This window comes from Nothoprocta perdicaria, unplaced genomic scaffold, assembly GCF_003342845.1.
Source record: "Nothoprocta perdicaria isolate Ctin4 unplaced genomic scaffold, notPer1 scaffold_125, whole genome shotgun sequence".
In the NCBI taxonomy this organism is placed as follows: domain Eukaryota; kingdom Metazoa; phylum Chordata; class Aves; order Tinamiformes; family Tinamidae; genus Nothoprocta; species Nothoprocta perdicaria.
This window is the reverse complement of record NW_020454372.1, coordinates 1,486,993-1,559,081: the sequence shown is the minus strand read 5'-3', so window position 1 is coordinate 1,559,081 and position 72,089 is coordinate 1,486,993. Positions and strand designations below refer to the sequence as shown.

Below are 72,089 nucleotides of genomic sequence, written 5' to 3'. Positions count from 1 at the left end.
CAGGACATGTAGAAAAAAAGAATCATGATTGGAGCAGACAGTGTTCAGCAGGATTCAAGCACTGACAGAGCAGGTTGAATAGTAACGCATGTTTCAAACATTATATTGTAAAATTGCTCTAACACATCTGGTCAGTGCTATTGCTAGAACTCATAGCCTGACTCCACTGGGCACACCGCTTTGCCTCAGTTCAGTTATTCAGATTTAAATACAGCCTAGGCAGAGTGGAAAGGCAATGAGATTTTGAATAATTTGCTGGAGGGCTTAAAATATCTTAGTAAAACAAGACTACCTAAAAAAAAAAAAAAAAAAGAGAGAAAAAAAATCTCCTGGGTGGCACATTCATGATTTCGTGACTAATTTGAGATGGCATAATTTTAGAGATACTAAGGAATCCTATGACGTGGAAAGGCAATGAGATTTTGAATAATTTGCTGGAGGGCTTAAAATATCTTAGTAAAACAAGACTACCTAAAAAAAAAAAAAAAAAGGAGAGAAAAAAAATCTCCTGGGTGGCACATTCATGATTTCGTGACTAATTTGAGATGGCATAATTTTAGAGATACTAAGGAATCCTATGACGAGGACAGAGCTACTGCATCTTAAGATTTCAACCTCCTGTCGTAATGTGAGGGTATGAGGACTCTAGAAAGAGCACAGTACTTGTCATTTAAATTAAAAGTGCCAGGATGGTTGTCCATGAGTTGGGTTAATGCAGCTTTGTTGAGTACCTGGAAAAGCAACATGTCTTGTTTTGTTTCAGATGTTCCGGAAACCCATACTTCCATTGACTCMTCACTGGAGCACCACAGAATCCTTATGGAGTTGAGCTTTAAATCAAGGAATGTTAGGAATGTGGGGTTTTTTTGTGTAAATTTCTTCATTTTTATATAATATAACATTAATTGAATTTCTTATAGCTGTTTTGAAGGAAGCATCTAAAAAATATTTTTTTCAAGTACAAAACAACAAAAGAGCAGATGTTTAAGCAGATGTTTAACATAGTAAAGTTGAATATGCTGAAGGAAGAGAATGTAATATGGCTGTACGTTATCTCCCCATTTCAGCGCACTTTCACAAGGCATGTATCCTGGATCATGTACAGTGGCATGGCTGTGTTGCTGTGATATCCCATCACAGCCTCACACACACCATCCACACACATCTCCTTGTGATCTGAACTGTGCCTGCATCTTGAATACATTTGTACTTTACTAGTTGCTAAATGAAATAAGCAAAAAATACATATATACACTTATAAATTATATGTAATGTGTGTGTATATATATATGTACATTTATTGAAAATATGAAGTATTACAGGTTCTAAATCATCTTGAGTGTGCCATACTAAACCAGTGGTCCTACACAGTATGTGTCAGAAATCTCGATATTGAGAATTTCCAAGATGGAGATATATTTCAATTGCCTGAAAATGAAGATTTAAAAATAACATTCAGCAGCATAAAATGTTATTTCTTTGGCAAATTCTAGGCTTCTTTTGGATTATTACTGTTGTTTTAGGGACCAAATCGGTTGAATATTTTCTATTACTGTCTTATCAACCACCAGAACACAGCAATGCCAAATGGCTGGCTTTTATAACCGGCACTTTACGTACATTAAAAAATATTTAATGACACTCTAATCACACTCAAGAATAGCCTGGATTTAGAAATAATGTTTCAGTCACCAATCACCTGCAAACACTGAATAACCCCTGAAAAAGTCTGCCAGAAAAAACAAGAGATTGTGTATACCTTCCTGGAATTATGAACAGATTTCTGACTTGATGGAAATTCRAGTAGTGTTGAAAGCTGAGGAGAGAAAAGGTGTAGAAGGGCCATATATATAATAATCCAGAAACACAGTTATATTATTAGGACAGAAATGTTTAAGCTTAGTATGACAAGAAGTGTGAAGAAACTGAGTTGAAGTGTAGCTAGATATGGAGATACTGTCTCCTTGAAATTTTTCACTTTGTGCCGGGAAAAGGTCTTTAGAAAGTTTAAATAAGAAAATGACACAAATATTATAGTACTTGAGTCAAATCAGTTTTTAAGATGACATTTTCATGTCTTTCAAAAGAATTAGAAATCTTGAAATTATAAAAACTGACTCCATAAAAATAAAGACAGTAGACTAAGATTAGTATGTGGGATGTAAGAAATTAGGCTAATTACTTTTTAAAAGAAAAAGAGCATGACTCACAGTTGTTCATGTACAGCCTGTTTACATTCTGATAGAGAGAGTTCATCAATCGTTAAAACTGTTTAACACTTCCCAAGATAAAATCCTGTTTTCATTACCTGTAATTTTGCCAAGCCTGAAACATCTGCTCTGAAATTTCCCATGCAGACTGARTTTTTGTAAAAAATCATCACCAATCGAAGTTTCTTCCAAGAATAAGATTAGAATGAAAAATATAATGACTTATCCAGGGCTACACTGGAAAACTGAAAGAGAGGAACCAAGCCTGGATCTTAGGAACTGGAGTATACTATCTCCATCAGAAGGTAACTCTTTTTTGCATATCAATGTATACTTTGTATTTCTCTGTGAAATATTAAAATGTTATTTCCCTGGAGAGAAGCACTTTCCAAAGGTATTGTTTTATATTAACCCTCCCCCTCCACTGCCCCAATTTTTAAAGATAAGATAGCTAGATAAAATTGCAGTGAAATGTCTAWAGGGTTCCTACAGTATCTCCTTGCTGTAGTAAGATGGTATTTGTCAAGACTCGATGAACAAGTCTTGACAACTCCTTCTTGAAGGTTCAACTTCGATGAAGGTTCTTGAAGGTCTTTTCTAACCATAATGATTCTATGGTCCTACGATTCTAAGACCTAATAATGTGCTGTCTGGAAAGAAAGCTATAAATTTAAAATTCTTTACTTTATGCATATTTCATTACTATTAATTACCATGCATAATAACAATGTATTTTCAGCTGTACAATTTGGAAAAGCAGAAACTGTCTCAGAACATAACAGAACTGCAGAATAGTTATTGAGGAACATTTTATTTTCCTCAAAAGAAAGTTAGTTATCCCAAGAGATTTCAGTTCAGTAGTCGAAGGAGCCATCCAGAGTTTATTGCTCATCTAATTGAAGAGGAGCCTCCAGTGAGAAACAGAATTTAGCCTCCTCTGCTAGGAGCWGACCTGGATCATGAGCCCAGCTTCACACTTTGGGCCCGTTTCCATAAAATTCAGAGAAGTTTAGTTCTATATACAGTGTTTAAGATGCATGTAATTCAAATGGCCTTCTGTAGAGAATCTTCAGTGCATTCATCCTTCCACAAAGAACTTTTCCATAAAAGCTGTTTCTTTCAAGCTTGAGAGTTCACGCACATGAATAACTTTCACCATAGGAACTCACTGAGGCAGCAAACTCTGAACTTGGTGTCTTTGCAGAAATAACAGGCTCTGGGAACAATATTCTCTTAGCTCCCTTCTGAAGCAATTAGCTGGTTGGAGTACACCTGGAGCTTATTAAGTCTGGGAGAGGCCTTAAAGCTACAGTTCACATTTCACTTCAGTCTGGTAAGAAATCAAATAAAAGAGTGATTTAAAATGTCAGGTAATGCTTATTCCATATTTCTGGCAAAGTAGTCTATAGAAGGTGCTTGCTTCCTTTGGCATGAGAAACCCTATTTCCAGTCTAGGAAGCTTCATATCATATGAATATTTCATTTCCCTTCACTACAACTTGAGAAAATGTACAGTAGGATATTTTAAAGGTTCTTCTCATTTTCAAACTGTCTGATCTATACAGCCAAATAAAGATCTATGGCATCTGTTAAAACTGCCTGGTTTCAGAAATGACATAGATGTAGCTATGGTCACTGGCTTGTCAGTAGTCTGAGATGGCTGATTACATAACCACAGTATAAAGCCATTAAGTGATAATGATGCTTGGTGATATACATTAATTAAAATCACTAAATAAATGATCCCTGTGTCTCTCTAAGTATTCGCTTTTTGACTTTGAGTCTATTTGCAGCCCAAGCATGATTTGGGGGAAAATCTAATAAAATTGTTAAGTAACTAACTTCTGTGTGGAAAGTTCATGTATATTCTGTGCCAATATTTGTATCACTAAAAAAATATTTTGTATCCTTCGGAATTATCTACATGTGATTTTTCTGTTCTCTAAGAAGGAGAAGTGTAAAAAAAAAAAAAAAAAAAAATCTAGGGCTCTGTCTTTCCTTTAAACCTAGAAAAAGTTTTGGGGTCATCTATAGTCCTTATGATCCAAGAGGACAAGAAATGGCAGGAGTGCGCACATCTGAATACCTCTCTTTAACAGAGAGATTTCATATGAAGTCCTTGTCCTTCTGCTTACACAGATGAAGTCCTTGTCATATTTGATCATCAAAATCACAAAGATGTGGATGAAATAAACTTGCATGGATCAGCTAGAATCATTCAAGTTGGGATCTATCAGAAGTGGAGTCCAGCTTTCTAATATGAAAGAGCCAAGACCTAAAGAGCTTTACTCAWAATGCATTTCTGGAAGAATGTGCCAAATCAATGTGGCTGGCTTCATTAGCTTATAATGGCTAGGAAAACAGATCATCCCCTTCCTGGAAGATAGAATAGAATTGTCCAGCATTTCTCTCTTGTTCCATAGCTTGTCTTGTAACTGGCAAGGAGAGGTTTTACTTTTTCAAAGTCTAGTGATTTTTTGTTGGTGGTCTAAAGGCTTTACCTAAAGTCCTGCTGATGATCTGGGAAATGGAAAATAATGCACAATCAAGTAGCCAGGGACATACAGATACATATGAAATTGGGGTAGGTAGCCTTCCATCTGGCATTCTCTAACATCTGAATCCTGTCCAAAGCATTGGCTATTCAACTTTAATGTTTTTGAACATATTTTAAATAGACGTAATATAAATGATATTCCCTTAGATTGGCACTTCTCCTGGGACTTGGATGCCTTAGAGCTTTTTTAATAACTTACAGCCATTATGTGAATGTAATGGAAAGCTGCCTATTGTTTTTCCACTGGCCAAAGAGGATTTACCTTAATAAGAGTACAGGCTGCTTTTTGGGGCTCTTTCTCTCCAAAAAGCTGCTCAGGTGGGCCTGAGAGTAGAGAAAAATATGAGAATATTTGAACAGCACTGTTTTAATCCTAAGTGATCCTGACTAGTCAGATTGGGCAAGCACAGTCAAAATGACAGCTCACAGACTACTGCACAGTAAATACTAGGCAATGTATAGTCTGTGTGAAAATACCACTCTGGCTTGAAGACTTCTGGTCCTAGTACAAGTAACTCTCCCGAGGTTGGAAAGGAATTGCTGTGTATGATTTCAGCATACTTGGAAGAAAATGCTGGGTCAGTTTAGGAGCATTGGAGAGAGTGAGGAAATGGGTCTCAAAGAAAGGAATGCTAACAGTGGGAGGTTATYGCCAGAGCCTGAGCTAATAGTTTGAAGAGTAGCATCAGGCTTGTTTATAAACATTTTCTGTCCTCARTGGTTTATTTGATGTTTTGATAAGGACATGAACATCTGCATATTACAGGAGAAAACTGTGAATACAAGAGGTCCCCAAAAAGGACCATAAAGGTCCACTGCTTTATGGAAAGTTTATAATTCTGCAGGATTCTGTATTTTGCAATTGACAAAAAAAAGTGAGAGCCTTCATATTTGACATTTAACTTTATCAAGTGTATATATTTGCATTTATGACTTTGAAGGGAACTTTTCCTTTTAGAAGTGTTCAATTGTTCAACCTTGTTTGTTCAACAGAACTTCAAGTTCAAATATACCAATAAATTAATATTGTCCATGTTTCTTTTTCATGTATTAGCTTTCCTGGAGATCCTTTCCCTCACTCTACCCGACTAGTTTATTCTCATTTTTAAAGAGACTTTAGCAGATGAGAGGAAAGCAGTTTAGACCCAATGTCTGTTAAAGCTGTTTCATTCAGTAAGGATGTGGTTTAGGCTTTGAAGATTGTTGTTTTAAATTTGCCTGCTTCATGCAGTTTTGTAGCCATCTTGAAGCATCATATAAATAATTGAATTATTTTAGCACTTACACTGGGTATTGGTTTTATATCTAGAGTGTCTAGCAGAACCAGCAGATTTTTCATCAGTCTTAAGCTTTGACACTTCCAGAAGATGCTCTTCAGGCAAGTCATTGCACTGTAGTTGGGTCTACTTGAGTGGAATCATGTGAAGGTCCATTCCCTTAAAAAAAACCCTTGTAGGGTGCCTAACATATTCAAGTCTTAAGTGTTTTCAGATCTCTCAGATCTTTAAAGCAACTTCTCAGCTCTTGTGGGTGTCTRTGATGCTACCTGCATCCCTTTCTTTGCCTCAACCATGGTCCTGGTGGTGCCAAACAGACAAACAGTTAAATACCTGTAGATTTCACAAATTAAATATTTGTCTTTTTACCTCTTGCATTTAGTCAAATATACTTGAAAGATGCTGACCATACAATTCCCTGAATGAAGACTCCTACAAATTGTCAGGTTTGGCTCCCAGTTCTTCCACTTGCCGCATGCCAGGAATTGCTTTCCAAAGAGAAAGACGAGAGACTGAAGAATCTAAATCCCCAAAGTGAAACTGGAGTGTGGGTCTCCTGCATCTTAGGGAAATGCTCCATCTGGGTCTACTGGGTGTAATACAATCCTGATCTACTTCGGGTATGCAGATACCTCTAGCTCTGGTTATGGTAATGAAGATTAACCTGTCTTGATGAGTTCACATCTGCAAATCTCCCTAAGAGCCAATGTCCAGCCAAGAGACGTGTGGCTGTATGCGTGGGTGTGCTGATAGGTGTCCTTCACGTTTCCTACCCTCTGTCAGTTCCCTGGCTCCAGTGGCTGCTTCTCTTAAAAGCTGAAGTCTCCTCCTTCAAGGGGAGACAGCAGGAGCCTGTCTGTTGCAGGGTTACAGATTCTGCTGAGCAGCAGGGTAATTAGATTCAACACTGCAACAATTTACTTTGAAGTCCATTACGTGGACATGGCCTTATTAGTTTATCTCTGAAAACTGCAGAATGGAATATAGGGATAATTATCAAGAATGGTAGAAACGACAACCCCAAGAAATAATGTCAGGAAAATTAGGAGGGCTCAAAATGAAGGAACCGACCTTGCAGTATATAAATAATGACAAACAGTGGGACAAAGGTTGGGCTTTTATTTCGAGCAATGAGACAAAGGATCTGACAATATTTACCGATAAATAGAAGCATAACATCCACAGCAACCTCAACTGTCAGAGGTCACGCTGGAGTCACATTTTACAAGCCACAAGCTTCAAGCCTTCTTTGGTAATATCTCAGCAAATAAAACAAAACTGAACTTCCAAGATTCCTCACTAACTGTAGCCGCTATTCATCATTCTAAATCTCTACCAGCATTTCTCAGAACTTTTCTGTCACAGCTCCTGGAATGGCAGGAAATTCCTATATGGAGCTTGTCTTTTCACCTAGCAGTTCCAATTACTTCAGTCTTTGACTGCTGCTTTGACAGCATCACTTCTGACTGATGCAGCACTGTGATCAAAATCAGGAAATAACACAAACAATGTATGATTTTTGAACTGGCTATTTCTTAAAAAAAAAAAAAAGAAAAAAAAAGAAAAGAAATGGAGTATATTCCAATTAATTACCATTGTCGGGGGTCATAAGCCTGAGTGTGTATCACCGTTTGTGTTTCTTTCATCTGTAGTCAAGTGTTTCTTCTCAGACACCTGCCACAATAACTGATGCAGCTTCACTGTGTCTTCATCGTGAGGCAGACTTGTTTTTTTTTTTTTTTTAACTATTGTTAGAAATATTCTGTATATATTATAAGTATAAATGAATTTTTAGAAATAAGTATGGGCAGAAATTCCTTGAGATTTAATAGACAATACTTCTGCATTTTAAACATGAGGAACTTCAGCAACATGCATAAAAGTATTTTTAATGTATTTAAAACTTGCAGTAGAAAAAAGTAACAATGATTTTTAATGAAAATTACATTTTTTCCCACCATTTCTTTCCTTAATTAATAATCTGTGTTTTGAGTACAGTCACAACCTTGCTATTTGACACAATTCTATGGGAAGTTTTTAAATTATTAAATTTTATTATCGTATTTATGTCCACTGGGCTTGTAAGACCAATTTCTAGGATAGTCTGAATAAAACAGTGACAGTGCTGCTGAAATCTATGAAGCCTTAAGACTGAATTTCCCTTTGTTAGAAATCAAAATGTGTCAGAAATCTACTGACTCAGAATAAAATTGCAGGTTACAGAATAAAATTTCACCCTTGGGCTTAATCAAACATGTGGTGTAATATCAAATTTATTGTGTACTTTTGCTTTGAGCTTTGCTGACATTTCAATGCCATCAGCTGTAGAAATGTCGAAAAATGTGATTGTCTTTTTCCGCATTTGGATATTGTGCCACGGTTCAACTTGGCTTCAGCAAGTTGCCCATTTTTGAAAGCTGATAGAGGCCATTTTAAAGATCATATTTGTGTATATAAAGAATCTCATATAACTAACAGATTATTATCATGAAGAACATACTACTTTTTAACATGCTAGGAAGGATATAGTTTATTTTAAAGTCCACATTTCTTGATTACCATATTTATGAATTCAAAGATAATTTAATGGAACATGATAAAGATATACATTTACTGCGTATATTTCTCTTTCATCCATTCATAATTATTTTAAATTACACCCAAAATATGTATTTTATATATATATAAAAATTTTAATTAAAAAAAATAGAGAAAATAATTAGAATGTATGCATTTAGTACCATATTGCAGATACAATATTTTTTCAGGCAGATAACCTTTCAAGTGTCTAGGACATATGATTAATGCATATGCATGCATATAATACCTTTTTTGTGCATATGTATATAAAACATAGAGTAGAGTATAGAGATGGTTTTTATTTCTACATTGGTCACGTGAAAAATAGTATTTATGCATATCTGGAATTAGTGCTTAATTTTCTGCTCTTCATGTTTTGTTTTATTCAGGCTTCTCAATAAAGTGAAGTTGTTTTTATAGCACTCAGAAGAATACCTTCTTTCTTGCATTTGATACAGAAATAAAGTACTCAACAATACCTTTCCTTCAAGGATCTCAAAGTACTTTATGTATACTGGAAATCAGTTTATGCATACAATGATGAAAAAGATATAATAARAATATATAATTACTGTACTTTGAAATTGAGAAAGGTGTGAGGAAGAAAGGCTAAGGGCTGGATCCACAGATTCRGATGACTAGCTTGGGCTCTAAGCAGATGAATTGAAAGCCCCCTCAGGTCACAGGCTCTCCATACGGAAGTCACTGCAATAACATTCCTCTGGTCCATGCAATGTGTTCCCAGTGCTTCTGCAACAGAAGAGAGAGGACTTGGAAATCCTTATCTGACTGTTGCCTCAACCCTTTGCTGTGAAATCGTACCCTTATCTCCCATCTAACTGTGGCATCTTTTTGAAAGAAGTTGCTATCAGCTGAGTTTCTTAGGTCCCTATATGACTGCTTTCACGTATGCCTAGAAGTGCTCAAGGCTGAGCTAGAGGAAACCCATCTTCTGCAATATCACAGGAGAGCAGATGTGTGATCAAGTGTAGTGTTAACAGAGAATTGATACAAGATTTGTGTAAATTTACTAGAAGTTTACGCCATTACTGAGAAAACACAATCTTCTGAAAGACAGCAATAGGAGTATAAAACTGTGTTTTCTTCATATTTGGTTACTGATGTCCTTTAAAAAAATCAAATTCTTTGTTTTTTGGTAATTATTAAGTCTATATGAATTGCTACTTATTCAAGGCTGTGTGATTACCTTTTAACATAAGTACAACTCAAAAGATTATTACACTCTGATTAGTGCTTGTTATTATTGTTTGTTTCTCTGCTCTTATTTTTTTTTGCAGACCATCATCTGCTGCCTACAGAGAATGCTGAGAAGCATATTCAACAAAGTGAGTTTTAAGTGACATTCACACTTCCTAATCTGAGCTACTTGAAATTATTTCATAATCTTACAAGAGAAGCATTAACATCTGATTGAGATTACAAATGCTGCAGTTAACAGCAACAATATTAAATCGAGAGTCTACTGCTGCAGATCTAGTTGGAATCCTTCAAATTGTAAGCCAAACATTAAACACACTCTAAATGATTGACTAAATTCTAACCTGCGCTTGGCAGTTCTCCTTAACATGAAGTGACTTTCTAGCAAAGAATTTTGAAAGCCATCACGTTATCCAAATGTTGTTCAAATTCTGCATTATCCATTAAGGGAATAGAAGATCTCCCTGTGTCAGTTACTGAGCCAACTGTGGTACTCTGTAACTGTGGCTTGTGGTACTTTTCCTTCACCATTCTGCATAAAAATCAGTCTCAATCTCACTGTCCCATGTGATGTTATTTTTTCAATTTCAAATTTTCTCTTTGTATTAAGTGTTATGGATCCGGTAGCATTATGGATCAAATCCATACTATTCTAAGTTGGAGATTCCTCTTGACAAGCAGACTGCAGCAGCAGTTTGGTTTTTCATCAGGTACTTATGGAGAGCCCAATGTAATTTATGCAGTCCTAACATGCCACTTTTAACTTCTTATTACTACCTGTCTTTCCTGCACTATGGATATCCCATCCCCTCAGCAAGTAGCTTTATGCAAGACCTCTGCCTGTCACTGCTGTTCAGAACCACAGTGATCTTTCTGGGTCATTATACTACAAGGTAATACTAATAGGAGGAAGTTTTGAAGAAGTGCAGCTCTGCGTAAGAAGAGAGGGGAATGTGTTGTCATGTGAGGCAATATTGTAGTGCAACCACAGAGTTTATCTAGGCCCAACATCTGAAAAGTGATGCTGACACTGGTTCTCAGCTCAACAGTACACAGAAATCGGTCTAGCTGCCTTCAGGCTGCAGCAGATGCTCAGGTCAGTGCATTGAGTCATGATTACTTTTGGCTTCTCTCGTTCCCAAGAGCTGGGATGATTGAGAAACATTTTAAATTCCAGGATGCTATCTTCATGGCCTTGACCCATTATCTACTACCATTTATTTAGAGGAAGAGTGTCTACTTCCAGGGACATCAAGTGTTCATTTCTTTTTTTCCTATATTAAAATAAAAGGTATTAATGTAAATCTTATTGCAAGCAGGGCTCTAGCAGGCTTTAGTTTTTTAATTTTGTTTTGCAATTCACACAGGAAGCTTAGAATGAGCAAGCAGCCATAATGGACCTAATTTGAAAGCTGATGCCAGAACAAAACAAACAATTCCATTAAATTTGAAAAAAAAAGAAAAAGGACAGTCAAAATGGAAAAATATGAATTTACTGAAAAAAAAGGCATAAAAGCATAAAAGTATTTTCAAATATATTAAAATCAAGAAAGTTTATGGAGACATTAGGTAATCAGGGTAGGCAAAAACAAAACCAAAAAACCTTAGGGAAGATAAAGATTTAGCTGAAACTGCAAACATTTTTTGTCTCACTSTTTGCTGTGAGGAAACTTTTGTCCCATGTCAGAGTCTCTTTTAAGGCGTTCTTACAGCAGAGTAATCTGTTTCACATTGAAAGTTGGACAAAAGAGTTAGTGGAAAGAAGATAGAAAATGAAGAGCAAAAAATCAATTGGCATGTATGGAATAATTTTAGAGCAATTTAAGTAGTATGATGTATCTAAGCAATTTATTATATGTAAGATTTGGCTTTAAATTGCTTTGGTATCTGAAGAATGGAAAGTATGAAACTGAGGCTGATCTTTCAAGAAACTATTCCAAGAGGCCAAGGAAATGACTTCTTCTTATTTGAATTGTGTAAATAAGAGAGTAGATTATAAGAACAGCATAGACACAAAAAATAATAAGATATAATGAGAAGAGAGAAGCTGTGTGGTTTTGGTTTTGTTTTTGGTTTTTTTTTTTTGTTTTTTTAGACAACTTACATCTTAGAAAGAGACTGTAGGTTGCTTGCGAAKTCATCAGGCACAAGGATAAGAGTAGTTAATCAGATAAAGTTTTCTGGAAATTCYCAATGGTTTTTTACAATGGTTCTTATTAAGGTCCTCAAAGACAGACTAAGCTGCCATTGAGTAACAGACAAAGTCTCTGAGTAGATGAATAATTGCTCAAAAATGCAGAGAAGAAATGATAAGAAATTTTCTAAAATGAGGGAGGCTGTAGTAGACTGAAGTCCACTTTGCCACTCCCTCCCCAAATCGAAAAAGATACAAAGAAGRCAACAAAGCATGGTCAAAATTATGAAATACTATCAATATAATCCTTGATTATGCACTGTWAGAGTTTTCAGCCTAGCAAAAGAGACAACTGAAGAGGAATTTTACAGTGGTTTCTAAACTTGTCAAAGCTATAGAAGAGTTAAATATGGAATGGCTGTGCACTCTCTTTTGTTGAGAGCAGTGACTATATTAAATTAAAATATGGCAAGTTCAAAACAGAAAAGTTTTACTTCCTTATGCGATCTATAAAAAAGTTTCTACAGGACATATGTGTATATGGGCTTGAAAAATAACTGGAAAAAAATCCATGAAACACTCAGAAAGGAATGAAATCCTATTGAATAGGAAGAATTATTTAGTTTGGGAAGTTCTTGAACTGCAAATCTCAGTGGCCTGGAAGAGGAGACCCAGGAAATATAATTGTTCTTCCGTAGGCATCTCGTGCTGGCTAATGTCAAAGTTAGGATAATGAGCTAATTGGAACATGGTCTTACCTGGTACAGAGGTGAGTGTTTTATTGTATTCTATACTTTTTTTTTTTTTAATATTCCATTAAGTAAGCATTCCTCTTTCTTTCCTTATTTATCCCTGGAAAGAGAATTAACAATTGCTTTATTCTATTTCATGTAGCATTAGCTGTATTTTTCATGGTCAACCAGTTTAATTTATTAAGATATTCAAAAATACCTCTATTTTCATACTGCTGATGGCGCACAGGACATTGTGACTGTAGCTGTGAAGAACKGCAGCATTTTATTTTTGAGGGGTGCATTGTAGAAGCATTATAGTGCTATTAATAATTAGCTTTTGTTATGCTAAGCTCTTGCTCAACCCGCTTGCATTTGTGGAGGCAGAGCATCTCTAAGCCTTGCTCCATGTTAAGGATTGCACTAGCCACACAGATTAGGATTTAATAATCAAGTGGTACGTGATACATAGGTTTAATCTATGTGGCCAAKTTGATCACTCTCTGCTTTGCTCCAGCCTGAACTGAAAGCTCTATTTCTTTTGGCAGAGAAGCCGAGGCATAAATTAGAGAAAAAATTATGCAAGGCTCAACACGCAGCTTCCAGTAAGGCCATGGAAGCTGGCTGCCCTGCTTTGGGCTGGAGACCGCGGGGCATTTTCCACTGTGGTTTCCAGAGAGGAGACAGTCCCTGAGAAGCTTGATTTTCTGTGCTGCTGTGTTCCCTAAGAAGCAACAGAACAAGGAGCTTAAAGTCAACAAATCACCATGCACTTCCTGCTGGACAGCTTCCTAACAGCACCTTAACCGCCCTTCGCGCTTCCAAGAATCAGATCTGCTTCCCAGCACATTTCATATTTCACATGGTACACAAATGAATTAATCTTCACAATGTTCCTATACAGAAGGTAAACACTGCCCTTAAATAAAAGATTCTAAGACAACAGAAGCCAGGCAGTGACAGGAAAGCATCTGAAATGATGTTGCGGCAAGGATTAGAATTGAGGAATTCTTTTCATTCTTGGTATTATGTTGAGGTCATCTGGCTCTCTGATCCAGTTTAGAAATGAAATGAACTATTAAAATCTGGATACGTTTCCCCATCATATTAAAAACACAAGACCAGATTTGTGCATAAAGCTTAGACAGCATCTCTCAAGTGATAAAAGTGATAACCAGGATTTGTTTTTATWACACTCTGGACTATGTAAGACCGACCTACTGTCTTGTGTTTGGCTTTCAGTTTACTTTATTACATAATTATTGTATCTACTTAAAGGTCAGCCAAAATAAAATTATATTTTGTTGGAGGTGAGATGTAAACCAATGTTTGTCCTTGCCCTGCCGTTTTTCTTAGATCTTCTGCAGAGCTGGGTTGCAATATGTCAGTATTCATAAAAGGAGATTATATTTTAGCATCTGCATTGTGTTATTCATAAACATGTCAAAGTACCTGGAAACCTGGATAACTCTCATGTCTCATGAAAGAACAGCTATGGTGAATTTTCTGAGTTATACACTTTATAACGATGTGTGTTTGCAACTGGACACGTGAATCTTTATTTACAGTGTTCACTTTCATCACTACTTCCTCATCTTTTACTTACTTCGAAAATAATCAACTAGTCTAAGAAAAGAGAGGAATTCTTAAATATGTTGTTGCATCCTACAACAGTTGTTAAAATCTAACCCTCAAATATAAATTACTGAATACCTTGAGCTTAGCTCACTGAGCAAACTGACTTTTTACTTTGAGCAGACAGTGTAGATACAAATGTAGTCTTTCTGCATTTACATCGGGTTGGTGTTATTAGGAATACCCACATGAGAAAAGGTTATAGAAATGTTCCTTGTAAGAAGGTGAACCAGATAACATATATTGTAAAATAGTGCACTTCATGCTGTAGCTCTCTGAAATATGTTTAGAGAAGCTGGTACTTTGATGAGAAGATCAACTGCACAATATTCTCCCCACATTCTCCTCAGGAGCCTCAGTTCAAACTAACRTTCACTAACATAAGGATGCAATGTATATGTCAAGAGAGATAAACACACATTAAACCAGAGATTCTTTTCCCTCAGCCTAAGCGCTGAAAGCATAGGCAACAGAAGTCCTAGGAAAAGGTAGGAGTGCCAACTTTATAGCAACAGTCACATTTCAGATAAAGAAATGCTTTTATCCACAGACCCTAGCATAAAATATTAATAGTTCCAGCTATATCACTTTATAGCTGAGAAAGAAATGTTGTTCATAAAAGAGTAAAAAAATTGATTTTTAAAAATGCACTATTAAACAAGCATATAGTCTTGCAGTGAAAAATGTTTATCTATTTAATGTTAACTAATAGGCAAGAAATTAGTGATATAGGGTTGATGATTTTTATTGAGGCATGTGATCAGAGATTAACATAGGAGAGTCTAATAGAAAATGTCATCAAAATTGTTGAGCTCATGCATTGGGTCAATAAGTGACCTTATTTTTAATAACTCCATTGACTTAAAATGGTCTTCCTGTTTTTCATGTGAGGAAAACTCCAGTTAAATATTGTGTTCATTTGTCCTATTTTCCTAAAATAGCCTGGGAGGAACTGAGCAGTATTGTACTTTCCCTCTGTGTATGTGGGAGGTCAGGCATTTTTGTCAGGCACGGGGCACCTCTGCTTTACATTCCCTGTCTCCGGCGCAGCGGCCAGAAGAGGCGGTAGGCTGCTTCTGACAACACGAGCCTCGCTGTTCGATATGAAAAGTGAGCTGGTTGTGGTCAAATCTGGGCAGCAAGCTGTCGTTTAGAAAATAGTTCCCAGCTAATGGACAAAGTATTTTTAAGCATGCTGGAATGGTTCCGCAGGCGAGCTGTTATAAATGAATAGGTCTTTTGTTGTGAGCCTTGATCTCTTCCCTCCTTCATCCCTTCTTCCCCCCCCTTCTTTTTGTCAGGATGAGTCAATATCTTTCTAATTGGGTGTCCTTTTTGGATTTTTTTTCCCCCAGATTTTAGGCATTAAGAAAGTTCAAATCCTTAAACACATAGCCTCGGTGCCCAGAAACCATTTTCACTTTAACAGGTTTATTGCTTCAAGGGGTATTCATTTCAGAAGGCTCAACAGTATTGTTATTTTTTTTTTCTGCACACGGAGAATGTAAAAGGAACTCAGTTGTACTTCAGTGAAATGGCATGACTGTCCCAAGAATGAACAAACTGATTTGTTATGTCCTTAACAAGAAGCCAGTCGACTTCTAAACAGTGGTGTGGGATTGTTCCGATAGTGTGGCCCAGTGTGCTGGCAGAGATAACTATCCTGCTRTCTCAGTGGTAGCTCTTATTTTGTCATCACATCCTTCCTGACTCTTTGAGGAAAGTGAAAGTGGGTAATGGGATCTCTGTCAATAATACCACAGGTTAGATAGGCCAAACTTTAACACTGAGAGTCAAACAAAACCAAAAATCTGGTAAAGGTGCCTCCTAATGGATCCTCCTGACATGATCCTGATGAAAGTGATTGACAGGTGCTTTTGCTGATTTCCCCAAATCTTGTCTTGGGTTTTTTAACCAATAATTATGGTTTGGAATTAACTAGTATCTTCCASTCAAGGATCCCAGGTAAGGGAGCATGGATATAGCCTGCCTCAGAAGCCAATACTGTCAATGTTATTTCTCTGATAAGAGAAAGAAAACATGCAAAGATTAAGTGCTCTGCTTGCAGATATGGTGAAAGTTTGTGGTAGATTTTAGAAGAGAACTGAGGTTTCCTGCAACTAGGGGAAAAAAAAAAAAAAAAAAAAAAAAAAAAAAAAAAAAAAGCAATGCAGAAAAAAAACTGTGATAAGAAGTGCTGCCAGGGCTCAGAGTTTGGATGCACTGAGACTATATTGAGTTTGAGGTTTCAGACCTTTTTAGAGATCCCTTGTCACATTAGCGATAGATTTAATCCATTGCTTTGTGAAGAACAGAAAGTCATGATTGAAACATATAGGCCATTAATGCATGTGGGCAGTCTCTGGAATGAACGAAGTCCAATGCCTGAGTTAAAGAAGCSGCTGTTCACTACAGAGCAGCATGAGTTCTCATTGTGTCTAGAATGGGGGGRTTCTTCCACACACTTATCACTGACATCTTGCACTTTTCCCTAAAATTCCTGGTGTTGTCCACCCTCTGTGACAGAGCCTGCCCTAGGACAGTCTCCAGAGTGATTCTGCATGGGTGTTCTTTGGCTCTAACTTCTCACCACATAGGAATTACAGAGCAATATATAAGCAAACTTWAGTGAAAATCTCTATGTTTTTGCCTCTTTCCTCTCTCTCTTCTAATACTACCTCTGGAGTAGAAATTAGGCCTCTAGTGAACATAAATAAAAGTTCTCATATATTTTACTGTGTAGTAGTAGTCTTTCTCCAGTCTTGGCTAACATACTGTTAAAAAAAGCCTCTTAGATGTGATTTGGTCGTCTTAGATCTTACAGTTGATTGTTCAGCATTTCAGATTGTGAGAATTTCCCCTTCCAACCACTTTTCTTCGCTTTTATCTCTCTAAATCATTGCTAGTGGGTGTAAAAGGAGAAGTATGAAAACTGAATCAGAAAGCTGCTCGGATGAATGAAGCCTTTTCTTTTTCTCCATAATGGTCAATAATAAAGACAGGTCCTCTGTGTTTTTGTTTTTTTTTTTTCTTGGCTAACTGTTAATGAAATTCCAGCTTGCCACTGACAGTACTGTTAACCGCTTCTTGTGTCTTCTACTTGAACCAACTCTCCAAGCCTGCTTGACTCTCCAGCATTTTCCTTCCACCTTTCTTTTTCAATTCCATAAAATGAAAAGATGTTTGAATTTTATGCCACTTCAGATTGATGTATATGAGTTCAGGGAAGAGAACAAAGGAGAAACTGGATCAGAAATTTCACCAGGAGTGTACAAACTGGTTGCTACCGCTTTGGATTCTACTAGGTTATAGTCTAATATTCTTGAGTTTAGTAGTTTTGTTATATAATATGTTATCCAATTTTAGCAAAAGGAACCTGCTTAAGAAAACAATAGAAAAACAGGTAAAAATGATTATTTTGTGCGTAGAAGCTTATTGTATAGRATCTCTGAATGATTTAAGACTCTTCAAATTCAAATAAATATAGCCTAATATGGAGTAGTATCCCTGAACTGGCCTTTTACTTGCMACTCACAGCATAACTAAAAAACAAAACAAAACAGAAAACCCTCTCAGATCCAACCTCATGTCCAAGCTATTATGCAGATTTTCCACCAGAACCTCCTTTCTCCTAATCCCGCGGTGGCCTCTTCCTTARGACTACACTCCACTTTCACTCCTTCCTTTATTTATATTTCTGGAGGTGTAAAAGAGATGCCTGTTTCCTACACAGACAACACCCTCATGCAATTATTTGTGTTTAGCCCTGTTCTTAGGCAGATGAACATGCCCCTCTCAAGCTGCAGTTACATGCAAGAACTTCAAAAGAGCTTTGAAGCATCCGCATACCTGAGAAGTCTGTCATTTTAGTATACTTTGTTAAATGTGCTTTTCTTATTGGTTGATGTAAAACATTTCCATGGGACTGGAATATTCTAGCAATACATGGTCCCTGTGATTAGCAAATGTCTCAGCTCCACTTCAGCATTTAATCACCCTCAAAGCCCTGCCTTGCATACTTCTCCTCTATGAACACTGTCACCTAATCAAACCAGATTAATAAGTTTAAGATACATTACCCATGCCTRTTATATGTGAATTTTGGTGGGTCTTGAGAATGATGACCTAGCTGCACAGGAGAGGTGGAGAGCAATGTAACTTGTAAAGGTTAAATTTATACAAGATGCAGCGAGAAGAAATATGTGACATTAGAAGAGAAGGCTATCGACGGGCTCATGCACATTTAATTTTGACTTAATATATCTATTTACATTAAAAAGATAGTGTTTATATTATTTAATAGTGTCAAAGAAAAGTTTAGATCATTTGACGGGCGCTTTTATGATACTACCTAGTGCCTATATTTTTACTTGAAGCCTGGAACTCCTCAGAAAGAGTTTTGTATCCRAAACTAGAGTTGGAGTCTTGTTACAGGAAATCTTGCTATATTGTTTTTATAGATCTATGAAGGAGCTTGCTAAAAAGATTACTGCCCGTTTTGAAATTTAAAATTATGTTTCAACTACCATGTTGTTAAGCCATGTTTGAAGAAAATATCCCAAATATATCCTTGTTCTAGAGACTGTAAGCATTTTTACTAATAGCTGTCCATAAATGTCTACTGTATACACCTTACCGCTGGTCATAAACTGTAATAGAAATTAAAGTTTTTATTGCTTGCCTTTCTCAGTGTACTAAAACTCAGCTGTGTGGGCTATCACAAAGCATAACACAAGCAAACCACCTCTGCTTGGCAGAACAAAGTGTGTGTGTGTTTGTGTTTTGAATCATAAAGTTGAAGGGTAATGAAAATATTTTATGGTAGGATCCTCTCAGTCCTAGCTCAAGAGATTSAGATTTGCGATGCTATGATACAGGCAGTGCTAATCTAAATATAGTCCTGACTTGGTACAGTTTTATGCTTGTTAACAGTCGGCAATAAAACAAGGTTGGAGTTTGCTAAGTGAGGGAAGGCGTAGCCTGTTTGTGGAAGATAAGTGAGACATCATAAACCGAGCAAGTTTATCTCTTCTGATTTTGCACAGAATGTCAGCAGCCAACTTTACCAGTCTTAACAGAGCTGTGTTCCTTTTAACTGATCCAGTTGTGTTATCTATTCCCTAAACTACCCTTGGTACACAGAAAGCTGTTTCCTTCTGACAGGGATATTTTGTGAGCTTGGCTTTGAATTAATAAATAGCCAGTATGTTTTAAAATGCAATCAAAATCCAGAGACAAAATGCGAGATTTGAGCAGTAACAAGCTAGTCATAAATTAATGTGCATTAAAAATTAAATTGTGCTATTGCTTAATAAAGAGAAAAGGCCCAGTTCCATCCCGCTGCTGCCATGTTTTTGCSACTTCAACCTGAACATGCCATCTTCACAAGTGACAATATTTTTAACATTTATCTTTGGAAATGCTACCTGTCATGCTTAATGAAACTAAGCGACAATGGTGTTTCTTTTAGTACATTAATATAATTAGGGTTTTTTAAAACCATTTCAAGGCTAARGTAAATTGCAGAACTTCATAAAGTAAATTGCAGAATTTCATTAACTATTGTACAACAAAAACTTTAGCTTTTGTGCTTTTTCTCTTAAGTAGTATAGGTTTGTTTTACTGTTATTTTATCTCTTAATAAATASTGATGAGGATTAAATGCTTTATAATATACTTTTGCCATTCTTGAGCTTAAGACATCCACCTTCACAAATGAGGACAGATGTCTAATCTCATGGTCTACTGTAGCCTATCCTTTGTATTCCAAGTATAGCTGATTACAGCTGTCTAGGTAGATACTTAGATAAATATTTATGTATATGTACAGAATTTTATTATGTACTCAAAACCTTCACTTTATGTACTCAAAACCTTCACTTTAATTTACCAGATTAGCAAACTGTAACACTTTAAAAAAGTATTTTTGTTTTAGAAGTAGATCTAAGTATATTAGAGTTGTAAAATAATTGCAAATATTCTCTCTTATTTATAGCCATAAAAGAAAAAAAAAATCTCAGATCTCAAAATAACTGCTTGTACAAGTTTACATGAGCCTGTTTATAGCTCTTATAATGTAAAACAATATTAAATAAAATTATACTTTAACATTATGACTTTTACAGCATTTTCATTAATACTTTACAACAGTTGAAATAAACCCTGAAAAAGGCAAAGAGAAATGAAGAAATTTGTACCACATAATAGCCTTCCTCACTAAACTATAATGTAACCATTTATTTTAAAGGGAAAACATTTAAAGTCCAATGATTTTACATACTCTCACTTTCTCTCTAACTTTCCTAAATAGCTATGTGACAGCCATTAATGGAATCATTCACTGGGCAGTATTATACCCTCTGGGATCCCAAAGTGCCAGCTTTGGAGGGGAATTCTTCCAACCCAATTTGTGTCTTATGACATTTAAATTTTTTTTTAGCTGAGGTGTTATTAAATGCATGTACACGTGCATATTTTGTTCCTGTATGACTGGTAGCTTATATTTGCTAATAATTGCCCAAATGYCTATATGGATATACTGTAGAATTACTGTCTCTGATGTAATACCAGAAGAATAAAATAATTTTCATGACTGCTTATTAAAGTAATACAGCTGAATGTGTTTTAAAAGTATTGGCTGGCAGTGTGATCACGACATGAAAGAGTGTAGACAATTTCCTCTTGTGTCCTTTTATTTATTGCAGCTAGTCCATAGACTAGGGAAAGAGGAAAAAGCCAGGCCTTCTCTAGCTTTCCTTTTGCATCCTGGGGAAAATCTTCCTATATTGARCACAGACACCGGAATTTATTAGACTTGGATCCAAGATTTGTCTTACTTTCATTTACCTAAGAAAGCAACAGAGGCAGAAGATTATTTTTCTTTAATTCCCCGTTCTATATAAGTAGTGGTGCCTTTTGCCTTCTTTATTCACATGAGTGGCCAAGATGTTCATCTGTCAATATATACTAACAAGTGTTTGTTGATCCAAGGGAAGTTTTGTAATCACGTGACTTTGTAATGCAGAAGAATGATAATGCAAAAGAATGATTTTGTCCAATCAAAATAGCTGACTGTGATAACATATTCCTCTTTGGAAAATAATCAATAGCATAACGAAAAAAAAAAAGAAAAAAAGAAAAAATATATTTACAACTGACTGAGGTTAATTTTTATATGTTCGCATTTCCTTTTCTTTTTTTAAGAATTGTTAGGATCAACTCTATTTTACATATGCTATCAAAATAAACATTACTGTTCCAATGCCTATTTATCCTATTTGTAAAACAGGCTTACTTTAGCATTTTTCTTTTTAATATTTTTTTTACCATGGAGTGACTAGATTTTCTTTATATTTCACAATATTTTTATTTTGTGGAATTCTAGATATGGTATTTTTACAAAGACTTTAACCCAGGCATTTATATTGGTGTCAAAATGAAAAATCGGGAACAAATATTTAGTTAATTAAAAATAATCTTAATTATAAATATCATCCAGAATAAACAAAGAAAAAAATGACCTTTTGAAATATTATAAGGAAACTGCAGTAGAATTGCTGCAATACCATAATTTATTTTCTTTATGRATTGTACAGGTGTAGTGGGAAATGACTGTGCAAGGTAGCAAAGGTCTAAGTGAGAGGATGAGAAAAAGACTTCTGTTTTTATGTATAGCGACTACTTTTTATCAAAGATTTTACTCTGCATTCAGCATTATGGACTCATAATATGCAAATGCATTCTGCTGTTAATACACATTCAGAGCGTACAAGCTAGCGGTGCCAAAGGAGCTGTTGCAAGATATGCTGTGAATATGTATTAGGAATAATACGCAATATATAACTAAGAGCATTCTGTATTATGAAACTATAATGCAGAATGCACAATATTTTAATACCCATTCACAGCATATTCTATAACACCTCAAAAGGAGTGATTGTGCTCTGTATTGTGAATTCATAGTAAAGATAACACACACAAAATTAACTAATTTTTTTTATGGATTCCTGCTCCTGCTTGTGATACCATGATGGCATACAACAATATAGCATACAGTCTTATTCCACTGCCATATTTATTCAATCTGTAGGATAGATTTTTCATTTTAAAATTTTAGGAGGGGTTGACTAGGTTTCCTTAGGAAATATTTGAAAATATGGAAATATTTTTATATTTGTGGAATTCYGGATATGGAATTTTACAAAATTCATTTGATATTACCATATCATTTGATATTAGTTTGATATTGCTGAAAAAATAGTAATATAAATTTCATGGATACTTACAGTTGTTAAGAATGTGTATAAAATACTAATGTAAAGTAATGCTAGATATAGGTACTGCTGCAGAAGCAAAAGAAGTCCTGTTAACTTGAAAAGCAAGAGAAATATTTCTTAGTTTTAATTTATTTACCATACAGCTTCTGGGATATTATATCTAAAAGAATTAGCCGAATTAAGAAGTTGTTTCAAATTTACTAAATCTCTGTATCGTTCATGTACATGTTTGTATTCATTTAGCTGCACAYTTTTCATCAATATTGCCTTAAATCTCCAGTCCCATTGATTGGAAAGATGCTGTTACCCATCTGCTTGACTTTGCTGACATGTTCTCTAGTGTGAAGACAAATTCCAAATAATCTTGAATGCATTAAAACAATTGCTACATCCTTCGGAGTGTTTGAAACATTCACTTTTGTTGACTTGCGAGTTATTTCATGAAATCTTAAATGAGTGTACTATTAAAGTTACACTGAAATGTGGAAATCCACGTTACCGAATATATGCAAATAAAGTAACTATTGCAATCCAGCAAACTTACTTGTATTTGAAAATGGAATAATTCTTCTCGACTTATTTGTAGGAATATAATGAATTACCAGTTGACATTTTGTTGTGATGAAATGTCAATTTGCGTGCCTCAATATATGATCTGTTACTTTTTCATGTGAGATCTATTACCTGCTTGAGTGAACTACTTGGTTGAGCTTGCTAAGGAATAGCTGAAACCACCATAAACCAGGCCATGTGATGGGTTTTGCCATAAGTAGGATAAAGCTTGTTGAGCTGCATTTTTCTTTCAGACAGCTCTTTTGATAACTCATCTCAAAATATTTTATTGTGCTTTACATTATAATTTACCAATTTTAATGAAATCTTTGCTGGTAGTGTTAGAAAACAAAAGCTCTTAGAAATATTTCATTGAAAAAAAAACCCAACTTATTATAAACAAACAAACAAGGAAATGGAGAATATACCTTTTTCTATTTTAAATTGATACTTACATGGAGTATAATTCTCTGTTTCTAGTGTGAACCAGCATAAAGCAGCCCATAAACCTAAATTTCCTTTCTCCCCACTGTTGAATGCATCCTGTGGCAGAAAAACATAAAACCTGTAATCATTTGTAAATGCAGAAAGTCTTCCACTGGCTTTGGGCAATRTACAGAGTTTCCTGTGATACAGCAGTAAGAAACGCCATTTTCTGGTTATGAAATGAGTTAAATTTGTGTGYTTTTAATTTAATTTTAGGCATCCAGTTGTTTATTTGTCTCAGTTTTGGTGCTCCTTGGAGGTGGATTTCCTGGGACTAAGAGGGATTGGTTGCCCGGATAGCACCAGCTGGTGTCTCGGGCACTGTCAATCCCACAACACGTCAGTTGTTGTGGTTTATAAAGTAAAAGCCTTAATTGACACCACAGATGCATCCAACTYCGTGCTGGCACATGGCAGTTTCCGTGGGTTTTAAATGGGATGTTCGGGAAAAGGCTAATACAAAAATTGGCCGTGAAAATCAATAGCGAAAAATATTCCAATGCAGGCGTGCCGCTGTCATGCAAATTCCCACATTTTCAGCATTTTTCACTGCTGAACTTCTCATATTGCATGTAGTCCTTCTTCCACTCTAAATTAAAAACCAACTTGCAAGCTTCACTTTTAATACCTTTATTTGATAATACTTCATAATTTGTTTTTAGACTCAGTCCTCTTTTTTAGGTTTTTCCTTAACAGTTTTCCCACGTCAGTGCTGCTTCCTTATTAAAAGTTAGGGTAGACATCTTGCCCTGATCTAATTGCTTAAAAGATATATGAAGTTTTAACATACGTTAAAAATACATGTTACCAAATTGAAAAGCATGTTCTTAGTCATACCAGAAGGATGACTTGAACTCACAGATACTAAAGCACGAGCAGTCAATCACAGAGAATTTTACTAACTTATTTTGTCCTTCTCTTAGAAATATCTAAGCTATGTAGGGTGTTGAGAAGGGTGTAAAATGTTTCCACTTTCTGTGGACAGATGGAAATCAGCCTCAGTTTAAACGCAATCTTGGGGAGAGAAAGGCATATAACGGCTAGGAGAATATTTGGTTTACTGCACCTGAACTGATTGATAACACTTTCGGATAACTTCACTGTGTAAGCAGTAATATTTTTATKGACAAGAGAATTCATGCACAAAATGAGCATAAATTCTGCACAGCATGTTGAGAAGAGCAATATTGCTATCAAAAACTTCTTCCACAAGCAACCATCTGATAGCCAAAATAATTCAAAGACTAAAAGTTTGACTTGGAAAAACCAAGACAGGAATATAGCTCAAGTTTCTAATAATGTAAATAAATAACTGATGGAACAGTTTATTTGGGGATATTGTGGATTTACTGTTAATCAACAACTTGTGTCTTTCCAAAATACTTTTCTAGTTCAGTGACCACTCTCTTTTGACTGGAAGCGATATTTACATTAGGACTAGTGTAAGAGTTCAGAYTAGAAAATGGTGACAACCCATTTTGTCCCAAGGCATACAACCATCAAGAAATAGTTCTTCAGTTTGTGCACTTTTAGCAGGAATCTGTTTTACAAAGAATTTTAATAGAAAAAAAAACAAACAAATAAAAAACCCCAGAAATTTGGAAGAGGCTTCTGAAAATCTTTTAGCTGCCTGCAACCTATACTTCTTGCCTTTTACAAGTGTTCTGAGCTTTCCTTCATAACCATTCCATTATCTGCCATTATCTGGTCTTGAGGATCATACCTGAATTTTACCATCTGTTAATAAAAGAATATATTAGAATACATATGCACAACAGCCCATAACCAGGTTGACGCTCCGCGACTCATCACACCTCATATTTAAGGCTACTTGAAGTGCTGCAAAGTCTTAACTGCCCACTTCCTGAAAATGTCAATAACAACATTTTAGAAGGGTAATTCTTCATAAGGATAAGAATAAAACAATTAGCTTGCTTTAGATCAGCTCTGTACTTGTTAGAACCAGTACTATCAATAAACTGTTCTACTTATGCCATGGAATTTTGCTTATCTCATCAGCAGTAGCCATCTGTCACCATCAAGTTATAATAACTGCAATTCTTGGTATTTAGTTGCACAATATATTCAATATGTCACTTGAGTGAATTGCACTTTTTTATATATATTGAACTCTTTTAACTTATTTTGATTGATTTTGCTTAGGGTTGCACTGCATCAATCTGCATCAGCTAGAGTATGGCAGTATCAACTGAAGATTTTTTTTCCTTCCATTTAGTTGCTTTAAAAACTATTTAAAAAATGTTTTAAAAACTATGTAGGCCCCCAGCAGCTATACACTAGAATTTTGGCTGATTGAGCTCATCCCATTACCTTTCTGAAGTAGATAAAACTGAATACCACGAAGTTTACGATTTGATTCTCATTAATAATTCTGAAGAACGAAAAAAAAAAAAAAAAAAAAAAAAAAAAAAAAAAAAAGAACCTTATCTGCTTTGCATAGGCATTTATTATCCAATGAAACTTTGTGAAGAGAGGGTGTGGTTGGCTAAATTTTTGCTCCTCCTCTGTGCTGTTTCCAGTTTCAGAGGGAAAAACACAAGCTTGTGAGTTGAGGAGCATGAGTCACTTCTGCTACTGAGTCACTTGGGAGTTTTAGGTAAGTCATTATACCTTCTGTCTCAGTTGCTCGGAAGAGAGGAGGAGAATACGGGACCTACCAGAACTTTATGCAATGCTTTTTTAAATAAAAAGGCTAGATACTAGTATTGCTGTATTACTGTTCAATAGAATATACGATTTTTTTTTTTTTTTTTGCTGTAAATGGAATTTTTATACTTAGGTCTTCCACACCGGGCATATTTCCATTTTATCACAAGAAAAGTCTAAGTAAAGATTATGCTGTACCAAAAAGCATCTTATGTTATTGAGGTACTTCAAAAATGATCTTATTTCTCAGAGGAAAATATATTCGCCTTAAAAAGCCATGTGATGTAACTAGAAATGATGTCTTTGTTACACATAGCGACCAACAGCAAAGCTATACAATGGTGCAAAATTACTGATGATTTTGAATCAGATGAGGCCCTAAAATGTATGGTGACTCACACAGAAATGGTACCTACTTAGGAATTTACCCAAGCACTAGATGGTGTGCAAACCATCAGCAAGGAAATAGTAACCTTTAAGGAGGGAGCTTGGACTACCTGAGCACCTTCCTTGGCATTTATGGTATCAAAATCAGTATTTGTCAGTTTTCTTGCGTTAGGATACAGATCATTTATAACTTTTTATTAAGTTTCAGATTCTCAGGTCTGATTGTACACTGTGGTGAGACACACTGTAATAAACACCGTGCTTGTAAATTCTAGAGAATTTACAGTTCAAATACGGGCACGCTCCCTGGGTTGGCGCTGTGCTGGTGTGAGCTGGACACGACTGGACGCCAGTGCACGCGACTATCTGAAATATTCCACACTATGGGCAGGAGTGGAGTTTAGGGCTGTTATCAGTCAATCCACGCAATGACAGCGACCGCGTTTCTCACACACAGGAGTTTCTTGCAGGAGTTTGTTATGGACATGGGCACAAGCACAACTGCTTGGTAGGTGCTGGTGGAAGCTGCCGTTTGCTCCCTAGGGTTTTACTTCTGTAAATTCTTGGTTGTGCCCTTGGTGCTGGCACTTTTCGGCGTGCATTTAAGCCTCTCGCCCGCACGTGCCCACGCAGGGCGAGGAGCACGAGGCCGCGCGCGGGGCCCGCTCACGTGCCGCCCGCCCCGGCGCGCAGGGCGCTGCTGGAGGGCGCGCACACACCGCGGCCGCTGCGCGGGCCGGGGCGCCCCGAGCCGCGCGCCCCGTCCCGCCAGGAAAGCCTCCCGTTCACGTTTATTTCCCCCCCGCTTCTTCCCCATTTCTGGGTGTCGGCCTCCTCGGGCATTTCCGCGGCGCGGGGCGGGGAGCGAGGCGCCCCCGAGGGGACTGTGCGCGCGGGCGGCGGGAGCTGCGCAACCACCGCCCCCGGCCGCGCCGGCCGCCAGCCGCAGAGGGGAGTTTCGCTGTCCGGAAATGAGGGAGAAGGAGTGACCGGGGCGCCGGGTGCGTGTGCGAGGGAAGGTGCCCCCGGCGCGGGCCAGCGAGGGGCGGCGCGGAGAGGCGGCGGCGGCAGCGCGGGCGATGCTGCGGCGCGGGCAGCGGCGCTGAGGTGGCCCGGCCGGGGCGCGGGGAGCCGCGCAGCGCAGCGCAGCGCGGGCGGCAGCGGAGCGGAGCGGAGCGGCAGGAAATGCCGAGGTAGGAGCGCGGCTGGAGGCGGGCGCCCGGCCCGGCCCGGCCCGCCCGGCCCCGCGGTGCGCGCCGCGGGGGGCGGCCAAGTTGCCGCCGCGTTATCGCTGCCCCTCCTCAGCTCCGCGCCCCGGGCCGTGAGTTTTCGGCATGAAAACACTTCTCTTTTCCTTCCTCCCTTTTTATTTATTTATTTCCCCCCCCCCCTAAAATCCTTTCATTTGTTTGTCCCTCCAGGGTCGCGTGTTAGTTTTGTTGGAGCGGGGTGCGAGCTCCTTGCTACTGGACGAGAGAGCTGGCAGATGTCCCAAGCGAGAGAAGCTCTCCCTGCAGGGCCTGGAGGGCCGGGGCGAGCTCCGGCTGGGAGCAGCGCTTTGATCTGCCGCCCCCGGGGTAAGTTGCTTTAAAGTTTCCCTGGAATTGTTGCGCCTTTTATTTGAATGATGCGTTTGCCGGCTTATTTTGTGGGTTTTAACCCTGTCTCTGCTTTTCCCCGCCCTCCCCTCCGTGGTGTAACTCTGTAACGCTTTCACTTCCACGTTTGTTCTTTTTTGTTGCTGTTGTTTAACCAGAAATTCCAATGTACAGAAAAGAAGAAGGAATAAAAAAAGATGCACTCATGTCAGCACCAGTTTTCACTGCCTGAAAAACTGGAGTCATTCGGAGGTGGACGATGCTTAAAAGTACCCATTTCTCAGCTTTTTGTGTGTGTTTAGCAGCTCTTCCCTCTAAGGGAAGGTTCTCCTTCCATTTCCTAAAGTCAACTGAGAAATGTAGGTCCGAGGACAGGAGAGCTATTCAGGTTGGAGGCTGCTTTGCTGCTGTTTGTTTTCTTAGGGTGTACTCTGTGATGCTGCAGCTGAACTACTTTCTGCAAGTACTAACTTGTTTTATACCTGAGGCTCAAAAGGTCTTTAGAAAGTAGTCATCCCACTGGGAAATTCTCTAAGTTATATCTTACATGCATTTGCACAAAATAAATTATTTTGTTTATATTTGTTTATGTTATCAGGATATCCTGATCACTCTTGCTTAGATAAGGTTGGAAAATTACCTTTTAGCTTATCCTCAAAGTACAGAATTATGTTTCCCTCCTGAATATAGGTCTGGTCTGTGAAGATGGAACTTTTTTTACTTTTTTTTTTTTTTCATTTTCTTCTCTACAGCTACAGTTTTGTTGTCAAGAATTCTGATGAGGTTAAAAAAATCTCTGTAGAAGAGAGAAATTAAATGGTTCAAGAAATGTAACTTTATACATAGCCAGTTAACTGGAGCAGAGCCTGGTAACACAGTTGTGCCACTGCAGATTAAAGATAATGACTCTGCTTTGGTAACTTGGAAAATCAATAGCTGTGTGAAATCAAAGTTGAAGACTCATTTGAGAAACCAGAAAGAATCCGTAGCTCAGTAAGAAATATTTTGGCAGGAAGACATGCTAAATTGGCTTATACTTATCTTATTGTTTTGGTTTTTTTTTGTCCTAGCATATGACTCATAACTTCTAAACAGTAAAAAATAATAAAAAAAAATTAGATGCAGAAGATCAAGCATGCACAGCTGAACTGTTAGAATCATGTTTTTGCCAGAAAACTCAGTGTCTATAATTCATGCTTATTTTCAGTGTTTTTATCTGTCATGTGACCAAGTGGCTACACTGCTTACATTTTACATGTAGGCCATACATCAAAATTATTGAAGTTGTAAGTCAGTGAGCTAACAAGCCTAGCCTGGATTTTTTTTTTTTTTTTTTTTAACAGTACCACTTTGGTACTGAATGATGTTTTTACTATGAAAAAAAAAAGTTATGTGTGTTTCCATGTTGTAAATATATGCTGTTTTTTATGAAAAGGAAGGGAACATGGATCTGTCCACAGAAAAGTTATATGCAGAAAATCCACATGACACAATTCTACTTCACAGCAGCTGAGGTTGAGAATTATAGACTTACTTCCCCACAGATCAGTAAGGTATAAACACGGGTAATATATTGATTCAGGTTTGCTCACTGATGGCCACACCTTTGGAGGAGCTTAAACACATACATGCTCTGTTTGAAGTGTATGTACAGTTCACAGAGTGGAGGCCTGTCTTTACTGCATTCAGCATTCACATACATATTTTTYATTCTAGTGAACTTAGATTTAAGGATAACAGTGGATATTTGTTGCTTTTTTTTTTTTTTCTAGCTTAAGTCTGTTGGGGAAATGGGGGTGGAAAGAGGAAGAGGTGAGTTCATAACATTTCCAGTCTCTATTCCAGCATTTCTGTTGTCAGCTTTGCAGCGTGTGGCTACAGAGTAAGGTAGGCCAGATATTCCAGGACTGAAGATCTAAGAAAATACATCTGGGACTTTCAACACTCTTCTCTCCCCCAGCCATTAATTCCTGGGGTGTTGTAAGTTACTGTACATTGGCAGGGTGAAGAAGTGAGAGCCTCAAGTGCCAGAGTAACCCTGAACTCTTACGGCATTAGGTACATGTAGAGGAGTTAGGCAGGTATTTTTAAGACCTGGACTGAGGTCCATAGATGGAAAGTTGTAAGGACATAACAGTGAGCAGATGTTACATGCATTTTATAGCAAAATATATTTTTACACACATATCAACACAACCCTATAAACCTGTTAAGTTTTATAGGGCATCCAAAACTACACTGACTTGTATGGTATTTGTAGATACCTTAAAAGCTTTGTTTGAAATTCTTTTTTTTCAGGCTATCTACAAGCAGCCTGAAATAGCTACAGGTAGCTGAAAAGGCTACAGGCTCTTATATATAGGCTGTTCATATTTAAGTGATGACTCTATATGCCTACAATGAGCTACTTAATTCTGTGTCCACCTAGAACCAAAGCTTCCTTGATCAGAAATACCTTGCAAGCTTGTGTTGCTTGTGGAATAAAGAATTAAACACATCCCAGTGAGAAAGATGTTTTGTTTGGTAGCAACATTTGTTGAACTAGAATAGATACCTTACTTTCTGAGAACAAACTTTGGCTCTTATCTTCCTTCCCTAGTTCTGTGGGATATTACAAAAAACAAAATCAAATATTCAAGAAGCTGTTTTTGCTGGTATTGTGTACATTCAGATGCTGAAGCTAGTCATTCTCTGCCATAAAAGGCAAAGAAATTTAAGTTGAATTTAAAATCTTTAACAAATAGCAGTCCCATGTTTGCTTATCCAAGGAAAAACAAACAAAAAATAAAACTTGAGCAGGTTTCAGGGATACGCCTAAGMTGTGGTTTGAGGTTTAATCCTCAGATGTGGCATGCCCTGACTTTTGCAACTTAAAAGAATTTTGTATATAACTTTAAAGAACATGCTCTCTGGACATAAATCTCAGTCACTGTTCTTCCTCATTAGCACATTTTGAATTAATGCATAAGTATTTGTGTGAGTTAATTGGAATTTGCCTCTCTGTAATTGTTGTACTACGAAAGAGAGCAAATGATAACAAACTATAGTGYCCTTTTTGTAGCAATGGCAATACTTGGTTTCAGTCTTTAAGCCTTTACCTGTGCCAGTGGAAGCTATGGTTTTCAGGTGCAGACTACAGAATGAACATTTTAATCTAATTTCTTTGCATGTTTAGTTCATTTTGGCCACGTCCTTCCAAAAGYGTTAAGTTTTTCAAGATCTGTGCATAGTTGTTCAAGATCCTTTTCATGCTGCCTCTCTTCCCCTGTCCCCACATAGGCTTTGAATCAGGTTATGACTGCCTCTTTCTGTAAGCTGCGCAAAGTAGTTTGAGTGAATAGTGTCGCATCTATCCTAAAATGACTTCAATTTGTCTCTTACAAAGTGTTTACAGCATTGGAAGGTACTAAAATAATGTTGCTAAATGAGGAATGTGACAATTTATGACCACCAGCCTCTCTGTTTTAAGTAGAATGTTTCAGCTGTTGGAAGCCCTGTAGTCATGACCAAATAATTTATTGCTAGTACCTGTGGGTAGACTATTTTTCCATTAAATCTTCTGCATTTGAATCAACCASGTAATAGAAGAGATTAATCCTGCAAACATGGATCTATGTTTGAAGAATTGGGCCACATTTTAGAAAACTTTTTAGAACGATTTTACGAGTACTTGTTATTAACTAAAATTAACCTAGAGAAGCAGCTAGAGGAAAAGAACTTACCTTTCTCAATTTAGAAAGAAATGAAGTAAAATAAAGAGAAATAGATCTTTGTTATGAAAGTGTGACTGATAATTGCACTTCCGGTGTAAGAGCTTTCTAATAATTATTTAGATGATGGAAATGCCCTTGAATACATTTTTGTGGAGTGAGGGGAAAATGATGAAGTCCAGATTTAGAGTCAAATTCTGTCAGTGGCCCTTCTTGTTACTTTACTGGAGGGACCCTCCAGTACAACTCATGTCCCTTTTGCTGGGTGGAGATGTGATTCTGACTTAGTGTCTGAAGAATATTCAGCAGTTAATTCAGGGAAGTCCAAAAAGCATGTGCTCCTTTTCAAGCACATGCTTTAAGTCCCTTGATGTTTTATGAGCTTAAGTGTTTTCATGAATAGGGATACTAAAGGAACTTTCTAACTATATTAGATATGTTTGACAGAAGTCTTAAAGGAAACGTCTGGAAATTCTTAAGGTAACAACTTTTACTATCACTGTAATAGYTGCCCTTTACTAGCAAGGCCTTGATGTTATGAGTAATGGAATTTATTTTAAACAGTTAACCAATTCACTCAAATAGCTCAAACTTACCAAGTACCTTCTCTATATTTGTGTTTCCATTTACAATCTGACAGGGGCTTAGTGAATCCGTAAGTTTGCTTCATACGCGTCTGTCAGTAAAAAAGCATTTATTGAATGTTACTGACTAAAATACCCACAAGTTTCGTAAGCGTCTAGCCCTAGTTTGTCATAAGAATGCGCTTCTGCTTTCAGTTTCATGTAGTTCCAGTAAAGTGATTCATCTCCACATGGGTGTGATACTTATGCTTCATAGAGTTGAGTGTAAAGATCTTGCACCAAATTTGAATTATTTTTGCTCCATCTCATAGGCTGATTTTATATYACAGTTGTTATTCTCAGAGTTTGTTCCAGACTTTCACCAGTTCTCTTTGTTTTAAACAGTCTTTTTCTTTTCTTTCTTCTACTAAGTAGTATTCAAAGATGAGAGTGCCTATATATGTTTTTGTTTGGATCGGCAATGCACAATCTCCTCTTTGCCCTCTCTTGCTGTGCTTTGGTTTGCATTGTGGGATGATCTCAGGGCACCTGGACTGGATTCTTCTGAACAAAATAAACTGGAAGATGCTCATCAGGAGTTTGCCTAAAATACTCCAGCCACTAAGGAATCTTGGGTGTTTGAAACCACACTAGAGAGCTAATTCAAAGTAGAAAAGCCCAAGAAGTGTTTTATGCAATAAATGTCCCAAACATCAACTCTTTCACTGTACAAGTTCAGTTTTATTGGACCAAGCTACTGACTAATGGTGAGCAAAGACATGGATTTCTGTGTACTGTTCAGCACTTTCATGAATCCTATGTTTTTGTACGTATGCAAAATGTTTTTGTATGAATGATAAAAATTTGTAACTGTTTTGCAATTTGTATGACTAAATGCAGAAAGAAGTTTTGACTTAGGTTTTCAAACTTTTAAATGCTTTTAATAGTACAGAGTACCTATTTGTGCTTTGATACTTACTGTTGAATTGTCATTCCTGAACTCCAACATGAGCCAAACCTGTAGTGTCTCAATAATTGCCACCTTGCTTGTACCTGGAAAATTCTTACGGGATTCTCATTCCATGGAGTTCTGTTGAACTGGTCCAGTTTTAAGAGACTGCTTTCTTTGGTGGCCTTTTTTTGAGCCATGGAATGTTGAAAAGAGACATTTAAGYGAAAGCCCCAAAATGACATAAAATCAAATTAGATAGTTTAATTTTTAAACAATCAAGCATCTAAATGGAAGCCTCCAGCTCAAATTTGTAGATTTACTGATATCAGTGTTTCACATTATAAAAGCAATCAGTTAAGAAATGAGAGCATTTCAGGCAAATCATGAACGGGAGTAGACTTTCTGTTACCCAGATAATTCAGTTGAACTTGCTTGTTGGARTGCATGAAAGTTTTAGGTATTTCATGAAATAACTGGTGTGATTGTTCATAGTTGCGTTGTGAAACCTGTTATTATGGAAGTTCCACTGCATTATTTCTGTGAAGAGTGGAATTTTCTGTGGGAGACAGTATCCTCGCATGTTTCTTGCCAACTAGGGTATTAATGAACGAAGGAAATGTTAAAAATGCAGAGTTAGCTGCATGTTCTTCAATCCACCCCGTAGGCTTGAGACAGAGAGGCCTTTTGTTATCTCTCCTTCTGGGAACTTACACTTTCTTGTCCCTCATAAACCTTCTACTTTTGGGGTGCTTTTTCCACATCTATACTTCTATATTTGAAGAATAAAATCCCAATTTTGGTAGATTATACCATTAGCACCATCTGTGTTGAAACCTGCAGCTGCCTCTTCAGAGGTAATAGCCACTGAGGAAGTTGGAGGCTTCACGTGTYGGCCGCAGCAGCTCGGCCAAGTTTAGGTGTCAAGGTGCTGCCGCTTTGCCACGCTGTGGTCTTTCCTCTGCCCTTACACAGTGCAACGGCTCTAGTGCCAGTTGTGCATTTTGTTTTTTGGGCCAGTTGCTTTTGGGCCCTCCATTGAGCAAGTTCTTGGTGCTTTTCTCTGTCTCCTTGAAGACAGTGATGCACTTCAGGGTCTCTAGAAGTTGCCTTCGTTATTTGTTGTTGCAGTARCTTCTTTTTAAAACTCATTTAGATTGTGTAATGTTCCTGTGTCAATATACAAGCGCTAAACCTGCTTCTCACATCCACTTTCTCATGTTGTCATACTTAAAAATCACTTTTTTTTGGGGAAGAGATTAATATAGCCTCATTTGCCACCTCATGAACAGAACCAGCCATCTGTGATGGTCTGAGATTTTAGTTTGACCTGTGTACTAGTGCTTCACAAAAGCATGGAAGTTACCTTCTGCTGTGGTAAAGAATGGACAGGATAGAAATGATAAGTTGTGTTTGATTGTATTCCCTCTCAGCCCAACGGTACATAAGTCTTTTTTTGGCATTTCAAGTTACTTGCCAAATTTTGCATTAGATAGGACTAGAATAGTTTCCTTTCTGGTGAGCCAAACTGTTGCCAGTGCTCTGCTGGTGGAGTTTGTCAAAATGTATTTGACATGAGGGAAAGAAATGTATGTAATCAGAGACACATGCTACAAACCAAAACAGAAGTAAAGAGTCAGTGTTACGGATGTCTCAACTCTGAAAACAAATACTGGTCTGTGGAGTATGTGTTTTGCTGTTTAGTTTCAAAAATAAATATAGAAAGATTATGGTAGTATGAAGAATGTTCTGTAAAAGTGATCTTTATATGCTTTAAAATAACAATTCCAATTAACCAAAGATTAGGAGTTCACTTAGTTCACTTATTTCATGAAACAGTCAATTTGAGGAAAGATTAAAAACTTTATTTATTTTTTTTAACTAAACAGCTTCACAATCGACTGTAATATAGATATGATTAAGGTCTTTAACCATGTCAATTCTGAACATTGCCTGCATGTTGTCTCTCTTCCTCACTTAAATCTTAAACTTGCGTGGATCCATGCATAAGATGGTATTTTGTCTACACTGACCTGCAGGATAAAACTCCGTGTGGGATTACCATTTATTTTTGAAGTCATATATAGCCTGGGGAGGTCTGGAAACTGAAATGAGATGCCCATGAGGAGCATCAGGCACCACAATGAGAGGACTGTGGTGCTTCAGTGACAGGACCCATAGCAGCTTTCAGTGCTCTGAAGAAAGATTGAGTTTCTACCTCAACATATTTTCTTAGTAGTTGCAAAGATGGTAGTTTTGGGAAGGAAGCTCTGGATAAAAATATCTTTATGTAGCATCAGACTTTCCTGCTWGAGTATTTAGCAGTCAAACTAAGAAGATAATGATTCTTTTCTTCCCATTATTTGAACTGCTAGACAGAACATATCATCTCCTTATGGGCTGTCAGTCTTGGAGATTCATCACATGAGAGAGGAAGTGTGCCTAAAAGAAAGCAGAAACTCACATACCAGGAAAATAGCACATTTTTTCTTAAGATTAAGCTTGATTAAAACATAAATGTGTTATAAATTTCTTGAAAAATGAATTGGGAAAAAAAACAAACTGTTTTAAGGACAACTCCTGCCATTACTACTTTTTTCATCTTTAGGCTTTATTGAAGCTACAACAAGCTTGCACAAACAGAGAAGATTAAGGTTGCTACTTTGTGTGGATTCTTACTGGTCCTGTAATATTTAAATGTATTATTTTTCTTTAGCTACTCATAGCTATTTCTGTGTACCTAACAAAATGAGTGGTATCAACTTCTTAACGCAGAAGTGTTCTTGAGGCTGTTTGTTCTCATGTGTGATTGGCTGGTAGGCTGTAGTTGCATTTTTAGATTAATAAAAAAATTGATATGCTTTGCGCTCACTGTCAGTTGTTTATTTTAAGGGAATAAAAGAAGAATTTCCTTTGTACTAAAACTGAGACATGGTGCACATTCATGAAAGAATAACAAATAATTAATCAAGATACTGTGTTTTGTTTATGTGCTGTGTTATGGGGTGTTGTTTTTTTAATAGTGTGGATATATGAAGAAATCATAAATAGGCATAACATTAAGACCTACTCTTTATAAAGCCCTGTATTATAGAATCTGCCATCAATTTAGTCTTTCTAGTGAAGTATTAAATACACTGTTTATGTCACTGTTGTAAGCTTTTTTTTTTTGGACACTGATGGGGAAGTTTCAGATGAATTCAATAGATCAAAGACCAGATATTCAATTAATGTTAATTATAGTAAATTTCCTATCAAGATTGCTTGGTATTCAATAGCCACATTGTTTTTCTTTTTAATAGTGTACCTTTCCTTTTTGTTATCAGCTCTTGATATTGTGTATATGGTTTTGACAGATCGTCTATCATAATCCAGCTGGAATAATAGAAGTAAATGTGGAAAATACACATACAGCTTATTAAGCAGAAAAAAAAGATACTGGACTGAAAACAAGTAGAAACATGAAAACTGAGTAGCTGTCAATAACAATATTTGATTATATTCTGCACATTCTCCAATTGATTAGGTAAAAATGTAATCTGGAATATTTAGTGTCCAATAGTATTAATAGTTAATGTTAATCTTTCTTTGAAGTTGTTTATTGCTACAAAATAGTAAGGCTCTGCAGAGTTGTATCCTGTAGAAGGCAATTGGGTAGTGTGGCTCTCCTGTACTACATGTGCAGGGTTGATACTGTAATGTGAGTGTTAKTGGAGCAAAGTAATTCCAAAGGAGAATCTCTGAAAGACTTCAAGACTGGAATCATTGCTTTAGCTGCCAATGTGATGTTATTACACTGTGGTAAGAGGTTTAATGACATAACTCTAGTTTGAAAGTAGTGAATAGAACTAACAGACTTTTCAACAATTACTTTGGATTAACTTTAAGTATAAAATTATATATGTACATTTAAAAATACTTCAACCTGCAAATATTCCATATTTTACAAATCTCATAAATGTGAGATATAATTGATAAACATTGACAGCAAATAATGAACAGAATAATTCCTGATTGGCAAACATTTTCTTGAATGCTAGTAGGAAAATCTTGTGGCAGTTGAGAACAGAAGGGTGTGTGTGTGTGTGTGTGTGTGTGTGTGTGTGAATTTCCCCCTTAAAACAATAACAATAGCGAAAGTGAAAGCAGCCACCCTCTTTGTTTGAGAAAATACAAGTCTGCCTCTGTTAACTGGGGAAAACTTGGAAACAATAGGATCTGCTGTTTTGTGAAATAAGATTAAGAATCYCTTGAAGAACTTTACTGTGTGAGCTTTCGTGTATCTTGTTTATACCTGCAGGAAATAAATCATTGTTTTTTCTTTCATCACAGGTTACAAGTTGACTGTTAATCAAGAACGGTTTTTAAAAAGCTTGATGGAAAATTAGGAAATTGTGTCATAATAAAGTTGCTACRCTAGTCAGATTTGAAGTCTTTAAACGTATGTTGAATTGTAAACAGAGGAAAATAGGTTTGTGGAATTTCTGTGGCTTTTACATGCCAGAGACGCATCTATATAGACAAAAAAATAATGTTTTTTTTGTGTGTAAATAGACTTAAGTTTTCATATGAAAATTACAGGGAAAGTGAACATAATCTGACTAAGTATAATCACCAAAAGACTTTCTTAAAGAGGAGCTATTTTAATCAGAATAAAGCAAATTTAAAAATGACTTTATTAGGAATTATTTTTAAGGAAAACTTTTAAGATGTTAATATGAGGTGTATTTTACGTTGTCTACTTTTTAGCTTTAAAAGATGACTTTTGCTAACGTTAAGGAAAAATAAGTCAGCAACTAATATCTTATATTTCTTTTGACTCAGAAAAATCTGACCAAGAGAACGCTGCCGTAGGAGATAAAGACGTAATACAGCCTTCCAATAAGCAGAGTACCCAACCGGAGATACAGGAGCAGGCTGCCTGGGGAAATCCCACTGATGGTGACCTCGTCAGAAGTAAGTATTTCTAGAACAGCTTGCTGCTACTTGGCCTTGCTCTAGGTGCACCAGGATGCTGCTGGTGCACTTGGTTAAACACACGTCAGCTGAACTGTGTTGCAGCTCCAATGTACCCCTCAAGTTGCTTTCCTGGAGGGGCTCCCTCTATCATCASTGTGTGTCAGCAAAGAGGCAAAGCAAAAGTGCGAGGTGGATGCCTTCCTGCTGCAGCAGCCCAACACCTCCCTAGCATTTACCTTTTAAAGCTTTAAGGTTGTATTATTTCATTATTGTTCATAATGGGAAGCAGAAGGCTGATGAATTGCAGTGTGCTGCTCTGCTAGATAGCAGCATCTTAGATTTCCCTGCTTATACTTCTAAGTGGCAGAGTAAAGTGTGCAGAGAGCAGTTTCCTCCAGACCTGCTGAGTACTGGCGAGGTGAAGATTGGTAAGGAGTTCTGAGTGCTAAACTACTGTAAGTGCTGGACAGGCTGCCAAAGGAAGCACAGCCCTTTCACATACAAAATGAGAAGAATCCTAAATTTTAACCTAAAGTGCTATGGAATTATGTTTTTTAAATTAGTTTTTACAAATCTGCAATCCTGGTTTATGTTTTGGATTTTTAAATTTTTATTTCTTTTTAAACATGCATGGTTATTCCTATTTTTCCCACAAATTGAAGAACATATGGTACCCAAAAGATTGTCCACGATTGCATCTCCTAAGGCTAAAATACCTCTGTTAACAGCCAGAGCTAAAGCTGCTTTAACATTCTGTGCATATTTGAATGCTGGACGTTCAAGGGAGGGGCAGCATGAGAAACTGCTTGTTAATTATAGGGTGTATTCAGAAAGCAAATGGACTAAATGCTAAGTGGTGCTTCAGCTTTCCCTCTGAGATCGTTCTCTGACCATGCGCTCCAGGGTCAGTTTTTCTTTACACTGCTCATCTACTGTACCATACACAGAGGCTAAATTCATACATCTGAGCCTACTGTTAACATAGCTCGTTATTATATTAGGAGGTGGACATGGCATCTGCYGCTTTTGGGGTGGCCTTTTTGTTGTTCCTTCTTCCCAAAGGCTTCCTCATTCATTTCTCTCTGCAAAAGCTGCAAAATTACTGGGTGGTAGTGGTGCAGAGTGCCTGAGGTATGGTGGAAATGACAAAATATTATGGGATGGTGCTGTGGTTCTTTTAAGCTGTTCACTGCAAGGACATACTGTAGGAGCTGAAGTGGGGAAGAGGGAGAAAAGGTAATTTTTTTCAATGTATGGTAAAATTGCAGCAGTAAGAGAAGTGTAAAGTGGCATGACAACTATCTTCAGTTATATGTCTTTTAAAACTGAGGGACAGTATTTGGTGCAATTACATATAACCCTTGCAATATGTAAAAGTTTGAATAGTAGATCAATTAGAACAAGGAGAAGCTTGTTTATATCAAAGGTTATTTAGGTACTTCATCTTAAATTACAGGTACTGTGGCTTGGAATGGCAGTGATTCAACCAAATCTATTACCGCAAAGACCAAAATTCACAGAATATTGCAGATTAAAAGAAGCCTAGAATTAGAAGAAAACAGTGTTTTGACTATTCAGATTTATTTTAAAACTGCTTCTTTAAATTGCTTTGGACAGAGCACACTTTTTTTCGCAAGTATTGACATCTATTTACCACTACCCTAATGATTCAATTTCTTTTTTTCCCATACAGATTGCTTTCCACCCCCACAGTTGATGCATTTGTGCTAGCCTTAGCTTTCACTTTATAAATGTTTCCAGCTGTTAATTTCTTGGGTTTTCCTTGTTTGCAGCTGTTTTACCCTGCTGTTATATGGAAGTAAATTAATCAGTCAGTTTTATTGGCACACCAACAACGAAGTCCAGTGTTAGAGGCTCTGTAATGACTTCATTATGTATGATTCCTCATTTGCACTTGTAAACTCAGTTTACCAGGCAACATCAATAAACTAAAAGGCTGCACCCATTTTCCACAGTAAGATTTTTTTTTTCTGTTCACTTTTACCTTGCTGTCCTTTTCAAGCCCTTTTTTTTAATCTCTAGATGAGGAGTTGTCCCCCAGATCATTGTCCCCCTCCCAACCTCCTTTGGACCATCCTTCTTCCCAGAATGAAAACTTTCATAATGTCCCAGGGAAATGGCTAATCTTTTGGGAGGCTCTTGCCAAGGAATTAATTTGTTCTGAAAAGCTCTTGACTCATGATACATGAAGAGGAGCACATAAACTTTCAGAGCAACACAGTGCCTGAGAAGGTAATTTTGGACACACAAACAGAGGAGAGCTAAGTAAGAGGAAAATGGTTGTATTGCCTTTTTGTATTAACTGTTAATGCGCTCACGTAACCGTTACTGGAATACTCTGTGCAGCTCTGGTCAACGATGAACCACAAACATCTCGGGAATCACCGAGTATGTGAAAACACATCTGAACTGTGAAAAACTGGTGCAGGTCAGTCTGTTCAGTGTGAACGGGGAGGAGGTTACAGAGTGGCTTGCTTAGGCCCCAGGAAGCACCGTACAAGAAGACACAGAAATTTGATGCTCTTCACTGTAAGGACCAAAAGGAAAGCTTAGAGCTAATGCGTGGAAGCTGAAGCTAACAGACCAGCAATAAATAATCAGAGCAGAAATAAGGGTAGCAAGAGTATTTGAGAACATGTAGCACTGCCAGCTGTTTGGTTTCTAGATGTGCGAGTTAGGCTCTACCTTTCAGCTGGTTACCCTGGCCGTCCAGATCCCAGAATTCTAGTGCCTGAGGAAGGGACAACGTTTTTTTTTCCTCAAAAACTGGGATAACCTTTTCATTTATTTATTTATATTGACCTCAGGTATGTTTCTAGGCAATATTGAGACCTGCCCCTTGCCCCTCACAGACATGCACACCTCCTTTGCATTTTATTTCAGTCGCAGAAGTTCAAATTTTAAAAAGAGCTTAACCCTAGGATGGCTTCGTTTGTCTTTCCTTCTTTTCCAGTAGTGCATTTTAAATACTTGCAAGCACCTTCTGCTTGTTTTCTCTGTGATCTAGTGCCCTGTAGCKGGGACATTCTGCTTCTGTTGTCATCCACCTTTGGCAAGGGAGAAAGACTGAGCATTTAAGCATATGGCAGGGTAACCTGTGGCTGTGCTTCACTCCTGTGAAGGTAAAGGAGGTTCTGATGTTCCACCTTGCCACAAAGTCTTGTTTCGTTCTTTGGGAAAGGTGTTTTTATTTTTTATTTTTTGTTGTTATTTCTATTCTGTTGAAATGGCTGTGAAGGTGGATTCCAGAATATTCAGGCCGAAGGYTTAGAGAGAGAATTATCATTAGTGTGTGTTTTTATGTCGGAGAAGGAATGTTTAGGAGGCGGTAGAAAATGCCAGTATCCTGAACACTATTTGCTTGTGAGGATTTAATCTCCTTTCAGGTTCCCAGGCAGGACCTTAGCTTTGTGATATTTAAGAAAACAAAAAACATCTACCATAGATTCAAATTGTCATGAATAATTGATTAATAATAATCCAATTCTCAAGATTAAATACCTAAAATATGCCCACGTTTTGCAGATGGAAAGGTCATTGCTATCCATCATTTCCTAGCTTCAATTGCCTCTTTCTCCTCCACCCTTCTGATAAGAGTGTTCTTCAGAGAGAGGGATGCTTYGTTTGACAGTTTACACAACTGTATTTGTTGTTGTACACCCAAATTAGTACATTCTTATTTATTGCTTATTGTTATAATGAAATATAAATTTAATATAAAATTAGGTGCTATTTAATCATAATGTGTCTGCAGATTCCCTTTTTTATTGGCTAAGTAATGAGCGGTTTTTTAATAGTTTAAATGATGCAGTTTGGGCTTAGTGGTTTTTTTTTTTTTTTTTGCTAATAACATGAAGATGTTAATCTGGTTTTTGTTGTTGTTTTTTGTTTGTTTGGTCCAGAATATTTTTTACTGGATACCTTATAGTGCACATTAAATTATAAATACTGTAAATTCTGATGAAGGTTTTCATTTTATTTAAACAGTAACGCAAGTACTCGAGATAACTTAAATGGTTCTTTCCAAAGTTAGGAAGTGTAACAAATACTGGCTTCTTTCAGAGTAACTCGGCATGTGGGGTTTTAGAAATCCTGAAGAATCGATTAATGGAAATTATTCAAAATATCTTTCTGAGTCTAAAAGGTGTATTATTTTATTCAAAGCAGTGATTGGATAATACTCCAAGTATACCCACTTCATCTGTCTGTGACTGAAAGTGTGGATCTATGAATGAATAAAATTTAGTCATTTTTATATTGAAATATGGGAATGGAATATTTGGTATTTAGATATCTCTTTAGAGGAGATTGGTCTTTGAGGAATTTATCCAGTAGAAGCAATAAGGAGGTGTGAAGGGCTTCCCCCAAAACTCCCCCCCCAGGGAGGTTTTCTCCTCCTTTCTCCAGCGGACAAGTGCCTGTTGTTGCTCCCATTAACCTGGGCTGGGCGATCTCTGACTATTCCAGTTCTCAAAGTTGTTGCAAAACTTCTCCCATACGTTCTGACATGTATGTAAACACAAAGAGAACTCCCAGGTTGATGTCATCAAGAGGCCAAGAGAACAGTGATTTTCAGCATGCCAAGTAAATGAGGAGCTTGGAGCTGGTACCTGCATGTGTGTGACTGGGGCTCGTGTTCACTACTGCTTAGCAGAGTCCTGGTGATTCAACTGCAGTTATTTTGAGTCTCCTCCCCTGCTTTTTAATGGATAATGAAAACGTGCTGTTCTTACTATTGGATTGGAAAATGTTTGTAGAAAGATAGGCCTTTTTTTGCTCCTGAAAGTGTGCCCATCTTCTCAGCATTTTAATCTCCCATAAGATTTTCTTGGATCAAAGTCTCTCAGCTGAGAGTTTCACACCTCGTTGTGTCACAACTCCTGCATTTTCATTTAATCTTGTCCTGGCAGAGGGGCCTTTTCTCAGATAGCCAGATCCTTACAATTGCAGTCCTTTAAGTTTAGGGCTGAGCCTTCAGTATTAACATAGGCCTGCAGAACAAATAGGATCATAGAGTCGCACAGTAGTTGGGTCTGGATGGCACCTCTGGAGCTCGTCTTCAAGGGCTTGGACTGCCCAGAACCACGTCCAGTCAGGTTTGACCCTCCTGGCGGCTGCAGATTCCACAAGCTCTTGGGCAACCTCTTTCCACCACTTGCACAGTGCAAAAATTTTCTTGCATTCGGGTGGAATTTCCTGTGTTACAGTTAGTGCCCACGCATCTCAAATGCTTCTGAGTGCCATTGATGTGCTGTTAGTAGCCCCTTASCTATGAAGAGAGTTGCTGTGGAATTAGTATGTTTTATTTTCTGTGGAATGTCTCACCTCTGACCCTAGAAGAGTGCTCTGAAGTGAAGGTCATGATGGACTGCAGTGGCTGCCAGGTGGGAGGGATTTGCAAACTATGTGGCTGATTCTGCACCAGGAAAGAAACTTCTTGCTTTGGTTGTAACGTAGACAGAACAGCAGTTAAACTTCARTGAGAACTTACACTGCACCAGATGACCATAAGATAGTTGCCTGTGTTCTGCATATCACCAGAAGCCAGAATTACCTGGAGCCTTTCATTGACTGTTTTCCCATTCTTCTGAGTCTCAGAACATCATCTAAATTTATGGTCTGAGGCAGGGGAAGTTTGGATGGCAGTAATCATCAGCACCAGACAAAGGTGAAACTCTTCAAGTAATGTAAAGATTACTGAGCTTGCTGTGTTTGAGCCTGAAGTAAATTGTATCTTAATTTCAGAATATTTTCCTTTATTGTATTGGTACTGTCTCAGAATTACTGTGCTGTTATGCTCAGATGGGAAAGAATATTTATMTTATTTTCTTGATTAGTTTTGCATATAGGGAATACGCAGTATTTTTGTAGTGGTTCCTTAAAGAGAAAGAAAACTAAAACCCTGACTGTTCGGTGTAAAATGCTCTTCTACAAAGCCAGTGAGTCAGTGTGCTGTTTTCAGTCTGCCGTTTTCAGTAATAACGGCATTCGCTTGGCCATTTTTAGCAAAGAAAACACCAAATTACAAACTGTATGAAAGCATCATCATTCAAGTTGCACTTTCAGGAATCTCCCTTCTGGGAGAGAAAAAAAAAAAAGGTCTCGAATTTGAATCATGGCAAAAATTCTGTTTATCCTTGGAGTAAGTTTGTGCAGCTGAAGAGTGGTACCACGCAGTGTCTGCACGTCAAAACGGCCCTGGTGGGAGGCACGTGGGAGTGCTGAGGGAGCTGGCACGAGTCAGGGCTAGGCCACTCTCAACCTTTAAGGGACAGCGAGAACAGGGGAGGTGTCCGAGTACTGGCAAATGACGCTTCAGAAAGGGCTGGAAGGAGGACCAGACAACTACTGGCTAGCCAGTGTCACCTGAATCCCATCACCTGATCGGATTCCAGCTCATCCTGGACCCCATCTCTAGGCATTTGAAGGGTAAGAAGGTGATCGGGAGTCATCAGTATGGATTCACCAAGAGGAATGCTGGCTTAACCAATGTGATGGGATTCCGTGATGTGACTGGCTGCATAGATGAAGGGACAGCAGTGGATGTGGTCTGCCTTGACTTCAGGAAGGGTTTTATGTCCTCCCATGGCATCCCCATAAGCAAGCCCAGGAAGGGTGGGATAGACGGGTGCACTGAGGTGGGCTGAGAGCTGGCTGTACCGCAGAGCTCAGAGGGTTGTGACCAAAGCCACCAAGTCTGGGTAGGGCCCTGTAGCTAGAGGTGTGCCCAGGAGTCAGTATCGAGTCCAATCTTGTTCAGCGTATGGACAGGCAGCTCCATCTCAACATGAGGAGAAGCTTCTTCCCTGTGAGGGTGACTGAGCACTGGAACAGGTTCCCAGACAGGTTGTGGAGTCTCTGTTGTTGGAGATATGTAAGAGCCATCTGGACCCGATCCTTGACAGTGGGCTTCGGTGACCCTGCTTGAGCAGGGGCTTTGAACTAGTGATCTGTGGGGGGCTCTTCCAACCTCAACCAGTCTGTGATTCAGTGAAAGTAAGCACATTAGTGCCCTGGAAATCTGGAGAGCCAAAATAGGTTCTTTTGAATTTTGTACTTACTGATAAAAAAGGAAAGATTTAAGGGGCTTAGGGTCTCATCAGGAGCCTTATTTAAGTAATTATAGCTTGACATGTTTTGTCTTTAAACACTTATTCACAGGAAAGAGGGTTGGAAAACTAGTTATTTATTCTGCATTCTGTTGTTATCTGCAGTGTAGAGAGTACCCACAGATACATTGCCTTGCCCTTTACAAAAATATTTTCGGGAAAAAATGGGAAAACCTTAACCTATTTGTGTGTTGTTGTTGTTGTTTTTGATGATGAATTTCTTCATGACTCAAACCCAAATGATCCCTTCTAAAAGCATTCAAATGTCAAATACCTGTGGTCACTCAGGCTACTTCTAATATCAACCTTGTTAACTCACTGTGTTAATGAGGTAGCCTCTAGAAATGAGCTGAGAAATACTGCTTAGAAATGTTTGCCACTGTTGCCTATTTTTAAATGTTTTTTTTTTTCTAGCATGTAAGATACATATTTTTGAAAGGAAACTGTTCATGAAATTTGTGCTAATGAAATATAAACCAATATCATTCTGGCACACTGGTTTTCAAATTCTAAGCTTTCTGTCTGAATAATTGAAAGTTAGTGACTAAACTGTATATTAAAACCTACAGCTCTCAAATTCTGTGCAGTGCCCTGATGACAAAGTTTTCACTTTCAATCCAAAGCTATAAATATGAAAATACTTTTAAAAAGAAACTTGTAGGATTTAGTAATGCTTGTATTACTGATRCAGAGGTTGCTCAAGTTTGAGGGAGTTTTATTGATTTGTAAGACTCGAGGTTGTATAATGTTTGCAGAAAACGTTATAAAGTTTGCTTTTGACACAAGTCGAGTAGAGGACACTGTTAGGCAAGACTTCAAATCCTCAGCCTATGAGCCTACGTTGATCTTTAGACAAGTTTTTGCCCCTGAGAGACAGCACGTGCCGTGGGTTCATTTGCAGCCGAGCAGGGACAAGGTTGTCTCCAAGTCTGGGATGTTGTGAAATAGAGAGGGCTCCTTCAGCAGGGAAACCGCTGAGCCCTGTCCCTCTTCTTCATTAGGACGAGCACATATTTTAACTGCATTCTATGAGCTGAGAATTAAAATAGAATTCACACGTAGAAGAGCACTGAGAGATTCTTAGGCTGATGGTGACTTGGCAGGAAAGCTGTGCTAAACCAGGGATGAAGGAGCACATGGTAGGTCTGGGCAATTCCGACATACAGGAAATTAGGGACAAYGCTCCTTTTGCTTGAATTTCAAAGTTAAGGAAACTTCTAACACGCAGTGAGAAGATCTGAGGGATTTGGGATCAGCCTCTCTGATACTGTTTGCTCGAATGATCCAGCTGAGTTTTTTGTAGGAGTTGTATAACCAATAACCACATGGTAAAGCAGAGTCTAGGAAATGAATGTGTAGTTTTTCTATGTGCAATATAATGTATATACCAGCTCATTTCACAATTTAATATTTCCTAGTTATTCCCTTTGTAATTATGATCTTACAAAATACTTCTCTACCTAAATGTTGTTTAAGAAAGTTTGTATTTTCGAAGCATTGTAACAAAGACTGTACTTACAAGGTGACTGGAAATTCTTTAAGAATGCTTCAGTACAAAGGCTGGCTTAGTCAGTTGCCTTTTCAATGTGTTGTTACCATCAAAATTCAATCTGTTTTTTAAGTAGCAACGAACCTTCCTTTTAGAATGACTAATTTGACTATAGGGGAATTAATAGTAAATTAAAAATTACAAAAAGCTACTGTGCATTCAGCTAGAAAAACTGTTAAATGCAGCACATTATGAAAGTCAGCTTCTGGAGTCCCGTGATTGAGATTTAAATTTTCATAAAAGAAACAACAAAATAACTTGGTCTTAGTCTTTAGCTATTGCAAAAGATTAAAGACTCAAAAGTAGAGAATGCCAAATGAAGAAATTATTTAAAAATAAAGCAGTTCGTGCTTTTTGAGTAATTTGGATTGGCAGTACGGAAACCAGGAGTTTTGTCTGAATTAGCAACACAGACGAAACACAAGGGGGTGCGGAGGGGCTCCCGTTGTGGCTTGTTCATAGGATGGCGCGATGGAGTGGAGCTGGTTACGCCGAGGGAACACGATGAAATGCAGATGCAGAAATTAATTCCAAGTGGCAGGACTGGGGCAGTAGTGCAATAAAATGGCAGATGGCATGAAGCTTTAGGAAAGGCGGTAAGGAAGTATCAAAAAGGCTACTTTTTTCTTCCTTTTTTTTTTTTTTTTTTTTGAATTCTGTCCCTTTGGCAGTTAGATGGTTTCACAGAATCACAGAATGGCTAAGGTTGGAAGGGACCTCTAGAGATCCTCTAGTCCAACCCCCCTGCTCCAGCAAGGAGACCTAGAACGGGGACACCCGTTTCCTACGGGCTTTTCTGTTTGGGGCCAAGGGATGCGAGGAGGGAGGCCCGGGAGGGGCCCCGGGAACACGAGGGGCTGGTGGCCACGTGGGGCTCGGGAGCAGCCGCCTGCGCTGCCGGTGTTGGGCTGTGGGCATCGATTACAGGCTGAGGAAGGGGGTCGGTGTGTGGTGCRTTTGTGTGGGGACAGGGCTCCCCTCTGCACCTCCCAACCTCTTGGGCAAGCGGGGACTCCTGCTTCGGCCTTGGCTTCGTAGGGCTCCTGTGCTGGAACAGCCTAGAACATGAGGGCAGCTCTAAGCTTCAGTGCTGCCACTCATGGGCGTAGTTTCCTACGCTGTTTCACTGCTGTATCCGCACTCCATTTAAAACTGCGGATAACGTACAGAAGAATCTCTTTCCCCTCCCAGGTAAAAGGAAATGTCTAAATCTGAGTAAAATACAAAGCAGAAGGCTTTTGGGAAATGGTCCTTGTTGCAGTGAGCACTTGAAGCCATTTCAAAGGACAAACACCATCCAGATTTTAGACATTCATTGGGAATATTTTTAAACAATACATGAAATAAACATGTTTCATGGGCCAAACTACATAGCTTTATGGCCTAAAAGAAGTATTTCTAATTTATAAATGAATTCATATGTAGTTTTTGAATACTTTTAACCATGTAGAAATAATAGTTCATTTCTGTATGTTGGAGACAAAGGACAGTATTCTGCTGCTCTTCAGTAAATTCTGCCAGATAAGGACTTGCAAGTGCCACTGCACTGATTGAAATAGTGTGAGCATAATAATTTCATATAGATTTATATCTTCATGAACAGAGAGGAGTATTGGAATTTCAGTTCATTTGTGGGGAGGAAGAAAAAAGAAGATTAAAGTTGTGCAGATAATTCATCCTGTTAAGACAATTTACCTATCCCTTCAGACAGTTTTTCCCCTTTGCAATAGTGAATTTGTTTCTGTGATACTCGTTTTTTGTGCTTATTATTATTGATTACTGATCTAACTCTGTAGTTTTATAGCTGCCAAAACTTGTAACTGTGTGGTTCAGATATCAGGATTTTCATGAGAATTGTTTGAGCAGCTTATGCTTTGTTTCCTGTCAGGAAACGAAGTGCATCATTTTTACAGGAAGCTCAGGCTTCCCCAGACGTGGTCAGCAGTCTGACTTTTGCACTCTTTCAAGGGGTGTGTGCTTGACTGGCAGGCAAAAGCTCAGTTAATAACACTTTTTTTTTTTAATATCAACTTCGTATAATGGATATCGTGTATGAGAGCTTTGCTAGGATGGCTGTCCACGAGAGTCAGAAAGCAGACTTCCTACCTCATTTTGTAGATCATTGCAGAATCTGATAAACTAGAAGCAAGTAAAAAAACAATTTCCTTTGTGCCAAGTGTTTGTGACAATGATCATGTGTTAAGCAAGTTCAGCTTTGAACTAAAYGCACACAAATCTCTTGGTTAATAATTTTTTTCTTTCCAAAATGTAATGTTGCTTTCTCCTTCAGCATTTGGAACATTGGTGTTTAGTTGTGTTAGTGCAAAACGCTCAAACTGACCAGGAGGGAGCAGAAGGGCAGAAGGGCAGTGAGCAGAGATGCAGAGATGCACTGGTGCAGAGATGCAGCCTTTGCTCCATGGATGCTCGAGCTTTTGATACCTAGTTTGGTGTGTGAGGGAGAAGACAAAGACAGCTTGCCTCTTGAGGCATCTCAACAGCTCTGCTAGGATGTTTTATTTCAGGTGTGATCTCCAGAATCTGTTTTGTACAGGTCACACACAAGAACATTTTGGGTGAGGTTGTGTTGTGTGTCTTCGAGGCATGCGGAAATGATGGGTTCAAACTACGGAAAAAGAGCTTTTATTTCTGGATCATGTCAGTGCCTGGCTAGTGCACTCTAATAAAGCTAGTCCGGGTTGTGTTAGCTTTGATTGTAGCTGTGATTGAAAAACCTTTAGCACCCTGAAGCCCCTGGGCTGCTTCGTGGGAAACTCCTCTCAACCTGCCCTGAAGTGTCTGGGTACCGTGAGGCCAGGGAAGGGGCTCCCATGGGGTTCCCRTGGGTTCCCGGTGCGGTGCTGCCCCGAAGGGGTTCCCATGGCAGGAGGGCCCTGCTGGGTTATCAGCTGCCCTCTCCTCGGCCSTCATCTCTTCCTGGGTCGGGAGGTGGAGGGACGTGCCTCACAGTTCCCTGTGTTTGCACTTCTTTTTATTCTTCCATTACAGTCACTTCAGTAGCTGTCTGGTCTGCAGGGAAGACAGGTTCCTCATAGGAAAGACTATGTGGTGTTGTGCACCTCAAATGCTTCGTGACACAGATTTTCCATTTTCTATCTTTCCACTGTTGGTGAATATGGCTAATTTTTGGCCTGGTCCCCTGGAGCGTCTCTGGCCCTGAGCAGGACGGGGAGCACTGTATTGACTCCAGTGTGCAAAGAAAAGTATGCTCWATTTATCTTCATTTTATTTGCTTTTTACTGACTATCATTTAATTGTTTCCTACAGTGAGATTTCACTTTTATATTTGATTTCTTCTTCTCTGCTCTTCTCTGCCCTCACAAACCAAACTGGCTTCGCTCACTGTATGTTGTCGTCTTCTAGGTGGATGCTATCTGCTCATTTTTTTCTTTTGATGCTTTTGCTCCACTGCTGTTTAAATAACAAAAGGYCCCAAGTAGAAGTCGTTCCTTGTTTTTTCTCTCCTCCTGTTGTTCCATTTTCCTTGCAGCTGTGCTTTACCTCTTTTTTCCTGTTGTTCTCTGGTACTTTGTATCTGCTGATGCCAAATTTCACATCAGCTCGAGCTTTCTAGAGAGAAGAGCAGAGAAAAAAAATGCAGCAAAGGCGCCAGAAACACTCAGTTACCTATGTATATACAACTGTTTTCCTACTGATACTGTTTTTCTACCCTCTGCTGATGTTTCCACTTTCTTTGCTGCTGTGCTGTTTTTACTTCTATTTTCTTTCTGCATTGCTAGTTTTGTTAATAGTAGCATTGGGTAATACTGAGTATTACAGAGATGATAGAAGACAGAGATATGGGAAGAGTGGGTCAGATTTATTCCTGGGGTGTAAGACTTTTTGAAGTTCTCTGAAATCSTGTCAGGTCTAGGTGAGTGGAGGARTAGAAATACAGGGAACAGGGAATTGATCACTTCAGTCCTTTGCCTTTTTTTCTTTCTTAAATCCAGCAGGGTGAGTTTCTGTAATTTCATCATCCGAAAACTTGGTTTGATGGAGAATAAACCAAGCCTTGAATGTCTTCTGGGTTAATGGGCAGGCTGTGAAGCTGGGACTGCTCTTTGCCYGGCTTCATCGCCCTGTATCTATTTCTTGCAGAGAATGAAACAGATTTGTCCATTTCATTGTTTCCCAGTTGCTGGGGCTTGGGGAAGGGGAGAAGGAGACACTGGAGCCAGAGGAAGTGGCTGTGAACATGCCCAGGTGACGAGTGTCAATGACACCGAGAGCTCCGCTCTGCTGGGCTGAGGTTATCGCGCCTGTTCCCTCCATCCTGTTGTGCTGCCTAGGAGACAGCTCCCAGCAAGGGGTATCCTGTTGTTTCTAGCTTCTCTTTGATGCTTCTTATCTGATTTGGGAGCGAATAGCACAATGGGGCAGCAAAACTCTGCTGATATTTGATTTAATGTTTTAGTTTCATGGGATGCCAGCGTGTCTTTATGCAATGGTATCACCATATGTTGTAAAATGTACCAGCAGTGTGTAACTTCTGAAACACCAGCTGCTTGGGTTACTTTTTTTGTGTGTGTGTATAGTAATTAATTAATCTTCCTTTTAAAATCGGTGAAATGGGATCGTATTGCTTTTGCATYCCTTTGAATTCTTTATAGCTGGGGACAATCTTCACATTTATTGAGGTATCAATCATTTGTGTTTCAGAAATAGATTACTACCAGCACTTCAAATTTTGTTTCTTTTTTTTTTAATTTACTCTTAATTTGTAAATTACTTTGTCCAATTTCTATAAGCCTGTATGCACTATAAAGCAATATTTAACAAACAAAAAATAATCAAATGGATCATTTTGTTTCTTAAATAGAAAGTAACGTTTATGAGAAATATTGGAAGAAACAACTGTGCATTTCACCCAAATACTGTTTAAGAAAAAAAAAAAAACAAACCATCAAAAACAATTGGTTAATCTGTAAAATATAATAAACATGAATGCTGAATGTTGGAATGATGACCATAAATTAATCTAGTCCTGCATATCTCTGTGCAATGTTTGCTGCTGTTGTAAGTGCTTGCAATGCTGCCAAGTATAACAGCAAATATATTGCGGTTCTTTTCCAGTCCTCTAGCAACATGTATGGAGAGAAAACTGGATACATTTATAAATKGAAGGCTTGCAGTAAAATACCCCACTTCTCTCTGCAAGGCTTTATACAGACATTCATTTCCAGGGAGTCTCAGTGCCTGCTACCTGCAATGTGCTGTGTCTGCGTACGGGGTCTCCGCTTGCATTTTTTTGTGACAAGCTAAAGCTGTGTTACAGTAAGAACCACATTCAAGTTTATTATGATATTGCTTAACATCCATTATGAAATAGTTTTGTGTGATTCATCTTTATTTCTACTTTGTGTTCCAGCAAGGATTTCCAAATCACTTGCAAAGTCTATCACAGATGTAAATATATAAATATATATATATAGCTTCAGTCTCTCAAAAAAAGTTTGCTAAAGATGGCAAGAAACAGAGAATTTTCCCTCCGYCCAGTGTTCATTAGGAGACAAAATCATATTTGAGTTTTGACATACCTATTAGAAGTTCGGAAGTGAAAAGTAGTTAAAAGAAGTTAAGGCTTCACTTAATTGATCAATGATTACGAAATTGCTGTTGTTATCATTAAAAAAATTCAGCGGGCTTTCCTTCATTTTGGAAAAACACTTCAAGAAAGAAGATTTGTAGGTGGAGCAGTTCTCTGTATGTTTTCAGTGAGAATGTGGGAATGCCTGTCAGCTCTGTAAACTTAGAGCTGCCAGGCCTTTTCATGCTTCCTTGTGCTTCTTTTGGGCTATGTGAAAGACATCAGGGTACAATGTCAGCAGCCCTTCAAACAGTGGGCAGGGTCCTGCCAGGCTTCCAGAGGAAGAAACTGCAGGAGTCTCTGCACACATTTAGGAGTATTCGTCCCCTTCTTGTGTACTTGTGTCACCTTCTCAACCCATAAACACATGTGAACGTACATTTGCTATTCCTGTCACCCCTTCACAGTTTGAAACCTGACGGGATAAAACATGTTTTCCTTTTGTCCCTCCAGTCCCATTTCTGTTATGCTTGGTGTCCCCGGGATGTGTTTTCAGACAGATTTTAACATATAGTTCTCAGTGTGGGTCTTGTAAAACTTGTGCCAGCAATTTTACTACCGTGTTTTCAATACAAAGGACATCCTGTTTCATAATAATATATTGTAGTCATTTTGAAGATGTCCTCGTATCTTACAAGAAGCGATTCTAAAAAGGTAGTTGCTGCTGTTAGTTGGTACTTTGTTTTCCTTGTAAAGTCAGCATGGTATAAAAAATTCAGTGTAAAAAATTGATTTTGAAAGATGGATTGTACCTTGATGGTACCTTGTTATTTAGTTAATGTATGCTTCCTGTGATATGGAACCTGCAGTATATGCTATTTATGTCCTAGAAAATATTCAAAAATAATTGCTGACAAAAGCCACTTCACAGGTTGACTCAGAGGTAYATCTTGTAATCTGAATGTTAATATTCTGAATAGCTAAGCAGAGAAAACTCTTGATGTAGTTTGAAGATTCATGTAGAGACTAGTCAGGATTTTAGTTACGGAAGTGGGGAGGGAGAGCTGTTGAGGTATTTGAGTTGTCCCAGGTTCGCTGAAATTTTATGCTTATAGGGCATATGGATGCATGTAATTTGTAATATTTTTGAAAAGGTAAGATTTTCTGCTGCAGTCAGTGTGAAATGTTGCCTTTTATATCTCAGAAATAATGTCTTTTCCAGAAGCAATTTGGAATCACCCTAATTTTACTGTAGGCTGCAGACAGCTCCTGGTTTTACTCTACACTCCATAACTACCCGTCATGTGCTTTATTTCTCCCCTCAAGCTTAGGTTTGTGTTACGAAGAGGTACTGATAGGAAACAGAGGTCTGATTCTTATCTACCCAGAACACAGTGTCTATGGTGTAAACCCCACAGGAGGAGGAAGAGCCGCCACCACTGAGATTAAATGATGTTACTAGAGCTCCAATTAGCACGTAAAGCTGGTCTTTCAGCAGTGGTAAACCAGAGCAAGAGCCTTCCATTTCCTAAAAAGAGTTTGTCTTTCATTTTAGGTAAAAGCGGTTGGAGAGGTAGAGAAGTGTCAAGGGTTTTTTAAATTGCAATGGTATTAATATTTTCTCAATATGTAAAAATGACAAGAGATTATAATCTTTTACATTCTGAGCTTGTGCATTTTTATTCCTCCTCAGCCCACCTGCAGAAATGTTGCTTCCTCAATGCGTTCTGATGTAGAGTCATAAACTAAGAAAAAAGATGTTCTCTCCCCTCTCGTGTGCGTGCTCAGGTGACCGAGGCTGCAACCTGCCAAATATTTTCTTCGTTGGTGGCATTGACCTGCGTAGTAAACTCTATGGGCAGTTGCACGAGCAGCCTTGGAAAAGCTTTTGAAATGTGACTGAAATGTGAGGCTACTAATTAGCTGCCTCTCTCTTTTTTATTTTCTTTTTTTCCCTCCTTCCTCCCGATGTTTTCTTTTGATTCAGTTTGACTCCAAGGAGTCTGTATTCTCTAGGTATGTTTTTGTGTGTTGTCTAAAATCCCTAATGATATGTTTAACTGGCCTGTTTTTGTTGAAAGAGTTTCCCTCTGTTTACATACATTTTCCTGGTAAATGCATACATCAGGATTGTGCTCATAAGGGTAGTTTGCAGAGGTTTAAGTAATTACCAGGGTACATGTGTATGTGCCTCATTTCACAGCGCAAATGAGAATGTGCCTCATAGTCCAAAGCCTCAAAATCATAGCGAGTGTTTAGTACTTTAATATTTATTCACCACACATATTTATTCACAATTAAACAATTTTCCAAAGGCAGTTAAGTAACAGCAGAAGTTAATGTATTAAGCCCCACTTGGCAGGGAAGCCGGTGACAAGGAAGCAGTGAAATGCACTAATAGATTATATGCTATAGCAATATATTGCCTTTTTATTGCTTTTCCACAGGCAGCAGATTCATGTATAGTTATTACTAGCTACATTATCTGCTAGTTTTCTATCAAAAAAGATTCACTCTATTGAATCATTAATCCAATATTTATCATTCTTATTGAAAATCCACTAGTGTTAGCACTGTATAAAATATTGACTTAAATCTACCGGTTTTGCTAAAGATTAAAAACATATTAACCTAAAAAGAACAGTATTTCTTAGGACATTTGAAACTATTCATTGTGGATGTTTAAAATGACAATATTTCTATGTTGTATGAGGAATGATTTTTTTTTAAATCTTTACCATATAGTAAGTGACCAATGCCATCCTAATTTGAAGATGCTGAATGTTCATACAACTCACATTTGAAATTTTGATGTGTATTGCATTAGTTACTGAATATCAAGAATAAAATTTTTGCTCATACATAGAGTGTAAAATGGGATCTTTTGTAGCAGCACACGGCCTGTTTAGAATGATATAACAGGCGCTGAATGTTCACATATCAAACAAAATGCCATCTTTCTGTAGAAAAGAGGTGTCAAAAAGTTTCTTTGTACCTTTAACGCATGTGATTATGTAGTACAAAATGCAGAGTTTGTAAAATTTCTTGAATATACAGGCAAAAAATGAATAATTCAAAACAACTCATAAGTTCTACATTCTATTGTATCTTTTATAACGCAGGCAGAAGATAGCATTGTGTTCCCAGTAGAGCTGAATTTGCACAAGTTACACCTCTGAAAATGCCAGATGGTCTATGGTCTACTTTTGAGAGCTGTCACATATGTAAAGATTTGAAAAAAGAAAGACAGCTGAATGAGAGCAGTGGATCATTAAAGAGAGAGTGAGAGTCCCTGGGTATCACAGTGTTTTAAGAAGCATTGTGTCGTTCCCCATATTACACCTTTTTTCTTTTTTTTTTTTTAAGATATACACAACCTTTAAAAAATAAGGTAAAAATATTTCTGTTTTAAACTGAGCAGTTGTGGCTTAATCTTGGAACTGTCAATTGCTTTTGTTCTTTATGCTAGAATGCGGTCATATGGTTCCTAATTGGTTTCAAGTGTGTTTTAACCATAAGATTCAAGTCTCCCTAGTGCAAAATTATCAATAAAGTTAAAATAAATTTAAATTGAGATAACTAATACATTTGGGGTTTTATTCCATTTTGATTTGACCTGTGCATCACATGTGAATACTCTAAAGCCAGTCAGCTAAAAAGTTGTATGTTAATGCTAAAAGACTGAAGTAAGAGTACTTTGGGAGCAGGATTATTAAAAAAAGAGAGAGAACCTTAGTAAAAATAATTATAGAAGTTAAAACAAATAACTGCTTGCTTACATTCCTCAGGATTTAACCATTTATCTACAAATTAAACAAACATATTTTTGAAGATTGAAGATTAGGTAATTTGTCATGTTATTGTMTTGCAATAAAGCACAAAACATACACAAACAATTGCAAGCTGCCACCACCAATTTAGCTGGCTTGAAAAAGGTCATACCTGTCAGTTTTAGAAACAGTGTGTCTAGATGTACAGAATTTTTAGCATAGTCTATTAATTTTAGTTATTGAGGAAGGTTAACCCCTCCCAGGTAATTCTAGGTTTTTGGTGGAACTGGAGCTCCACAATTGGCAATCTTACATGGTATCATGTGAGGAAAGTGTCCGCATGTGGAGCATGAAAAACATTACTTCAGAATACAGGATAAAGAAAATAAAGCCYGGGAGTAGGGGGCTACGGATATGAACACTGGATTTTAGGGAGTACAATTTTTGATTCCTGGTGTTGAAAAACCTAATTCCAAAGTCAAATAAATACCTTTRCCTATGCTTCTCCTCATATGTTTGGCAAGCCCTAATACAAGATTGAAAGGAGCAGCAACTGCAGAGCAACAGGATTGCCATCCAAAACTTTATGAGCAGCAGTTAGATTATCAAGTATCAGGATAGTTTTATGCTCTTGCTGTGTTGGCCTGGAAATTCATGATTAGATACTGCTGGAGGGGGAAAGGAATCGTATTTGTCTTTCCTGTAAAGTTGTTAAGGAGGTCAATAGTAGACTTGTTTCACCCAGTCCTTTCTTAATGCAATAAGAAATTTTCAGTTTTGTAAAACAGCTACAATTAGGATTATTCTGACCTAGATAAATAYGTTGGCAGTCCAAGTGTCTTCTCAAAATCTTGACCACGGTGACTTAAGAAAATCAAATGGCAAGAAGAAAAAACAATTACTTTTTTTTTTTTTTTTTTTTTTTTTTTCAGTATTTAGACTGTCGGGGGCTCTCTTAAGTGGAAAATCTCTCCGTCTGTGAACAGGACCTGAAGTTAGTTTAAGATTTATCTGAATTTTAATCAGGACAAGATCGTGATGGTTGAAGGAAGCAGTCTGAGGATGGTGTGTGTCAGTGACTTGGAGAAGAGGAGAGAGTGGAGGGTTTGTTAGGCAAATTCTTTTGGAGTCCGTGTTGGTCTGGCTGTCCTGGAAGTATTTGTCCAAATGTTTGGTCGCCTATGTCTGAAGTAATAAGTGTAGTGGTTTCTTTTAAAGGAAAATAATTATCTATGCCTTTGGTTATCTTGGTTCTTGGACATAATGTTGTGATGTACATGGGAAACTATACTGTGAAGTCATCTGAAATCTGATATAAATCATCTGAAAAGGGAATGAGCTGCAGTCCTGCAGCTCCTGGTTTCCCTTTCCCTTTCCTACAGATGCTGTCTCATCTCTCCTCAGCCCAGAGTTCTCTAAAATTTAGGCTTTTTCCCTCACATTAAATATATAAATGGTTAAATTTTCGACTGTGTGAAGACCTCTGTACATCCAAGCGTCATACCATACTATTTTGATTAGTTATCAGGCTGGTATTTTTTGACAAAGAAATCTTAGTCTATTACTATGTGTGTAGTTTAATTAGTTTTAGATGTAAGTCTTCATTTAAAACATGAATCTTAAGTTGGTGAGCAGTCTTTTTACTACAAAGCATTACATGAAAAGCTGTATCTTTTATTTTCTTATGATACCAACTTTAGAAAATGTATTTCCCATGTTGTTAAAAAGCACTCTCCTTCATGATATGGTACCCACTAACGAACGGTCGCATTTTGTGCCATGTCATTAGGATGATTTCACAACAAGCACTCTTGGAGTCCCAGCCAGACCTCTGCAGAGCCCTAGCGTGGCAGTTTTTATGATTTTTACTTGGACTGTTTCAGTTTGTAGTCATTAAAACCCCTTAGTAACCCATTATGGTCATTTTTCAAATTGTGCTTTTGAATTGAGAATGTGATCCAGGGGTTGGGGGATGCCATAGGTATCTTTTTAGTGGTGTTCGAGTCGATGTCCCTGATGCTCACTGGATCCCTGCATCCGCTTCCCGAATACTTTAGCTGTTTTGTTCTGTTTTGGTTTTGTTTCTTTCATAGAAGTCCATGATTCTCGTTGAGTTTAGGGTCAAAATGCTGTGAGCAAAATGCCTCAAGAGCAGCATTCCTGCCTGGCGGCGGGTCCCTCTGTGCTGCTGAGGGCACCTCCGAAGGCCGCAGGCTGGGCAGCCTCTGCCCTTCCCTTCCTCCATTGCCATGTTTCGTTGCCTTCCCAGTCCAGCCCTAATGCGTTCCATTATCAATATGAAATTTAAATTAACCCTTTCTTTCGCTTTCATTTTAAGCACAACCTCAACGTTTGCCTCAGCCAAATACTTCAGCACTGGAAAGGGGTGAGGAAGAAACTGGCAAGATACAAAATGGTCACGCRGGTCTGAGCAATGGCAGTGGCATCCACAGTGGGGCCAAGCACATGCCGGYGGACAGCAGAAAACTTTCAGCTCCCGTTTCAGAAAAAATGCACAGGAAAATCCAGTCCACCTTGTCTGTCAACAGTGACAGCAGCAAGAAGAGCAAAATAAGCTCTGCGTTTTCTCAAAAGCCGGGTACTTCACCTGAAGGTAAGCAAAAATTCTTATTAAAAAAAAAAAAAAGGAAAAAAATGAATAAAGACTAGCCAAGCCCCGTTCTCACTAATAATTACACAATCAACTGAAAATAATTGAAGAGCATGACTCATGCTCCAGAAGCAAATAGAAATCATTATGATAAAACACAAGTTACTTCCCCAAAGGAAAATATTAAGTATTTGAAGGAAATTGAAGCAGTGGGAGATTTCTTGCTTTCAAACATTGGGCCACCATAGTCTGATAATGTTTTAGTATCTCTAGGTTAGTATCCTTAACTCTCAGAAACTCCTGTCAACACCATCATGGATATGCTAGAGATAATGTTAAAGCACTAACTCAAAACATAGTAATTACTTAATTCCACTGATGGTAGTTTAAATGAAGATAGAGTTTGCTTTTGAAAATGTTCTGTTAGCAGATATTCTGACTAGCCATGATATGACCACAAGTTTGGATTTGTGCTTTGAAGGTAAATGTGCTGTGTATTATATTTAGGCTGTAAATAATTGAAATGAAAAACTTCATGGTCCCTATGCACAACTTGAGTAAGCAAAAGTAAATATTTTTCCTTACATTTTAGCTGTATGTGTTTTCCCCGCTTGCAATTACTGTAATGATCCCAGAGTTCCTGAGCTTGTCCACGATCCACTGCTTTCCCATTAGCACTAATTATACTTGAAGGCTTCATAGCTGCCCATATCAACAAGGGTGCAGAAACTCTTCTTTCTGCACCCTTCTTTTTGTAAAATTCTTTACAAATTTTACTGGTTTGACTTTCTTTCAGCATGTGAGTAAGATGCATAGATGAGACTGGTTAAAGAGCTCTGGGGATGCTAGCAAAGATACACTCTAGGGAGAGTGTGCTGGGCAGAGAAATGGGGAGATGCTCAGCCTAGGTGAGAGGAAAGAGTCAGAAGAGAGACTTCTCTGGGCTTGAACTCCATCAGTCAAACCACTGAGTGATAATCTGAGTAATAATATGAGGAGGAGCATCACTYAAACTGTTCCACATCCTACTCCTCCTTGCTGAGGTTTCATATATACCCTCAACAACTTACTGTTGTTTTTCTGTTGTGCATTTAGCTCTCTAGAGTTTCTCAAATTCAGAGTTTGTGCTTTTCCATATCCCTTTATCTCTTTCTGTTATGTGAAATATACTTCATCCTCAATCCTGGTATTTTTCATAGGCTCTTTGTGCAGTATTGAAAAGATGTTAATCAAGAGTTGTTTACATAACTGATATAAACTGCAAGACCCTAAATTCAAGAAATTCAGCCTCTGAAAAARAAATTCTTGAGTTCTAAAGAGACAGTGCATATCTTGTTCATGAGTCATTCCTTTTTTATTTTTTTTAAGTAAAATCTTCCTTTGCCTTCTAAAATTACATTAAAATAAGTTTAATCAGTAGGGATTTTTTTTTTAGTGGTCTTCACAGTGATTGTATCAAATAGTTGAATAACTGAAGAAAAAGACATTGTTATCTTYAGATTTAGCTCTAAATTCTAATCTCAGATTTTAGTATCCAACACATGACTGTGATTATAAGTTGCATGAAATTGCAAATTGCATTTTTTTTAATGTACAGTCAGAAGTGTGGGTATTTTTGAAGACATTATGTAATAGGTAACTACATTACATTTTCAAGCTGCCACAAATATATACTAGCAAAGTACAGATATACAGGGTAATCCTTGCTATCACTTGTAGTCTCTTGACTTGTCTAGCACCTAAGGTTAAATATATTCAACACTGTACAACTAATCTTTTAATATGCTCCTTTTGAACATGGAAACTTAAATATATGTTCTGAATAGCATAGCCCATCCCTGTTAGTGTCTCTTGCTTTTGTGTTGCCAGTCTTCAGGGAAGCACAAATTTTACCGTGTAGCAATTAAAATGTAGGGTACAAGTACTGCCTACAAATTAATATATGTTAAAAAGAAATGTTTTCTTTTTGCAGTTTTATTTTGCTTTACAGTTCTCTCTCAGACTTTTATACTTGGGTTCTTAAATCTGCATGTAGTTGTGAACAAACCTTCTGATAGTTTCTTCAGCTTGTCTGCAGTTCCCTCTATGGGGCTGCATGGGGGAAGTGTAGGCTATTAGAAATATTTATATCAAACTGGTACCTTACACAAAATATCAATATATACTTGATTTGTTCTATTATCACTGAATTGTTAGATAAGGTGCACAAGTAGAGGCCCTAGCATGGTCAGTTGAGTACTGTATACTGTGAATACTGAATAATCAGCTGAAGTTAACTCAGATGTTTTAATTTGCYGTAGTGTACAGTTAATTTCAGTAGAAAGACATGCTAATTTGCATGCTTTCAGATGTTTCAGTTCACTATAATGCAAAAACTTTGTGATTCCTTATGGATAACTTGGAAATTTGTATTATAATACATAACTTTTTTTTTTTTCTTGTCTGCTCTCTCTTCCACCTTGAGTGCTGCTGTATTTCCATTCAGGAGGAGAACTTTTTTTTTTAAATGTGAATTAGAGTCGCCAGAGAAAAGAAATTGAGTTTATTCTCAGAAGTGCTTCTTTCTTGAACTTAAAAGTCTTTGTTTCAGAATAACATAGTTATTTAAGACTATATATTTAAGACTATAAGACACCAGAATAGCTGTGTAAGATGCAGCAATAAGAATATCTAAGAACAAGTAAGACTTGAGAATAGATAGAGGAAAAAAGTTTCAAGGAGAGAGCCATCAATATCAAAGTACGATTGATGACGATGAGAAACTTAGGAATAAAAGTGAGTAAGGAGCCCAGAGAGTTTCTGTAGTAAAGGAAAATATACACAAGAGCTTTAGGATGACAGACCCAATGAAGCAAAGACTGAGGTGAACACAAAGATAAATTGTGTGTGTGCAGTAATTTTCAGAAGTTGTGACACTATACTGAAGACTATATGTTTTTACATCAGTAAAGGGAGATATCTGGTTATCTCTCTTTTAGTTTAGACCTTAGCAAAGAGAAAATGTCTTCCTCGGCTCCTTCCTCCTTCCCCAAAGTTTCAATGTTTATGTTTCTTCTCAAGATGTGAGTATTTTTGCAGCACCACACCTGTTTGTGATGCTTAGTAAGCCCATCTGGTCACTAGTTATTTTGGCTGCTGGTAGTTATTTTGGCCTAGGAAGTAGTATCTATTGACAGAACAGAAAGATCCAAACTGTGCAGAAGGGTATTTAGGCATTCATTTAAAAAGTCAGCAGATGCCGCATGCTGCTTCATGTAGTGCAGATTTCATTATATACACTAGAAAGCTGAAGTCCGATGTTATTTTAACTAGGAGATCACACCTTTTCATGAAGAAGGTCAGAATTGTTGTCATTGTTCTTCAAAGTACTAGTCAGCCCTAGTGCAACTGTAAAAAAACAAAGAGCAAACAAAAAAGAAATGCACAACATTTCCATTTGTACTATAGACTGCACCTTGTGAGCTTTAAGAACATGTGGCAGAACATGTGACTGGATTAGATGGAAGAGTGAGGCAGAGGAAGGAAGCCTGTGGAATGTGGGGGAATGATGGATGCGAGCAAGGCCCATTGCCAGGTTTCGGTCAGTGCTGGTGCTTTTACAGGAGCAGGGCTCGAGCCACCTCCTGGATTGTGTAGCCCGTGCTGCTGACCTGGGAGATGCAGTGCACAAGTTTTACCCAACGGATATTTTTTAAATTCAGACATTTAAAATTCAAAATGTCAAGGTTCGTTTGAATCATCTGTTTTTGTTTAATTTCCATACACACACACACACACACGTATATTTATGCATATATATAATATATATGTGTATATATATGAACTTCATCATCTTGTTCTAGATGTTGAATCYAGGTATAGAAGTGGCAGGAAGCTATTTGGCTCATGCTGTTGACTGTATTTATCTGTTAGAGCATCCAAAGTGATACTGATGTCTTAACTGAAGAGAGAACAAATCCATCAAAAAACCTTTGTGTTGAGCCAAGGCCTTAAGAAGCAATGTATGCATGTATGTATAAAAGAGAGTACTTCTCGTAATAATAATAATAATAATAATAATAACTTAATAACTGACCTCTATTTGAAGTACCATAGTTTTCTTTGGGTTTACATTGCCTGAAAAACAGATTTCAGTCAACTTTTACTTAGCATGGGGTGTATGTTTTTGCATAGGATAGGTAGTGTTGAGCAATGGGAATGAAAGATACAGGTTCTAAGGAAGCCTTATGTATTTTAAATTGGCATTTTTCTTAATATTTCTATAGGTTCCAAACAGGACATAATTATTCTCCTTAAGAGTTTAGCATACAAGAGTATGATGATGAAAGTTTCTTTTTGCTTTACAATGCATCTTGCCTGTTCGGGCACCATTTTAAAATTCTCAATCGAGAGAAACGCAATCCTTTTGAATTTCAAAACCATTAGATATCAACTATCACAGAATCACAGAATATTCAAGGTTGGAAGGGACCTCTAGAGATCATCTAGTCCAACCTTCCTGCTCCCACAGGCACACCTAGAGCATGCGGCACAGGGTGGCATCCAGGCGGGTTTTGAAGACCTCCAGAGAAGGAGACTCTACAACCTCCCTTGGGCAGCCTGTTCCACTGCTCCATCACCCTCACAGGAAAGAAGTTCCTCCTCACCTGGAGATGGAACTGCCTGTGTTTCAGCTTATGCCCATTTCCCCTTGTCCTATCGCTGGCCACCAATGAGAAGAGCAATCTTTTGATTTATAATTTTGTTTCCCCCTGCAGCCGTCTAAACGCCACCCTGTCACCTAGTGGCAGCTGCAGCATACGAGACTTGTTCTTTCAGTCTACCCCGATTCCCCCTGGCGCTCTCCTGGGCGCAGCGGCCATTCCGCAAGGCCYGAGACGGCGACGAGGCCGCACGGCCAGGTCTGCAGCGGCCGCCGCAGCTCCCGCGCTCTTCGCGGGCGTTTTTATGTGCACATTTATTTAACGTGCAGCCGTTCGGCTCCCCTCAGCCCGTGCCCTGCCCGTGGCGAGTGGCGACCGCGGGCCGGCTCCCGCTGTCTGCAGGGAGCTCATGGCGCCTGCTGAGACTCGTGTTCAGGGCAGCGCACGGGCCATGAGGAGGCCCCGCTGCGGACCTCGACTGCCACTTTGATGGCGGTTTTGCCCTTTTTGATGCTCGCTGCGAGACAGCGGAGTGCCTGGAGATTTGTTTGGAGTTGTCTGAACTCTGTGAATATAGTTAGTGAAAAGCGGACCAAGGTCAGCGTTCTCTAAGTGAGCTTATTTACCATTATAGACATGGGAGCCTTTTATTGTGTGTGACCTGCCTGCCTGGCATGAAAGCTTACTGGGTCAGTTTGTGACAGGTTAGTGTCAAGCATTACAAAAGCAGCACAGATCAGCCCGCGTGTGTGTTTTCTGTACRTTTCTCAGTTTAACTTTTGCTGATCTTGTGCAGTTTAAATGGGCACATGATAGTTCTCTTAAAATCTGTGTCGTAAGGAGAGCGGCGCGTTCTTGCAAAAATGAAGGGGAGGTGATAAAAGGAAAGTCGAACTAAGAGAGTTAGATATTTCTGGATTTAAAGGCAATTAGACATGAGAGTAATGCCTGCCTGTAAAAGTATTAGGGATAAAAAATCCTTRCCAGTGGCGTATGTTTCAAAACATTTTCATGCATAAAAACTAAATTCATGTTGTTTTCTTGTTGCATTCTTTTCCCTTAATGAGACTGCTATAACTGGATATATAACAGGCTGTAATGAGCCTGTTATAATTCCTGTTATAACTGGAATTAGATTTAACGTGAAACCCTTTGGGCTTTGAATAACAGTGGATAAACAGTTTTAAGGGATTTTAAGCTACTTCTTGGGTTTTCTGAAGTATTATTTATTACCCATTTAAAGTAGATGTTGTATGTACCTGTTACACTCTGATTCAATTAGCACAGAGTAGCTGGCTGTGAGCATAGATCCAAAAGGCAAATCTTGTATGCATTGGTTGGGTTCCCGTTTGCCTTGGCATTGCATACGAGTTCTCACAAAATTCCCTAACATATCTTTAACTTTTGGGCCAGTTCCAAAGGACTAAGGAGACAGCCTTACTTATACTGGTATTTAAAAATGCTAAACGGGATGACCCTTTTAACTTGAGGGTGGCAAAACTAACTTTCATCTCAGTCAAAACAGAAGGATAATTGGAGATAAGCTTGCATGCCTGAAAGCTTATCTCTTTTTTTTTTTTTTTTTTTTTCCCTTAGATATAAACTGAAATCACAGATGCAATTGATTAAAGAACTAGTGCAGACACACTCTTTTGTTTTATGCGCACAAAATAGTCCTCTGTAAAGTGTAGCTGACAACATTTTCATCTTTGTATTAAAAGTATTGAAAAGCAATGGAAATTTGAGACTTATGGGACAGTGTTGAAGTCTGGAAGTCCCGAGGAAAGGAACTGTGGAGATGAAGGTTCTTCTTTCTTGTTGGTGGGCTTCTGTAATAAGACTTGGGATGATTTCTTCTTTTTATGTGAAAATACCCAAGTGAAAATTTAAACCTCAAAAAGCTTGGACAACAGACATTTATCCATGGTAATTCATCATGAATATCAAGGCYAAACAGTTTTGTTCTTGAGCAGCAGCTCAAGAACAGCTACAAAWAGATGCTTTTAAGTTGGCTTCTGTTTAATGTAACTAATATCATTTCACCAGCAAAACAAAATACTAGAATATCCTTAGTTTCAAAAAAACTGTCTCAGCAATAAAGATCACTGAATATTCTTTATTTTTATTCATATCTATTTCAAAAATATTAATTAAATTTTGTTCCAGTTGGATTAATGTGTTCCACTACAGGCTCATCTGCAAAGTCTATTAGGATCTTAATGCAGCAAGGTTAAAGAGTAGAAGTAACTCCACTGAAAACTGTATKGGCAGTTTTTGAAGTATAGTCCTTATTGTTAACATGTTAGAATTGTTTTTAGAAGTAAATTGATCTGTAATTTAARATAGTCTCTTTGGTCCTGGAACTGGTCTAGTATTAAGAGGAAGCAGAATATATTTTAGCAGTCTCCAATATAGTACTGAAGAAAGAACTACCTTGTCTTGTTTGGAGTCAGTTTTACATAGCAAATTCTTCATGGCTGKATTTCACTGAACAGGAGAGCCCAAAACAGCAACCAAGGGAAGTAGTTTTTTTAGGTATGAATATTGGTACCAGATAAGGATATGTGAGTTTTCTTTAGCATGTTGATATGTTTAGATGTGTTTAGCACGTTGCCTTAAGTTTTCTTACTGCCATTGCAGGAACCACTGTTGCTATATCTTCTACTTTTCCTTRTAAATTTATCTACAGAAAAGAAGCTAGTAAGTGTAATGTGTGGAAGAAATGGTTCTGGTACCCTTTTATTTTGTCCAGTATGTATTATGAATATTCAGACTCATAATTCTGAATTCAGTGGGTTAGGTGGGGTTAGATAACAGCATGCTCTCTGTCCATTGAATAATTTCTGTCAGGCTAACTATTAAAAGCCATTAAAATGAAAAAAAAAAAAAAAAAAACAAGAAACAAAAACAAAAGCATGATTATTTCAGATATGCCCTTGAACTGTTGGTTAGACCTTTTGTTCATTTTATGAATGAGTCACTGAGAGAATGAAGAGAGCAGAAAATGGTATCTCAACTTCACATAAAGTGTTTATGTATGTTAAGTAAAATCATGGGAAAAATGTTACGTAAAGATTTTGTAAGTGGAAAATGTATTTTGCAATTCAGACAGAAACAAATCATAATATAGATAAATAAACCCTTTCCTTATTTCAGTCAGTGAAAGAGATGGAAAGAAAGAGCCTCCAAGTGTCTACTAGTGTAAAGACTTGTAGGTTTAAGGGAAAAGTTTTTTGTGGGACCAGAAAGTGTTTTTTAGTGCAGTCTATTGATTAACTTACAAGCTCTGTCCCTTACTCATCAAAATGCCCCCAAATATGTAATTTTTACATATTCCTGCATGGGTCCAGCAAGATTTTCTTATTTTTACTGCTCACATTTTTTTTTCTGATGTTTTGATTAAGAAGACATTCATAGGACAGAATTTGTTTACATTTTTAAATTTTATTATTTGGGTTTTTTTCAGCAACTTCTTTCAAGAAAGAAAAATAATAAAAGTAAATCAGTTTCTGAAATCTGAAGGCTTCTTAGATACAACTCTTAGCTTCTTTGTCTTTTTCCTTCATATTAAAAGAAAATCTGAAAGGAGGTTGTACCTGCGCAAATTTAACACCATCTCCATGACAACCAGCTAATTAATTGCTCTTGGTCTGGCTTTGGTCCTCTACAGTGATCTGATACTGCCTTGCTTTATTTCACCCTTCTTCTGGGCTTTCACTGAAGGTCATTTGTGCAGCCACAGCACTTGTTCAGAAAAAGCCGCCTTTTAACACAGGCTACTACTTTCTTTAAAACAGCTCCATCTTTCCTGCATTTTCCTCTCTCAGTCTTGTTTCCTGTGGAATGACACAGAGTTTCTGAGGGTTATTTCTTCCTAGTTTTCCTGTTGTTGTTTCCTTTTCCTTTTTTTTTTTTTTTTTTTTTTTTTTTTTTTTTTTTTTTTTTTTTTTTTTTTTGACATGTTTTCGATATGTACGTGATGACTGTGAGCACATTGCAGTACAGATATTCCCAATCTGTGTCTGACTTTAGCACAGAGGAATCAATCTGCAGGATTATGGAGCATCGTGTGGGCTAAGGGYTTACCTAGTTACTTTGCTTCCTGGGACAGATTTTGCAGGCAGTGTTGAACTGTCCCCTTCTGTCATGGCACTGCTGTGAGTATCCATATCAAGTCACCTCTAAGGCCACCCTACCACACAGTCACAGTTTCCACACCTGTAGATTTACTTAGCGTCAACCAAGATATTTGCCAACCTTACTCCATCGGTGTTAGTAAAATAAAGATGTTTAGGTGGCTTGGTGTTACTGCTGCCAATAATCCCGGACATTCCCCTATCACAAGTCTGCAGCCTGTGAATTGTAACAACATAGCATCGGTACTTGGTCAGATGAAAGGTTCTTATACCTTAATGTGTTGCCTCATAGTGGCCTAATGCCGAGTATAGAGAAAGGAAAGGGATGTGATGAGGCTGAGCCACATCCCAGAACCTCTGAGGTGGTTTTCTTATCCTTCAGTGAGAAAGGGAATTCAAGTCTTCCAAGCAGTAGACAGGAATAAAAACTAGGAAGGGGGCTAGGAAAGAACTGTCGTCTTTAGCCTGCAGATTTCTTGCATTTTTAAATTTTCATTTTCTTTTGAGCTGTTCAAGCAGTGAACATAATGTTTGTTCTCACAACAAGAAAAACATGTCAAMTGAATATTTCATATATTGTTGTCAYGTATGCATATAACATGCTGTTACACTGTACTTAAGGTGTGAGTAATACTGTAAAGAAAGCAAAAATGTTGTGTTGTGATAACTCCCTTGCTTTCCTTCATGATCATCAAGTCAGCAAAACAGTTTTGAGAAGGCAGGATGCACTGGGAGAGGTTGAAAGTCGCTTTTGGATGTTAGGACTTGTTTTTTCTCACGGGCCTGCTGTAGGGGTTTTAGAACTGAAGATAATAACGTTGCTGTTTCACCTAGTAAATTATAGACAGTAAAAGTAGATTTGTACAATAAATACAATTGTATTTAGAATGACATAATAACTTTTTTCCTTTTCTTTTTCTTTTATTTTTTTCTTTTTCTTCTTAATGTATGCTATTCCCCTGACCTGGTACCTGTGCAGATTGCTGCGTTCACTGCATCCTGGCTTGCTTGTTCTGTGAATTTCTCACCCTCTGCAACATAGTTCTGGGACAAGCATCCTGCGGCATCTGCACGTCGGAGGCCTGCTGCTGTTGCTGCGGGGACGAGATGGGGGATGACTGTAACTGCCCCTGTGACATGGACTGCGGCATAATGGACGCCTGTTGCGAGTCCTCCGATTGTTTGGAGATCTGCATGGAATGCTGCGGGATCTGCTTCCCGTCATGAAGTACTTATCCCTTTTTGGTTTATCCTCTTAAAAACTGGAGAGCTTTTCTTTAAATACGTTTGAAGAAAGACAAGGTAAGAGTCTCACACAACCAACTGGTATTGCACTGTTACTTCCTATATATGATTATTTTTTTTTAAAGAAAAAGCAATCCCTGAAACCTGTATTCTGACATAAATTATATAGTTTTGTATGTGAAACTCAAACTACATTCCAGCTTCCTTTTGGCTTTGTAAAAGGGAGAGTTTACTGGAACTGAATTATAAGCCTGATACTGCAGGTTGTACAAGGGCAAATTTGCCATTTGAGTTCAGTCACAGGTTTTGGTCAGAAAAAAGACTACAGGCAGGGTAAAACCTTAGCTATTTGCCTTTACCTACTTTAATGCTTAAATGTTTGGATGTCTTCATCTATAATATACCCTTAAAAGAGTTCTTAAAAGCAAAATGCCTTTATTTCAATCTCTGTAGGTTGAAAGTTCTTTAATTTTATACTTAATTTAAAAGTCTACAGCAGGAATCTTACAGTTTGTTTTGCTATATAGAGGTCACACGGGAAATATTTCTTTTGTTCCATATTTCCCATAGGTTTGAGAGTGATTCTTGGTATTTCCACAACTAATACTGACAAAAAGATGAGGATTTGGATAAAGTCAATCTGAGTTTTGCCACCTTTTACAATACCAAGATTTCATAGGTACAGACAGACAGAATAGAGAACTTATATTTTGCTTCAGAATTACTTGAAATGTTTGCTTTTAGCAAGAGACTTTGGAAATCTGGGTGGACATAAAATGTATCCTCACATTTGAACTAAAAAACAACCCTAAAAACAAAATAAGCTGTTGAAGGAAAATTATCAAAAATTAACTCAAAACTCTAAGGCTGTATAACAGCAGCCCTGTAATTTTTTTGTGGCTTTATAACCAGTATCACCAAGCTTATTTGGTAATACTGGTAATATTTGTTACTCGTTGGGTAAAAATGATCCTCAGAGATCTACTGAAGAAACTAAACGGGATATAACAACCAAGTGAAGTTGAATTTTGAATGAATTTTGTCATCAAATGCAAAAAGTGAATGTAAAGTATATTCTCAAACACTTATTTTRAATGCCATTTAAAAATAACTACTTGAGATTATTTTGAGATGTTTGATATCTTTTTAAACTAGAAGGATATGGTAACATTTTTAAAATATCTAGGATTCAGTGTGCTTTTTTACTTATGATGCCATAACAGATTTTCTCAGAAAATATCTTTTTTTTRTCATTGCAATTGGAAGGTGGATCTGATCTAACACAGATTTATGGCGTTTTTCTTTGCCATTTTCTTTGCCATTTGCAAGTTTCTCTACTCCATCTCTTCAGCTCAATAACTTTCCTGCATAAACCACCTGTACGTCTTGATCTTTGATACCTAATCTTTGGTATCTACACTTTAGATTTCCCATATAAGGATTGATGGATCTACTCAATGTAAGGCTTGTTACAAGAGTCATCGAGAGCTCACAGTGTATCCCTGTTTAGTGAATTGACCCGAAATGTCTCTTTCCACTGTAGTGAATTCAGTTTCTATAAATGTGACAAACTAAAGATCACAGGAATGTGAAGCTAAGTCAACGCAGTGTCTTCCTTAACCAAAAGCTCCTTCCGATGAACACTGACTAGTAGTGCTAACTACTGCAAGTTACCAGTGAAGGTAAAATAGCTGTATCCTCAACTGTGCTATGGATCTGGGAGGTGGTGCATTTGCGCTGGCATCTGCAATGTTGTGGTGTACTCTAATGCAGTGCAGATTTACTCAGAGGGCGTCCTAGCTGTTTTTTGGTAGTTACTACAAGACGTGATTCTTATCTTTATTATTTTTTTTTATTCCTACTTACTGGGCCAGATTCAGATCTCTCAGTTGCGTAAACTTAAGTGCATTTCCATTAATGTCAGAATTTTCCATTGGTGAAGCTTGAGATAGAGAGCACAAAGATATTATGGTAATAGGCACACTAATAAGGAATGATACAGTTAAACTGATAAATTCACTGAGCTCAGAATCAGGCCCATGGGGCTCAATTATGACTCCTAAAAGTCTGAGCCACACTGGGAAGGGGGAAGAGTGCCTTGGTTGAGTGGCAGTGCCTGGAGGCGTTTTGCCTTTGTAAGGCATAATGCCTCTGGGGATATTGGGGGCATCAGAGCGAGCACTGGGACTTGACGCACCTTGGAGGAAGTGTAAGCAGGGCCTTGCCCCGTGTAGACCTAGAGATGCCACCGAGGTGGCAAGAGGGACACCAGGGTAGTAGACCTGGGCGCTCTCCTTCTTGGTGTCCCTCTTGCCACGGAGATGACTTGTGGTTGGGTCTTCTTCCAACTGTGCTTTGGGAGGCCGAGGAACAGGAGGCCATGTCCTGTAGGACAGCCATGCCTGAGCAGTGCCAGTCTTGTGTTGGAAAGCCTCTCATTGGCATTTCAAGCTTTTAGTGAAGAGCAGGTGTTAGTGAAGATAACTTTTAGTGTGGGACAACATAGTATAAAAAAGGTGATGTCAATGTAGGCGGTCCTTTTTCTTTGTAAAAGGTTGTCGGTATAGTTCAGTGTAGACAAACTATAGTTCAGTGTAGACAAACTATTGTATCTACTAACAAGAACCCTTTTTTGACTGAAATTATGAAAACCAGGGAAATGTATTTACTATTTACATTTCTTACTAGTACTGTTAAACAGAATACAAGAAGAGCTCTGTTTCTGCATATATACCTATGTACCAGGCTCTGTCTCTCTTAAACACACACACAGACACACACACACACAAACAGGTATATTATTTCTTTTCTTTATTTCATTTGTGAGATACTAGGAAGTGAAAATACTGTGTTTATTAACCCTTATAGTGACTAGGAGTAACAAATTATTACAGACTTAATAAAAAATGTTAATATTGTGATTTGTTTGACATTTAAGCATAATCTGCTACTATTTGTCATAGAA

The 72,089-nt window shown here is 37.9% G+C and overlaps 1 protein-coding gene across 1 annotated transcript; it reads left to right on the top strand.

Annotated features, from left to right (window-relative positions):
- Positions 1-26,253: 26,253 nt before the first annotated feature.
- MDFIC (MyoD family inhibitor domain containing) lies at positions 26,254-69,453 on the top strand. Its single transcript, XM_026033223.1, has 5 exons — positions 26,254-26,273; positions 28,132-28,287; positions 38,355-38,486; positions 58,828-59,103; positions 68,859-69,453. The coding sequence occupies exons 2-5, from the start codon at positions 28,197-28,199 to the stop codon at positions 69,104-69,106; spliced, it is 747 nt and encodes a 248-aa protein (XP_025889008.1). The 5' UTR covers positions 26,254-26,273; positions 28,132-28,196; the 3' UTR covers positions 69,107-69,453.
- The last annotated feature ends 2,636 nt before the right edge of the window (positions 69,454-72,089 follow it).